Here is a 71788-nt window from a genome sequence, read left to right as displayed (position 1 = left end):
ATAGTTTATGATACTAGAAGAAGCAATAGTTGTGCAAATTGTGTGAAATGCCACAGTGGTAAATATATGCAGAGAAACTAATAGGCACCCAATGCCCAGATACTAAACATGATTCATTAATGAGCAATTAAAATGTTATGGGGATGAAGCCAAAGTGTTCTTGGACAAGATGCCACTGGCTAAAGTTACAAGCAGTGGAAAAGGAAGCACACTTAGATATAACAGCCCACTGCAAATGAATATGATTAAACAAATTTATCTACCAAAATGGATGTACAAATCACAGTTAATGAGTCTGATGGAGGCTTTAATGCATAGGGGTGCATTAAATCCACATCACATTTCTATAGGTCCCAATGAGCTTTCTGAAGAAGCTCTGCCACATAAAACCCAATTAACTCTCAGAGGTGAATACAAGCTGAACTTCTCCAGATGGCTCAATCATTTGGAGGTAATTCGGACACTTCTGCCTGGGTTAATAGTATGGTCACTGTGATGAAACAACAAACAAACTTACAAGAGCTTTAGATGTAAGAAAGACAGGAATAAAGCAAACAACCTACAGTAGTTCCTCTAGAACAGGAGGTGAGGGTATCACATTTGGACTCCCAAACACAAGAGAGCTTTCAGTTTGGGCTATCAGCCAAGGAGCCTGGCAAGTCTATAAGGAATTTATTCCTTCAGCTCTTCTCAGAAGAGGTTTGCAAGAATTAATTTTTTTCACAATTCCATTCACATCTGATCTTTAGGAGTATCTTGTCACAGATTTTGAAGGGTATGGACAGCATGGAATCAAGTAATCACTACTCACGTGTTGGGCAATGAGGAAGTTCAGCTCCCAAATCAGAATGTGGAATTTTTGTAGGGGAAAGAAGATTAGACTCAAGAGAAGTGCACTTTTTGTTCAGCCTGGAGGAATTTGGTAATACAGAAGAAAATAGTGATAGAAAGCTAGACTTGACCCGGTACAAATGGATCGAAGCGTGTGCATGGAATACTTGAACATATTCATCCACGACTTCTTATGGTTCAGCACTTCCTTCAAACAATACATAAGGGCAGCAGGTTGAAGAGCAGAAGGAAAATCTGCGGAACACAGAGGACACAATTCTGCAGGTACTGGAATGTTTTACGATTAAGCATGGTTTGCAATCTCAGCTGTGTTATGGACTATTTGAATATTTACTGACATGTGTTTGTAACCCTAAAAAAATGTTACAGAATGTTCAAACTTCTTTTAGTTCAGTGAGTCTCTTGTATAATGCCTAAGAAATCAGGATTACTTTAAAATAAAAATCCCACATACAAATGATGTTTCGATAAATCCTGCTGTCCTGGCTGAAAATTTATCGTACATTAACACCTCTGGTTTGAAAAATTGGCGAATTGTGCTTTTTCTCTCTATCACTATCACTGCTATTTTTAAGCATGTTAACTGAGATTTGAATGTTACATTCCTGGAAGGAATTTTCACTGCTCAGAATGTTACCTTTGCTTTAGCTGCCTTAGAAATATGAATCCAAGGTCAATATGAAAACAGATTTTCCTTAAAAATAATCCTTCCTTACAAACCGCTCACACATATATTGAGTAGTACAACATAAGTCTAACATTGCACAGTTTTACCAGAAAAATATTTCAAGCTTTCAATAGCTTCAAGGCCATGTAGTTTGAAAAAGAAAACTTCAAAGACCAGACCTAAATCCTAGTCCTTCTATATAATCCTAGTCCTCCTTGCACTCTTAGCACAGTTCCCCCCTATTTTCTTTGTGATCTTTCATGATTTAATTAGAAAAATCTTTTTAAAAAATGTTTGTTTTACTGTAGTAGTATAACATCTGCATTTTCAGCAGTATGCTGTTTAATCACATTGGGTTATAAAGTAAAAGTCTTACTACTCACAGTAATATCTTGTAGAACCATGTGTTTGGTCTTTTAGTGTCCCTGACTCATCATCTTATATTCTTTCATCAACATTTTAATGGCCACTCTTAAAAATGTAATTTGATGGATAATTCTCTAAACCTGTTTCATTTTTGTTGTTTCTTTAAAAAGTTATGTCCCTGCACATGTTTTCTTTCTGTGATTACTGCACCTGAAACTAATTTCAAGCATTCAAAGATAGACTTAAGCCCAGGGCCAGCATAAGTTCAGAAGCTAATAGAACTGTGCGAGGTTATGGCATGTTCTGATTCTCAGATGGGACAATTTTGTCACTGTCAAGTATTTCACATTGAGCTCCAACATGTGTATTTATAATTTTTATTTGACACTGTATATCTAGTGTATGGTATGTAGTGTTATTTGAGTGTAAACAACTGAATCCTGGTTTAACCCTGTGCTGAATCTTGGTTCAGCCCCTGTGTGCTTTATCCACAGCTCTTGTAATCAGCAGTTTCTGTCTCTGTTCTCTCTTAGTCTAAGCTAGTAAGCCTAAAAAGGGGAATATTTATTCCTTTATTCTCAATTCACAAGTAGCTGTCACAGAAACCAGGGTACTAGACTGACTAGGAAAGCCTTAAAGAGTATCACTGCTGTATTCTTCCTTTGACAGAGTCTTGTCTTTAAAGTTTTTTGCTTTCTTTTTTTTTTTTTTTCCTAGGAAATAGGGAAATTTAAGCTATTTCACTGCATAAAGTTTAAAGAAACAACCAAATAAAAATGCCCTAAAATCAAAACCCTGAACTGAATGTAAATCTTTAAGTCTGTGATTGCTAAGGAAATTCCAGAAAGTTAAATAACTTGAAAAAGCAGAGAAAAGAAGGTATAAGTGCTAAATATCTGGGGGGAGTCTACATCTAAAACTTGAGGACATACTTTGACTTCTGATTTGAAAAACAACTAAGCAGTACTGTGCATTATGGAAGCCATGTGTGCCCACTTGGATTTTTTAACCACATGCTGCAGAGTGGCCAAAAAATGAGAGTATTTTTTTCCTCTGTGTTTAAAGAAACCCAACCCAAACTGTATACAGATTTCTACCAGATATTTAATGGTGCACCAGAAAACTACTCTGTTTCTATAAGGGAATGAACGGGGGCAGGAATCATAATATTGTCCTTATTTTCAGGTGGTGCTCCTAAAATCCTCATGTCTTGCCATGCCCACCTTATGCTTTCTTAAGCAAAATCTTTAAAGAACTTTGGTCCTTGAAACAGTGTTGGACTGGATGTATGCTTTTGACCCACAAGTGATAATTATGAAGCCTTGTTCCAAAGGTGGAAGGACTCTGTATTGCAACTTATATTACAAGTTAATTCTTTAAAAAGTAATAATCAGAGCCACTGTCTGAACTCTATTTCATTACACATGAGAAAATCTGGAATAAAGTTACTGCAGTCAGGTTAAAGTCAATGAACTAGATCAGATTTATATTGGCTCGACTGAGATCATAAATTGGTCCTGTAATTGGACCTTTGGTTTTAAATAAAACATTTGTAATTGGCTGTTCTGCCTAGGGAACAGACAACTGTATCTTGACAGAGTTCTGAACCTATTAGAATTAGTTGGGAGAGAGTGACTAGATGATGAACATCAACTTCCATAAAAGAGAGAGAAGTAAAACTGCAAATAGCAAAGTGCTGAATTTGAAATAGATTATCCTTAAACTTCCATCTGCATTAGCAGAGCAGGAGGAATGTGAATTTAAAGTAAAATATGTGGTGATGAGAGTGTGGTATCCATGCTACTTTTTTTTTTCCTTTAAGCTGTAGCTGCGTTTAAAAGACTGACTGGACATTTGCAGCTGGAGTGGATTAGATGCATTTCAGCATTTTCCACTTGAGTTTAATCTAAAAGGAATTTGGTTCATGTGGTTCAGTACCACATCATGATGGGAATCAAAGCTCAGAACATCAGGATAATCAGAGATTCACTTCAAAAGCATGATGTTGATCTGAACTAAAATGGCACTAAAATGAAAATAACTCCCAGGTACAGAGAGCTATTTGTAGGCTTTGCTGAAAATTGTTTATACTCTCAGTGGAAACTCTCCTACAAAAAGGCCCTGAGTGAATCCCCACTGGTCTTTAGAAGAAGGCATGACAAGAAGGCCTGTGAATCAATTGCTTGAAACAAAGAGATTAAATTATCTTGTCAAGATCAAACTATCCTTGCTGGGTTTTATCCAGATAATATAAGAGTGGTGTATAAGACAAGTTTTAGGACTGAATTTCTCCTAAAAGAAATTATTCAGAAAGGAACAAGGACATACTGAGACAATATTAACTCTGCTGCTAACCTTTAAGAGAACACATCAATTGCAGGGTAGATACTTTTAGCCCAAACCAGCTAACCTGGCAAGATTAAGGGCTGAAATATAGCTTTTGCTCCCTTTATACAGAACACCTCCCATGGTCAGTGCAGATGAAATCCCCAGTGCGTTGATGGCCTCCTTAAACCCTTCCTTCTGCAAGTTGACTGGTAAGACAACCAGGGGTGTCTTACAAGTCAACTTGAAGAAGAATCCCACGTGACTTGATAACAGAGCATCTTCAGGGCAAGGCAGGAATTGAGGGATATTTCAAACAGATAAGGCTTGATAGTGAGGATGCTCACACAGTAATGGACCGCCTTGCTTTATGGATCTGCAGCAGTCACCTCAGCTCTGGATTTGTGCCTCAAGAGCTTTTCTGGAAAAGGCAATGTGATCTGCTTCAGGGCAGCTTTCCATGAGAGGAGTGTCGGTCTGTCTGTCTGTCTGTCCATGGCTTGAGACATGGGCACAAATCTGGGAGTTAGTTCTGCACTGCAGAGACAGCCCAAAGGGAATCAGTTCTTTTATTTAAGAATAAGCTGACTGACTGCTGCTTGGGCATGTGGCTCCTTCAAGACAAAAAAAGCAAGTAACTGGGTTACATTAAGAAAAATTATTTTAATGAACAGGAAAATGGCATTTAATCTTTTGGTGCATCCTGCATTTTATGAGTAAATTTCATGGGAAACTGTGTAAATGGAACATAATTATTTTTAAAATAGAATCCTTTGTTATTAGCTGCATAACTGTTGTGTGCACATAAAGCACCCTGCTGTACAGACAAAAGACTGGAAAAGTTTCCTGGAGAGTTACTGCTATTGAAAGAATAAAAATTGAAGCAGTGGGATGAACTTTTGGTTCACAGACTCAAATGCTGAATGTTAAACCTGGCTGAGAGAAAATCACTTTATTCTGATAACCGGATTAGTTAGAACAAAAATAGAGAAAATTAAGAACTGAAGAGCAGAAAATTAAGGTGGAATGCAATTTAAAGGCATAAGTAGATGATGTAGGCTTTCATTTTCATCCCCCCTAGTGTCCAGCTAATTAAAATTACAATCAAAATGAAAGTCTAAACTTGTAAATATCTTTAGCTAATGATTTTGTCTTTTTAATCATCTTCACATTCAAAGACTTTATTTTATTCATTTAGAGCTTTACAATAAAATGAAATTGTTTTCCTCAAGTAAAATCCTTTTAATTTTTGTTATCTATTTCTTTTTACATCATACATTATGTATTTTCCTCTTTTCTTTCTAATTTCTGCACAGTATTCTCTACTCTTATGGTCTGTGCTCCTCTTAGGCATTTACTTAAAACTGTTAAAAAGTTAAATGGAATAAAACTGTTATAAAGTCAAATGGAATAAAGTGCTATAATGTAAACTTTTTCCTTAGCACAAAATCCCTGGAGTTGCATCTTCTGGCTTGCAAACTGATCTAGACAAACAGCAACTTTCTTCATAAGGTACACCTACAATGAATTTTTAAGCCACTGATCACATAATACTTATTGTTCTGTCTAAATGTAAAATTTTATCTCCTTTGTTTCTGAGACACATAATGGATTTGTCCCAATTTATGAACTGCTATTTGTGGATAATGGCTGGATTTTTCTGTGACTGGTTAGGTCCTTTTTGGTTTGCATGCTTATTTCACTGTGGCATTTATAAAAGAACATACTTAGTTTGCTTCAAATTTTGTTTTTATTATGCAAGTTTTCTAAAGTGTGCTGAAGAAACTTTGAAACTGCTGCTTGGTGGTACAGTTCTGTCTTAATTACTTCCCTCATTTTGGATCATAGGAATTTTGTTTTATTTTGCCAGACAACATTGACTTAAAATGGGCACTAGGGTTGTAACTTAGCCATAACAATGTACTTCAATCCCATACGGATACATTTGTTTTGTAAACTGGCTCGTTTCAACTTCAGTGTTTGTGCATGATCCAGCTACTCTCTAAAATCTGAGGATTCTGCACTAGATTCTGGGTGTCAGCCTGGATTCTGAGCTGTGCTGGAGAGATGGGTTTGTATTTTGTATATTGTAGTTAGAAAATCCCACAAACAGGCAGTGCCAATACCCGAGTGAAACACCAGAAGTTCAAAATGCTCAGATTTGGTAGCTGCTGATGGACAGAAATGCAGTGTGATTGCATCTAAAGGTGCTTGACTTTTAGCTTTACAGAAAGGTGTTTCTCATCTGTAATGACTCTTCTGGATGTTTCAAGCCGTATCTCTACAGGAGATTCATGTGTGGGTTTGCAATTTTTAACCTACCTTTTTGACCTACCAGGGAAGATTTACACATCAGTCACCACTCTGGTATCTGAATTATCTTCAGGTAAAACCTGTTAGCAGCACAAAAGACCCTAAAAACTATCATAAACTGTCTGACATGTTTTAGATGTTATAAAACTTCTAGCTGGGAGAAAACATTTTCATTTGTTGATCTTTGCTTTGCTTTTCTTGGAGGTTAAGAGGAAAGCATATTAGTATTATACACTTTTTCACAAGATAACGATCAGTTTTATATCAGTGCACATATACAGATCTCTCCCGAAATAGTCCCAATTTTACACTGGTAAAAGCAAGGCCAGATTTTGGCCCAGCATGTTTTGGAACCTCTAGCAACACACAGCCTCTGGTTCTGAAAGGCAACTTTCATCTGGCTGCCTGGAAGACCTCCAAGAACTTGTGCTCTGCAAGGTTTGAAAGGGATTAACTGCATACTCTTGTGCCTTTAGAATCAATATAACATATGGATTGGCCTCATCTTCCTGAGCTGTCACTGACTGCAAAGGGAGTATTTGTACAATTGGGGAAGATGTAATTGGGCTTAAAGACTCCGTGTTTTTTTATGTGCAGAGTTAATTTATGTGAATGCATTAATGTTCATACATCAGTCATTTTGCTGGGTCATCTGCCAAAAAGAGTGCCAAGACTTTGCCTATATATACAGAGATGAACGTGAGCTTTGAGAGCCCTCTAGTCCCAAGACATTTTTAAAATAGCCAACGCTTACTTAATCATTTTGTACTGTTAATAGATCAATCGCTGCTCTTAGTTTGGATGTGATAATAAAGTTCTTTAAATACAGAAGAATGATTGCATTCAAAACAAAGCCATTTGCTACTCAGACACTTCTGTGAACAGCTGCACTGCTTTGTACTGAGGTGATATAAGGGAGGTGTCCAGAGTCTGAGTTTGTGTTAATGATGAAAAATGTTTTAGAATATCAGAAATAAAAGTAGAGTGTAATACGCCTCTATGCAAATAGGATCACAGAATGGTTTGGGTTGGAAGGGGCCTTAAATACCATCTAGTTCCAAAACCTGTCAGGAGTAGGCACACCTTCCACTATCTCAGGCTGTTCCAAGCCTTGTCCAACCTGGCCTTGAACAATTCCAGGAGTGGGGCAGCCACAGCTTCTCTGGGCAACTGATGCCTGGGCCTCACCACCCTCACAGGGAATAATTTCTTCCTAACACCTAATCCAAAGCTCCTCTATGTCACTTTGAAGCCATTCTCCCTTGTCCCATCACTCCAGGGATAAACACAGAACCAGTATCTGTGGAAACTGTGCCAGTAAGAGGTTGTGGCCTGGGAGGATGGTGGTAGAAGGGGAAGCCTAGTGGTTCTCACTGTCTGATCTAACCTCTTGCTTCCAAAAAGGGTGGTTTGGCTTGTGGATGTGCCCTCCTGATGCTTTCTTCATGTCATTTCTAGTGCTTCTGTCACAGCTTCAGCAAACCAGGCCAGCTTAAAAAGAATTTTAAAGACACATTAGCAAACTGGCCCATTATACAAGGGCATTGATTGGGAACCAGAGCTGGGATAAGGGCGAAGAGGCTGCAGGGCCAGGAAGAGGGGAAGGGAAGAGCACAACGGTCCTTGACAGCATCAGGAAGCCTTTCAGGGGGAGCAGCAGTCCAATAAAACCCTTTCCAGGTAAAAACTATGGTTTGCTGCTTTAGTCACAGAAAACTTCAGCCACTCCCAAAAACGGCTGTTGGTGAGTCTGAGGTGTGCTTTAAAACAATGGAAAACTGAAGCTCAAGAGAGGAAAACCCCTTAAACTAGCTGAGGACAAAGCTGGTGTTGTTTTTGTTTGTTTGTTTGTTTTGTTTGTTTTTTGTTTTTTGTTTTTTTGTTTGTTTGTTTGTTTTCCTAGGACCTCAGTTAAGTTTCAGTGGTTTTCTATATGTACAACTTTGTTTTAACTTTAAGAATTAATAAGGGCTGGAATTCTTAAACTGGGGTCTATAGTGCAATTTGGAGAGGCTTGGAAAGTTGTTCTCTGTTTTTTAGATCTGCTTAAAAGATTAAGCTACACTAAAAAAATACTAAATCTTGTTTATAGCACCAGATTGTGTGACTGCTAGGTAGATGAGGAATCACCTCAGGAGAGAGGTGCTGCTCTCTGAAATAGAGATGCTTTGTATCAAACAAATAATCTAAACTAGAAAAGTTTGAGAACACATGATTGATGGCTTTTTGCTCTTAGTAACATTGACCTTCAGTGGCTTGAAATACTATTGTAATTTTTCAATTTGCTATTCTAAAATCCAGATTTCATAAACATATTATTATCTTTCCATTATGATTACTTATTGCCTCCAAGGTCTACAATGCTTCCCTGTAACATCTAAATGGAAATGGGATTGGGATTAGGATGAGATTCTGTCACTCAGAGGATTTGTGGGAAAAGGTGGGGATGTACACAGAAAAGGTCATTTCTTAGGGGCAAGATGACTAAAACGACACTGAGTTATGAAAAAGGAGAGCAATAACAGTATTAGCCATTTTGCATGGGTTTAAATGGATTGTTTTTTGTTGGAGACACTAATGCTGGAGAACAATGCACTGTTATTTGCTTGGCTTCCGTAACATCCTTGAATAAAAAAAATCCGGTCTTCAAAAATCCACATTATTTCAATGTGGTTCCATGTGCATTCTGACTGATGAATGCACTTTCCTTCTGATTGTTTGTGGGATAACTTAACTAACAAAATTTAGCCCAGAAATTGGTGCTTTCAAGTGTTTGCTCTGTGCACTGCTTGTTTTGCCACAGGAGTCATGATTTTATTGATGACTTAACTGGCTGAATATGATATTTGAATGGAAAGTAATTAATAACATACTCCATTATGATTCTTCTGGCAAACAATAATTGTAATTAAATTGGTATATGTGGCCTGTGGCTGAAAGATCAGATCAGTGCTCCTTTCCCTTGAGGAGCAGAGCTGTCCAGCTTCTCACTGATCTTGTTTTTCAATTTTTGCTGCCTTAAAAATGCTGGTCTGTGTGCCAGATCAAAGTAACATGATGCTTCAAGTAATTGCATTTCTTTTACAAAGTTCGAAAGTGTGCAGTATATACAGTGTAAGATAATGATTAATGTTTTCTGGACCCCAGTAATAGAATATTTTACGTTTCTGATCTTACGGTATTTTTATTTAGATACATTACTCCATAAATGCACTTGGCTAAAGGGTCTTGACATTTTTTTTAATGTCAGAGACTCAGATAAGCATGGCCAAAAAATGAAGAAACAAAACCTCTTGCCTTCAATTTTGCACTTGATGCAATTAAGAAATAATCAGTGGACCTGGTAAAGTACAGAGCTACTTCACAATTAAATAAGGTAATTTCTAGTGCAATGCATACTGAGAGAAAGCAGCTCAAGAGGAGAAATGTTTTGGTCAAAATTAAATTAATAGATAACATGAGGGATACAAATTGCTATGAAACCCTGGATTAACTGCTCATGGTGAGCCATGCTGGGTAGTGAAAGGCACAGGAACAGCTTCAGGGGAGCAAACTACACAAGGGCTGAACACTGTGATATTTAAAACCTGATCCTGCATATGTTTAGAAAATGTTTCTTGCATTGGTAACAATCTTGCATTGTCCAAGGTTTTCTGGAGCAGAAAAGGGTGACTAAAGCAACACTCTCCATGAGAATGGAATCTTTCTTTCTCAGATACACTGATAGTTTGCTGGAAGTCTGGAAATCACCAGTGACACTGCCAAGGCATTAAAAAAAAGTTAAATAGTGGTGAAAATATATATTTAATAGCACATATTCCTGAAAATCTTACTATGATGAGTTTATATGTCAAATCTTGGGACTCTTTCACCTATCTATTGCCTCCTAGTGCATCCTATATTATATTTCCAATAGCCTCTAACAATAACGTAAAGCTGCAAAGGGTTTTGCTTCTTTTGACTCTTCTATTTCCATTCAATCTCTGTGAATGGGTCTCCCAAACTAAGAGAACAGGATTTAGCCACAGGTGTAAACATTTGTGTGTTTTTTTTCACTTCTCTTTCAACCCACCTCCTGCCCCACAGGAACAGCTGTTTGTGCCACACATCTCTTAGATGACTGTGGTAAGTCACCCGTCTCTCCAGAAAATGATATTTTCTTGCTCAATGATATCTAATTAGGCAAATAAGAAGTATTTTCTTTCTTAAGCATGCCTATCCGGGTGGAAATTGAATCTTGCATGATGCTCAGCCTCAGTGATGCGCAAAGTTTCAATGCCTTCCAAAATATATGCAACAAACCACAAAGTTTTCTCTCCTGGAGCTTTCCCACATACAGTGGCTGCCAGGTCCTGGCAGTAACCCACCCAGAAAAGAGAGAAAGGTTTTTATCCCGACACCTGTGTGAGAGGGCAGAAAGAGCTATTATGACCCTAAAAGTGTTATGATGGGAAATGCTGACTCCTAGAAAAGAATGCATATATTAGTAACCCCTTGCCCTGGGTGGCACAAAAATCTCCATGACACAGTCATCCGACTACTATGAACCTTACTTAATAGTTAGCCTTACCTAACAGCTAGTCCTTACTTAACCCAGTCCCCTCAGGATGTGCTAAATAGCAAGGAGACCCCAGCTCTGCTCTAGGGAAGCCGCGCTCCTTCAGCGCTCTGGAAAAGACGCTCCTCAAAGTAGCGGGAGACCCCCTTGCTGTAGGAGAAGAGTTGGAAGCCGCTCCTCAGGAGCTCTGGAAGCCGCGGGGGCTCCCCCTCAGGGTTTCCCGCCTTCGCGAAGCGCGAGCGCCGCCCCTGAGGGCGCGCATCCCTCAGCGCTGTGCGCTCCTCCCCTCAAGGCGTTCGCCTCTCCTCAGGTGCGCTCCCCTCAGCGGCCCGCACCGCACCCCGAGAGGGCGTTCCTCCCCTCAGATGTGTGCTCCCCTCAGCGACATGACCCTGCCCTCAGGTGTGTGCTCTCCTCGGGTGCGCTCCCCTGAGTGACACGCGTGCCCTCAGGTGCGCTCCGCTCCTCGAGTGTGCTCCTCCCGTCAGTGACACCCTTGTCCCCTCAGGTGCGCTCCTCCCCTCAGTGACACCCTTGTCCCCTCAGGCGCGCTCCCCCAGCAGCGCCACGCGCCCGTCCTTAGGCGCGCGCCCGCCTCGGCGTCGCGCGCCGCTCCTCGCGGGCCCGCCCTTCCCCTCAGGCGCATGTGCCGCCCGCCGGCGGGGGCGGGGCCTCGCGTTCGAACGGCGGCGGTGGCGGGCGGGAAGATGGCGGGAGCGCGGGCTCTGCTCTGGCAGTGCCCGCTGCTGCTGCCGCAGGACCGCCGCGGCACCGCCTACGAGGGGTTTGTCTCTGCCCAGGTATCGCGGCCCCGGCACCGCTTGGCCGGCGGACCTTACTCTGAGGCGGAGGTGGTGGGGGGTGCTTCCCGCCCTGCCGGATCTGGGGAAGGGGCACCGCTTCCCGCCGTGCCGCGCCTGGCTCTGAGGGAGAAGCGTTTCCCGCCTTGCCGGGGCTCCTGGCTGAGCCACCGGGAATGTGGATGGGAGAATGCCGTTTCCCTGCCCTGAGGGATCCCAGGGAGCGGCTTCCTGCTGCCTTCTGGGCTGGTTTAGTTGTGCTGACAAAAGTGGTTTTGGGGCGAGGCCGAATGTGCCCGCGTTCACAGCCTGTGGTATAAGCTGACATTAATGACTGATGGTGGATGTTTTCCTTTCATTTGCTTGTGAGGCTTCAGCCGAAGCGGCCGCGTCGTCGCTCGGGGTGCGGAGAGCGAGGTGCAGGGGCAGACCAGCGCCTGGGGCGGGGTGAGCAGGCTGCTCCCAGCCCGCCTTCGCCAGCACTGACGCTGAGCAGCTCTGGCTCCTTAAAATATGACACACGCAGGGCTCTGAACGGAGGTGTTTTAATTTAGGAATAGCGTGAGGCTTTACTCCTCTAAGTAGATGTGGGCTGTGTCCACTAGCGTTGTCAAAAATGTAGCTGTCATTGAGGTTGAAAGGAGTTCTGCCTTAATGAGGTTGCTTTAGACCATTTGCAGTTGGGTTGTGGATCTCTCCCAGTACCTCTTAGATGATGGCCTGTTCCAGTCTCTGATTCCCCCTTAACTATTAACGAGGAGTGTTTTTCATCCCGTTTAGGTGCTATTTCCTGTACTTCTGTCACCTCTCAGCCTGTCAGTGTGTGTCGCTCAGATCTGGCTGCACCTTCTTTAGTCCTTTCCTGATCCTTCTTTTCTCCAGGCTAAACAGTCCAAGCTCCCTCAGGCTCTCCTGGAATGAGAGAGCTATGAGCTCTTGGTCACCTCAGAGCTCCTCCCTGGATTAACTCCAATTTGTGCTGGAGACCCAGTACTCCCAATTTCAAGGTGTGCTGAGCTGGGATAGGGTGTGGAATAAAGGTTTTGAGATAAGTTATTTCCCCCCTTTGCTTTGGGGCTTCACTGGCTTTATTTCAGTTTTATCTTGACCATCCCATAGGAAAGTAGAAAGAGGACCTCGATAAGGACTGAAAATACAAGTAGTGGGGATTTAGAAGCTGCCCCATATAGACTGCACTAAGAGGAAAAAAAAAATATGTACTTGGGGTGGTTTTTGTTTACAGTTTGTAAAACTGTTGAAATGTACCATGGATCAGCGCCCAAGGTTTTTTTTTAGTGTAGTTACTTTTATGATAAGCAGCTGTTTTGACTTTTACTGGAGTTGAAGACAAACTTTCATGTACAGTAGTATGACTTGGATTAAATTATGTGTTTTGGTCTTGCCCGGATTTGGATAAGGTTTATTTTTTTCTCCTGAAATGTGTTATGTTTACTTTATGAAATGTGATGTACTGGAGACTTTTTACTGAATATTGTGAATTAAAGGTCGAAGAGTATTTCAACTTCAGAATTAAAATCAACATTATTTGTACCTGTCATATGCTGCTTTTTATGTCTAAGGAAAGAGATTCTGAATAATACTCCTAAAAGACAAAGTTTCTTTCTTAGTAGCTGAGCTGATGGGGAATCATTTCCACAAGTGTCTAATTTTTTTATTTTTTTTTTTTTCTAACTTCCCATTATCTAAAAACTTCTTTTCAAGGGTAGAGACTTCCACATCAGGATACTGCTACCAATGGATTTGCAGCTGAAAAATGCCAGGCAAGATATTTTTATGATAGAATTTCCAAGTGTGGTGTAACAAAATTAATTTTGATAAAAGCAATAATGGATGTGAAAATGAGTTGGTTTTTTTTCTAATATCAGTGTTATTAATTAATTCTCACTGGTTTCAGCTTAACCTTGCAGCAAAGTTGCACAGCATCAGTGTTAGTAAATGCTGACAATAAACAATGCCTGTATCAAAATATTTTGTTGTTAATTAACTTTGAAACATGCTGTAATTAATTGGTTGTATTTACATATATGAAGCAATACACTCGGGGAAAAATATATTTTTATATATTTTATATTTATAGATTATTTATATACCACTATTTGGGGAACAGAAAATTCAGTGCAAAGTTGTAAATTGAAGCAATTGTGTAAGCAATGATGGTTAGCAGAGATTGTTAACTTCATTTTCTGTTTGCTGTTTCTGTGTATTAATTGGTTTGACCCACCTTTTCCTGAATTTCTGTTCTTATTTCTGTGTTTATCCCAGCAGTCTGTGGGAAGTGGGGTGAAAGGGGCTGATCCACATACATGGATTTTAAAGCCTTTAACTTTGTATTCCACAGTTCTGCCTAGGCCAGCCCCCTCCAAACTGGGAGCAGATGTGGCATTCCATGCCTTTATCGCATTCTAGGTTAGGTAATTAAAACTGCATTACAGGTAACTCTGAATTTTCAGGTTATCACTCTTAAATATTAGTGTATTTTATGAAGTCACACTCGCTTGCAAGAATTATGTTGTTGTTTTCAGCACAGGACTGGCTTTTGCAGGTTGGTGCTTAATTTTTAATGGGCTTTAGCATGGTGACATTTGGAAGTTTTAAATAACTTTGAACATGACACTCAAAGCAGTTTTGAAGTATTGTTTCCTTCCTTTGTTTGTTTCTTTTTCCCAAGAAAAGCTGTTGTGCTGTTGTGTGTAGAAGGCTTTCTGCTGTTTTCTAAAAAATCGTGTACTGGGAATTTATAATTTGTACAAACCCCTGTTTGTCTAGGATTGAGTGCGGCTGGAGTCTGAAGAGGATCCTACATGGATATCGACACATTCTAAAGCAGGTACACAAGTTTAAAGCCACTCATTTAAATATTATTATTATTAAGCAGTCCTAAATCTTTGTTTATAATGATGCTGAAAAGCTGAAACTCTGAAGGGTTGAAGAACATTCCTTTCATTGTAGAGCCAAGATTGATTTTTAAATGCCTGAGAATTTATAAGTTAATATAATGAGAAGTGGATGGAATTTAGTAAATATTTATTAAACTTTTTTTTTTTTTTTTTTTTTTTTTTTTTTTTTTTTTTTTTTTTTTTTTTTTGAGATCAGGCTAGAACAATTTTTAATAAGTGATGACATTTTACCGAAATTTTTCTTCTCTCAATTAGAGATAGGTTTTGTCTTTTTTTAAAAATGTGTTTACTTTTTTACAAGTTGTTAATGAGGCAAGGAAGAGAATTCACATTAATTATTAATAGACTCAGTTCTTTCTTGGGATCTGAGCTACACCTCAGTATCCAAAGGATGCAGTAGCCTTTGAGTGCCAAAGAATACTTTGTTTCCAAGGGGGAACTGTGGCCACAGGTGTTGGTTTGAGACACTGTATCTCATGGACCTGGTTTCATGAATCCATAAATGAGTGATGCCACATGGTGTGACAGTAGGGATGGTTCCTTCTCAGTAAGGAGAGTTCTCTTCTCTAATTGAAAAATTTAAACATGTGCTATACACTTGGTCTTTTTTATGTTTAGTTTGACAATCCCAGAAAAAACAGTTGGGCTAAACCACCAGAAGTTACGAGTTGCAGAAAATTAACTAATCCTCTCTTTCCTCCAGAGGCTGCACAGCTGCCCAGATCTTGTCAGCTTTATGGTGGAGCTGAAAACTGTTTTGGTGAGTGGCAGAATAGATGTGTGGGATGTGGGATGCTCTTAGAGCTTTGCATTTCACTTTCAGTTTTTCACAGGTTACTCTTCCACAGATTTATACCTTTATTTTTTTTCTGTTTCCCAGAGGTGATTTTGTATATATGCTGTTCGTGCAATAGCTGTATAAATATCCTTTAGGATTTTAAGAGACCGTATTCTTTGGAAGTTGAAGTGCTGTAGAAAGTTTAAAATCCCAACAAGGGATCTCAGTGTAGAGCCATCCTCTTTACAGTGATTTTCTTGGAATTCCTCTTATGGTCTAGATGGCAAAGCAGGCTTTTAATTATACAGTGGGTTATACAGTCAGTGGTTTGCTGGAGGTGCTTTCACCATCTAACATTCTGACAAATAAATGCAGATAGCTGCTTTTTTTTCCTCCTAATATTTCAGAGGCTGCTGTTTATTCTTCTTTTAAAAGTTTTTCAGATCTGGAGTTGGAGAGTAGCAAACCTTTTAGTAAATATGAAACTGGGAATTCTTATCTATTAGTAAAACATTATTCTGTGAGCATTTTTGCTAATTTGTCTATTTTGTAATATTTTACAATAGTTATCCCTATCTATTTGCCTATGTACACGAGCACTCAGAAAATGAGAATGCAGTGAAAGTATAATTAATTCAAAATAGCAATCCTCAGTTACTGCAGAGAATTAAAACATTGACAACAGTGTGGGAGAACTGGGCAGAAATTATTGTTAAACTTGTCATATAAATTATGTTTTATTTAAATTTATTTTATTTTAAATTACTAATAATTTTATTCTAAATGTCGTGCATGCATGTGTTCTGTAAGCATAATTTTACCTTAAATGCACTTTTACAGAACAAGTAGCAGAACAACACAACTGAAACACATGGTTAGGGCTTATTTTTCACAGTAACATTAACTTTTTCATAAAAACTTCTTTTCAAGATATTACTACATTCTTGATGAGTGCCTGTACCAAAACTTACTCTAAGGGATCCTGTGATATTAAAACTGAGAAACTGATTTTGTTTTTTTGATTGCTATACAAAGTTTATGTATTTATAAAATACAGGGGATATCATAGATTTGTTGTCTTTTGTGGTAGTGGAGCCCAGGAGACAGCTGTGGGCTTAATAGAACCTTCTTTTGAAATGCTCTTTCAGTCAAGATGCTTGACTTCAAATTTATTAGCTGAAAAAGAGGCATTTGATATTTGCATCTGAAGACTCTGTTGTCAACATCTGTGGGTTTTTTTTAAATTGCAGATGTTTTCATTACCAGTATCTGAAGTAATTTACCAAACAGCTTCTTTGTCTGCTTTAGCTGGAGGCTATAACAAAAGAAGTGCAGTGTACAGTTAATTTTACATAAGCTTAATATTTCCAAATGAATTGCAAAAATCACATATAAATAGATGCAAAAATATTGAAATTGCTCTTAATGATGGTTTTTTTTTTATGTTCTTTTAAACAGGAAATTGCTTTAAAGAACGCACAAGACCTGCACATCCCACGGCCTCCAGAATACTACTCCTGTCTTGTCAGAGATCTAGAAATACTGGGCTGGAAGAGGTATGATTATTTTAGTTCTTAACAAACATCCTCTTTAGAACATCAGTTCCTCTTTTGTGTTCGTGAGTTGAACGTATCAAATGTACTTGTTCTGTTCATTTACCCTATTCAGAAACTGATTTAGCTTTGTTTTTAAATTAAAAACACCCAACAAATCTGTATCAATTGAAGGGATATTTTCTGTCTCAAATAACTGAGCTGAAAGGTGATACACTACTAAGAAATAATTTCTTCTTTGACCTATAAACTACTGGTATATTAAACATATTTAGTGTTAATTTTTACATTTCTCTTTTTCCCTATTTTGTACAGCTGGTTGTGATTATTCCTACAGATGATGCTTGATTGTTGTTTACCTTTCTGCTTTCATAAAAACATTTCATACTTTTTTTTAGAATTAGAATAATGATTTTTAAAGAACCTGCTCTTTACAGCACAAGGATCTTCTTAGAGGATTTTTTTATTTATTCCACAGAAAGGTAAATCTACCCAAAACATTCATGATTGGAGAGGAGAATGGGAAAAACTCTCAACCCAAAACTTTACCAAGTGTGGATTGTGCTCAATGAAATAAAGAAGTCTTAGGTGTAAGAACAGTTTTGAGTTTTCTCACCCGATTTCTACATAAATAAACAACATGTGATTAACATTAAATGGGAATTTGCTTTGAAGGCCCACTTCTATTTAAAGATTTAAAAACACCCTTGTGAAATCAGCTGGAGTTTTAGTCAGTGATTGCCATTGTTAATATGTAATCGTGCTGTGCTCTATTTAAATTTCACAGACTCAAGTCTGAAAATATCAGGTAAAATTTTTTAAACACGTGAGAAATGAATTTTCAATTATGTTTGCTCTCCCAAAATGGATAAAAAAACCAAAACACCAACCAAATTAAAAAAAAACCAAAATCTTGAAGAAGGGTTGAGGAAGTCAGTCATTAATCAAAGGACTGCTCTGCACATAGGGAATCACATCACGTTTACTCTGACTTGGAAGGACAATAGCCTGGACAGGCAATGTGAAGTCCATTAGCAAGTCACACCTTTGATTTCAGAGTGCTTTTAACACTAAAGTGACTCTCTAAGAAAGCCTCTCTACTGAGACTGATTTGGAGTTGCAGGTGATGCTTCATTTGCATGGCAGTTAAGAGCATCCTGAGATGGTCTTTCAGCAGAACTGCCTGTGTTTGGTGCTGGCAGTGAGGAGCAATCACTGGTCACAGTGATTTGAGCTTTATTTTAGCGTTTTTCTTAGAAAAAACCCTTGCTTGTTGTGTACCCCAGATTTACTCATTCCTAGCGAGTTTTGAGTCGTGCTGGAACCTGACTGCACCCAAATCCAACTGAAAAATTGAAAGATTTGGGTTGTGAGGAGAGAGAGATACTACTGCAGGAGTAAAGTTATAAGAAAGGCTCTTCTAATACTTCCCCTTAATCAAGCTGGTTGAGTCAGTGACCGTGTCCTGGGAAGGCAAATTATCAACTCTTAAACAGCTGTAGGACTCCTAAGCCCTTCATGGAGGTTCATAAAGGTTGCGGGTATCTCTTAAGTCCATATTGTCTCAAATATCAAAGCTCTTCTGCTTGATACTTTCCCATTCATTTCATACAAAGTATCTTTTCCTCTTTCCTTCTTCGTTTCCAGGGAATCCTGCCTAGTCCTGTGCTCTCAGTCATTTGTGTGTCATGCTGAACTTCCAAGATTTACCCAAGGCTTTCCATCTTTATGCTGATTCCTTTTTTTTTTTCTTGTGATAAAATGATGGAGCCTACAGAGGAATAAAATTCTGTGTAAGTGAAACATCACCTATGCACACAATTCCTTATATGTTTATACAAAAAGTGTGACTTTAAACTTAAAGAATCCATCCTTTTCTTATAAATCAGGATTGAAGTGCTCCGAACAAGATGAGTGTCAGAACAAGTAAAATCCCAGATGCCTTGGCAGCATCCCTTTTTCTGTTTTCCTTTGCTGTGGATCTTTGCAGCACGGTGCTGCAGGCACCAGTTGTGCTTTGGTGTGGACAGTGCTGCATTTTTCACTGCAGTATCCATGCTGAGCCCTAGCTGCTGCTTTAGGAATTCCCTAGCCAGTGGGGTGGTATAGAGGTAGTTTCTCATCTGTTTAAACTCTGATAGACTTTTGAGGTAAAGTTGGAACAAAGCAGGAGTAATGATTTTTTTCCCCCTCAGTTAGAGGAAGAATCCTCTGATTCTTTCTAAGTGTATCAAGTTTAACTGGCTCCAGTTGAGTTACACTTTTATCAAGTCTTTCTTCCAGCTGTTGTGGAGAAATACTCCCAGAAATCTGCAGGTCACTTTAATATTGCCTTAATCAGCATTAAAGAAATAATTTCTCTCTCCTTTCTTACTACCACTACTTTTTCCATCTGTATTTTTCAGTTCCCTCCAATTGAGGCTGTTTCATTTATGCAGATGATTTTCTTCTTTTCCCTTCCTTCCTAGGGATGTGCAACCCTTTAGTGTACGTCTACTTTTTCTTCCACAAGCCTCTACAACTCTGTTTCCAGTTTCACTTGAGAGAGCCATGTGACTTTTTCTAGTATGTAGTGGTTTAAAAAAATGAATGTTGCTTAGGCCAGCAAGCAGATGCTCTCTCTGAACTCTGTTAGGCCTTTCCATCAGTCTGGGTGATAAGTTGTGCAATTATCTTGGACTGCTTTTTATCTTTACACAGGAATGACATAGTAAAAATGCCAAAGTATCCACATACCCATTTTACTGGTAAATATATGGGGAGGTTTGAACCTTTTTGGCAATTGTTGAATCTACTAAGCAGAATCCACCTTTAGAGAACAATATATTTTACAATTGTATCCATCACGAACCAGTGACACCTTAAGCAAAGAGGCAGAAGTTTTAAAACTTATTCACATGTAGTGTGTACTTTCTGCTTGCTAGGGTGCATGAATACAGTGTAAAACTGTCATGAAATGAAGGCAAATCATCATAAATAACTCATTTTGTACCTGTTTGGGTACTATTTTCTGCAGAAAATTGATTTCACAATATGAACCCATACGCACCGAATTTCCCACAACAATACTATTGATAATAAAAGAGAACTTCATTGAAGAGAAAAGCAAATCAGGAGCATAAAAGTCTCATAGAGTAAGAAACTGCAGAAATGGATCAAAGATTTGACAGGAAGTTTAATGTGTACATAAGTAGAGGCTGACAGGAACATGCTGTGTGTGTCAAAGGTTTCGGTGATGGAAAACTGAAACACGGTGCTCACTGACCACAGCGTGAGCCCTGACACACGTTGTAAATAACCCAGAGATATATGACTGCATTAGGCACTAGGCTGGTGTATTAACAGCAGTAAATCTGCAGCAGCAGAAATGCTTGGCATATAGGCCTCCCTCTGATTAATATTTGTAACAGGCTAATCAGAGTATTGCAGGCCTTTCAAACTCTGCACTTCTTGCAGGGCTCTGAGAGTTTTCTTCTTTCTTCCAGAGTGGCCTTTGTGGACACTGGGCTGACCACAGTCAAGTTAAAAGCTGAAGACTCTTGTGGTCGACAGCATCTCATCACTCTCAAGTTAAATGCAAAGGTAAATTGATGTGGGACACAATATCTTGAGGCTTCCTTGAAATAAATTGATTTTTCTTAATTCATTAGGATTTCATAGGGTTGATGTGTTTGCTGGAGTGTCTGTTCTGCAAGGTAATAGGTCAGGTTTTTTTTTTTTTTTTTTTTTTTTTTTTTTTTTTTTTTTGAGTTTTTTTTTTTTTTGAGTTTTCAGACTAACTATATTTAAAATTAATATTGGATTATGGTTATTTGTAAGATGCAACTGTGCATCACATGAAAAAAAACACTTTGATATTGCACTCATTTTACTGGATTATAGACAAGGCCATCTGGGAGACTTTCCTTCATTATCATCCATCCAGAGACTGTGCATAGAAAAAGAATTAGAGGATGTTGGGTTGGTTATTAGCAAGTCTTGCTGTTAAAGTCAGAGATGTAAAGATTTATGAGAAGCTGAAGTCAGTCAGAAAAATTATTTCTTTTTAGTCTAAATAAACGTCTCATTTTGACAGTACTTGCAAATCAAACTCATGGCATTTGCAGAAACAGAAAAATCTTAATTCTTCCTGGTACTTATCACTGAACTCAAATTACAACATTTCTTCATAGAATGTCTCATTTCAAGGCACAAATCTCTCCTCAGAGACAGTGAATATCCAGGCCCTGTGATGACAATTGCATGGCAATAACTGTTGTCTTCAGAAAATCAGTGCAGGGGAAAAAGGGATCTAAAAGTGTCTGGGTGTTGTTTTTTGGTCCATCATCTTGTGATAATCTTGTGATCTTGAAAGCATGAGGATTAAATCCCACCTTCACAGGCATCCTGCATTCCTTTACAAACCAGGAGTTTTTAAGTCTTACTTAACATGAACAAGCTTTACCTTTGAAGGGGAAAAGGCGGGGAAAAAAACACTGTTTGGGAATGAGTGTTGCTCAAGTGGATTTTTAAAAAGAGTAAAACTGTTCTACATGCAGAGAGTAATGAGTGCATAATTAATTTGCTAGTCAGTCCATTATTTAAATACACTGATGGAAAAATCCATCAGGAAGTACAATTATGGTCTATTTAATGTGCAAGGAGACAAACCAGGTTGTGTTGTTTATAAGGGATAAATACAATGCTTTGTGTGAGACTAGAAATTAGGTGCAGCCTGTTGCCCTAAGGTTTTCTTGCTTTTAGGACAACAGAAGTGTAAAGTATTTTAACTGTTAGAAAGTATAAAAATGCAGAAAAATTAGAGTGCAATATTCATTTTTCCCAAGCAGCTGCCATGGTCAAACACTGACCACTTGTGCATTGGCTGCTTCTGTTCAGCCTTAACTTAGCCCTGTCCTGAGGGAATGGAGATTCCCATTTTCTGTCCTTGTACAAACTTGTGGGGGTTTTTTGATAGTAATAAAATAGCTGAATACTCCTCATAGCAGAAGAAAGCACCATCTAACAACTAAAGATGTATGCAATAAAAGGATTAGATTATCACACTTGTATGTCTTAGTAAGTAATCATCTTTTTTCTTTCCTTTTTTTCCTTTTTTTTTTTTTCATTTTGTTTTCAAGTGGTTTTGATGATGAAAGATCAATTGCTTGTCCTTTTTAAACCATACGTGGCATTTAAACTTGCCAGACAAAATCTGTGTGTGAAACATTGTTTTGGTGACACGGGGATTTGATTTGCCTTCATACACACAGACACTACATTTAAGAAGACTTGGCTGCAGTATTTGTTGGGAAAGACATTTCCTTGGATAACACACTTTAATAAAAGTGTGTTTATTTTTGTTATGCTGTTTCTTTGATTGAGATCAGTGCAGGAGCATTTCAGACCCCAAGGCTTCGAACAGGCCACTGCAAGGATTTGCCTGTTGTGTAGTAATTAAGACACTTTGGTAATTCTCTGAATGATCTGGCAAGGGGTATGAACATGCTTTCTCTAGGTAAAGTTAGCTGCATGCTCAGAAAACCAATATAAATATTGTATTTAATAATTGTTTAAATTGACCTAAAGAATAATACAATGATTTCTGACACACGTATTTGATTGTAACTGTAATAAGCTAAGGTGCCATGGAGTTATCAAACCTTTTATAGCTTTTTTTTTTTTTTTTTTTTTTTTTTTTTTTTTTTTTAATACAGCCTGTAAAAGCTTTTTCTTATGTTATCTCTTGATTGGGATTGAGGCTTTGTTTTAATTTTGGGTTTATATTCACTTGTCCCTTTCTAAATAGTTAAGGACTGTAGATTACTTTCAGTTTTAAAAAACAAAATGTTGCTAATCAGGACAAATAGTTAGCTTAAATGAAAATCAGTTATTGACTCATGGAAGGGTTGTTTGATTTTTAAACTTTGCTATCCAGTATGGGTAATTGAGGAGAAATCTTTAAAAAATATTTCATGCCTTGTGTTTTAAGGTTTCTTTAATGTGCCTTTGTGACCACTAAACACAGAAAATTGTGATTCTCCTGCCTTTACTAAATATTGATATATAAAACATTTACACGTAGCTTTCTTCTTTAAATGATAATTAACATTCATAACTGTTCCTGAAAATGCTTTACATACTGTTTCCTCTCAGAGCCAAGTTCTCAAGATGCTTGAAGTGATCATATTTTGTTATCAAATTTGGCAGATGAGTATCAGTCTGACTTTAAATCTCTAAGAAAAAAAAAAAATCCCAAACTGTATTTTCTTTCCCTCCCTCAGTATCCTACAGAACCACCAGGTTGCCTTGTGGATTTTCCTGTTCCATTTGCTGTTTCCTGGATGCCACAGGTAACTACTGGACTAGGCAGCTTTTTTTTAATAAAAAATACATATGCAATGGAAGGGTGGTAGCAAGGGGTTGGGTTTGGTTTTTAACTCCAGCTTTTCTCCCTGTGTGCATATTAGTTCTGTATGTGCTCATGAAAATGTAATAACACTGAACTCCATATTCCTTCTCAGAGCACCCTATATATCCTCCATGCCATGAGGTATATCTTGCATATTGTATGTACTGGTTGGGGTTTTTTTTTTAAGCTGTTCATATGACTGAAAATTCTCTAGGAATTATGATGGAAAACTGAAATGCATGAAGAATTATTGTCTTCTAGAAAAGAAACACCCTGGAAAGTTGACAGACATTGAAAAAAGGAGTTGGTTACTCTATAGAATTTTTCCCAGTTGGTTAAAGATTTTTCATAACTTAATAAAACTTCTCCAGTTACAATCAATACAGGAAATACTTAATGAAATTCTGATTTCTTAGTTTAACTGACATTATGACTGTGAAGAACTACTTTGTCTTTTGTGTGTCTTTCATGTACCTTTCTTCCTGAATACAGCATGTGTGTTTTATTAAATTAATTTAGATATGACCACTCAGATACAAGTTAATTTGAATTATATGTAGAAAATCATTGATATTTCATTTAAATTGGGAAAATAGTTTTTACATAAATGATTGCACCTGATAAGTTTAACTCTCACAAGGGTTGCTACCCAGCAATAAATAATTTACATGGGGAACATGTCTGGGAGGTTGCAGCAGGATGAGTTTCAGCTAGGCATCTGATTTTTCTGCAGAGCTCAAGGTTCTGTGTGTCACCTCAGACCCACCAATATTGAGAAGAAATAACTGAAAGAATCAACCACTGCAAATGAAAAATGTATTTATTTATGTAATTTTAGGTTTCGATTCTCTGGTATGGTTTGGAACAGTTTAAATAAATGTTTTTCTCTTAAATTTTACTGGAGTTCCTACACTCTGGCCAGGATTTCAAAGTGCTGTGTTTAATCTCAATACATACTTTCAACAGTGTTTTATTAATTTTACAGCCTTGCAACTTATGTTGCCTCAAATTAGCAACATTTCAAACATTCCTGACAGTGACTGCTTATTTGTGTTTACTGTTAGTAATTTTAAAGATGGGCTCATGTTTTAATAAAATGTTCTGGAAAAACCTGACACGGAGCAGCTCTTTACAAGTTAAAAATGGGGGTGGATATACTGATACTGGCACTACAGCCAAGGAAAAATCCTCTTAAAATTACAACACTCTGATGCTTAAAATCTTTGTACAGTTAGAATTACCTGGGGACTGTTTGAAGACATGAACAAAAGGTGTTTGTGTGTAAGTGAAGAGCCTGTTTTGAAATCATGAGACACTAATTCCAGCTGCAGAGAGCCTGCTCTAATCCTGAACCAAATACCAGCAGACAAAAATGCTTCAGCTCTACAGCAGCTTTTGCAAATTGACCTTATGTGTGTGGGTGACATGAACCCAACACTTGTGGGGACAAAGGGCTTTGGTAATTGTGTAGATTGTGTTTATTTTCCAAATGTGTGGGAATCACTGCGGCGAGCAGCCCTCACAACATGATAAAATATGGGTTAAGCTTAGATAATGCTGCAACACCACTGGTAGCAGAATTCAGCATGTACTCAAGTGCACGAAAATTTTGGTTCCTAAAAGGGAAAAAGAGTAGGCTACACCCCTTCTCTAGTGAAATAACATGGTGTTTTGGTACCAATTGGTGTTGAACTTTTAATATTATGCCTTTAAAGTATAAATTGACAAGGCTTAACTAAATTGGTGCTGTGGCACCATTAGAATATAAACTCCTATGAAAGAAAATATAAATAGATTGCAGGTAATTGATTTTTCTTTCCAACCCCCTGTGTGTGCTGCTGCCTATTTCAGGCTCATGGATTTTAAACTTGAGGGGTTGTTGGCTTTTTTTTTTTCTTCTTTTTTTTTTTTCCCCCTTCTGTATAATAATAGACATGGCTTTATGGCATCCATATTACAAATGGGTAATTTTCCTTATGGTCCCTGTCTTCCTGCTGGGTTGATAATGTTTTGATGTATTTTTCTTTTGCTCTGATGAGAGGTCTGCTGCTGCTGCTCTGACATATTCATTTGGATGAATAATTATAACTTGCACAATGTCAAGCTGAAGATGGTGGGTTTTGTGCGTCATGACAAGCCCAGTAGCCAGTGCAGGTGTCTCACAGCATGAGCAGCAACAGCCAGTGGATTCTGGCTCAGAGGAGACGTTTTAGAGTAGTAAGAAATCAGCACCAAGGGCAATGCTGCTGCTGCTCCTGTTCTAAGTGCCAAATAAATGCAGAGTGCTTCTCAATGACAAGTGCAAGAACATCTACTTATTTCTGTTACAGCCTTTTTCTAAAGAACCAGATAAATGTGCTGTCTCTGATTTTAATGCACGCTGGGAGTGAGGTTCTACAGAATCAGGGCATCTCACGTCAGGGTAAGGTTTCCAGACTGACCACTGCCCACCTGGCTGGGCTACATGAAGGTCGCAGGAGTGGGAATTAATGACTAATGAGGTCATGCAGCAGCCAGCAAGGGAACAGGGAATGCAAAGTGCAGAAGGTGGAGTGGCAGGAATGAGATTATTCTTGGCTTATTTAGATGAAAACACAATAAAAAGCATCATAGTTGTGCTTTTTCTTGGCAAGGGAACTTCACAGGCACCAGCTGTTAATGCAGAAAATGGAGATGGTTGACAAGACACTTTATAAAGATTTCAGGCTTGTGTCTTGTCTTGACTTCTGTTAAAGAGGGAAAATTTTTAAGCTACTGTTGATGAGAAACTGTTTCCAAACAAATCTAAGGAATCATAAATTCTTTAAGTGGTCCTTTTACCATTTAATGACTGTTTTGCTTTATTAAATTGTATTTTATTTATAAATTCATGAAGTGCAAGTAGGTAATGGCACCTATAGTTTAGGCTATTTCACCTTTCCAATTAGGAGGCTTTGCAGTTGTTTTAATTTTGGATAAGCAAATTTTCTGTTAGAAAGAATTTTAGCCGAAAATATCTCAGAATAAAGATGACATTTTCATATGTTTTTGAAAAATAATTTGCAATCAATTGTTCTGTATTTACTTTAATTAGAACTGTTTTTACTGCCATTAGATTACTATTTAGTTCATCCAAGATTTGGAGCAGATGCTTGAAATTTGGCAGAACAGCCATATAGGTTACAGCACTTCTTAAAAGTTCCTGAAAGGCTTCATTGGTTTTTTGGCAGGCACAGACTCAAGATTTTCTCTTTATTCTTCCCAGCCTCTGTGACTCTAGAAATAAGAACCAAGAGTAGAGTAACATTTTTTGCCATTCCCTCTTATTCCTTTGATTGGAAGGAATGGTATATGGGCAATAAGGGTGGACTTGGGAGAATGTTTGAATTGAAGGAAGAGAGGAATTGGCATGAAGGGCTTGGTGATGAGGTGGAGATGAGAGTGCAGGGGATTGAAATGGAAATAAAAACCTTGAGGAATGACATACTTTCCTGGTACAAGAGAAGGTGTGTTCCCCTCGGAGACAGGGAGGTCCAGAGGATCTGATTTTCCCTGGGCAAATGGATGTGGGATCCACAGAGTCTGATAACACAGAGATGACATTGGGGTCACAGTTCCTGGGACCCATCACAGCCAGTGCATTTATGGAGGATGGGGGAACCAGTTTGGCTTTGTGGGTGCTTTTACAGCCCAGGTGAGCAACATTGACAAGTCTGAATGATGAATGGCTTATTTTCCAAAGAATTTTGACACATTTCACACAAATTCTAATTCATTTGTACAAGGGGGACCATGAAACAGAGTGTGTTCTATTTGACATTATTAACTTGGTGTAATTTAGGCCAAAGAAAAGTGTGATCTCAGGCTGTTCTGAAAGTGCTGGGCAGTGACCAAAAATTAGTTGATTAATCAAATAAAAAGGAATCTTGGAGTTTTCATGGTTTGCATGACAAGCAGGTGATGTATTTAAATAGCTATAGATGCATTTATGTATATAGCAGGAGCCAGCTGGCAACATCAGTGAAGCATGCAAATAAGATCAAATGAACAGTACAGGGAAAAAAAAGATTTAACTACCTTTTTAAGGAGCATCATTGAAAAATTACAATTAGTATTAAAATTAATTGGATTTTAAAACTTATCTGTGGGTTATAATCCCTTGATGTTTCTTTTTTCTAGTGAAACCCTTTGAATTCCCAGAAGATAAAGATAAAAATGATTATTAGAGGATTTATCTGTATGTGATATAGAAAAATGTAAAAAATCAAAATGGAAAGCAACTGTTGCAAGTACCAGAAAATTATGCTATTAATTTAAGTGTCATCAGAGCACAAAAGATCACATTTCAGGACTGTGTGAAAATTATTAAAATACTGGAAATAATAGTACTTAAGATGAAGATACTATACTCTAAGATGTGGTTAAGTGACTGACACTATTATATCACTTCAACTATTATAAAAGTAGCAAAATGCTTTTAAAGATAATAAGCGTTACATTTTGAGATTGCCAGAATTCACACTTCTCTGCTTAGGTGCTTTCCTACTTTAATATAATTTAACAACAGCAGGAAAAAAGTAGCCTTTTATTTCCAAGCTATGCTGTTTCTGTCTAATACACACATGCACAAAATATAAAAAGTTATTATGTAGAAAAATTATATTTCTTCATCTGAGAACACTCAGATAATTTGCTATTCCTTGTCCAGGTGAGAAAGGAAGGCTATAATCACTACAGATTAAAGGAAACCATTCCTTCTGTATTTTGTTTAATTCATAGAAAAATACCTGTCTGAGAACAGAACATTTAATTTGCTTTTTCTTTGGAACCTCAGGATATCTAAAATCTGTCCCTCTCTGGGCATCTGCACCTGCAAAGGGTTCACTTGACCACCAAGTATTTTCTCCTCTTGCAGGAGTGTTTTCCTGGGGAAATGGTGATGTCTTTTTGCCCACTGATGGTTTCAAAAGATTTCTTTTGCACTGCTGCCCTGTATATTGTCCTGTCTAATGAAAGATATTTCTGATTCTGTGTAATCCACTCTCAAATATTGAAATCCCCCATGTGTAATCTTCTGCTTATTAGATGATTTCTCCTTCTTGTGCCTTATTTAGAGGGTTTGAAAGCTGATCTTAAGCACCTGTTTTTATGCTGCCTAATTTTGAGATAATGATGAGGTTGTTAGGTGATATTCCATGTGTTATGCTATCACAATACATTGGGGCACACACACAGATTTCAACATTCCTTAAATAAATAAATTCGTTTTTAAGTATTCTCTCAGGCTGGTGGTGGAACCTCAGTGAAATCTGTTTAAACTTCTTATTTTCTTAGAACTCCTTAATAGACATTTACAACCAGTTCCTGGCAGCCTTGGAGTTGCTGAAGGAATTCTGGGATGCCCTTGATGAAATCGATGGGAAGACATGGGTGCTTGAGCCAGAAAATCCCACACGGAGTGCTACAACCAGAAGAATTGCAATAGGTGGGAAAAGATTTAAAGGGATATAGTGGATTTGAGAAGTAAAACTCAGGGAACTGTTTTGTTTTGCTTGTCTCGTCAGATGGTGCTTCTTTGGTTTTAAGTGATGCCTTTCCTTTCCCAAAGCCAAAGACAGAACTCTTTTTTGCATATAAAAAAAAACTTTCCACAACAGAATGCTGATCCTGTTTGGGAAATTCATTGCAACTTTCTGGTGTCAGATAAATGAAAATTTCTGCAGGAAAACCTTGTGTATTTGTACATTAAGAGCACTGAACTGTCAACAGCTGAGCACTTGCATGGTAACCCAAGAAAAATCAGTATTTGTAAAAAGTCAGATTAGGTGAAGACCTTACCTCAGTCACAAATTCCACATTTTTAAACTTTAGATTCATCCTAGTGGAAGTAATATTAGAGGGCAGCCCAAGGGGGAAAAGGTAGGTAAAGAGGGAAAGGACAAGGAAATAAAAAGAGAGGAAATGAGGCTTCCCTGTTAACCACCTGAAAATGTCCCTTAGTTTATATGCTGATGTCTGGCATTTTAAGGTCTTAATATAAATAGGATAAAGAATTTTATAATTCAGTATGTAAGATAAGGAGTTGTAATTGCAACTGTCTGAGGCTGGAAATGCTGGGGGATGTTATCCTTGCCAGAAAAGTGCTGATTTTCAACTGAAATCGACATCACCAATAGCAAATTGTAGAAATGTGAGAATACAGAGTGGACACATGTTGTCCCTTACAGCTGTAGAGGGAGGGAGGAAGGAGCTAGAGGGGAACTGCTTTGTGGGAGTGGAGGGAAGGACAAGAAAAGTTCAACAAGGCTGGAATGAGGTGGGGCAGACCCCACGTTGTGTGCATTCAGGGGGGCTTTGTCCTGGTCCTGCTGCCCTTTGCTACAGGCCAAGGAAAAGGGAAGAAAAGCCTCAAAAAGTGCCTTGGAGCAGCTGAGCAGGGGAAGGACGGGGTTTTGAGCCCTTTGTTGTCAGGCACAGAGAACCTTCAGCTACCACTGAATTTTGATTTCATTCATTCCCACTTCTTCCAGGATGGAAAGCCTAACACAGCTTTAATTACAGAAAAGGTTGGGTTTCACCTGGGCTTGTTCAGAAGAGACTCTGCTGTGATGTTTTGGAGCTGGATCCAGAGCAGCTCTGAGGAACAGAGCCCTTCCAGGGATGGTGGGGCGTCTTGTAAAGCCAAACGTTTGTTCTTTCAAAAATACAGCATTGTTGTCTTGGTCCTGGAATTTGCTGGGGAGGGGACTGACTTCTGCTGCTTAATATTGGGTTTGGGCTCCTCCTTGACTATAAAAGATAAAGATGAATTATTAAGTTACAGGTCTCTACCTTTAAAGTTCCACCAAGATTTTGGATGGATTTTGTCATCTGGCTTGGGTTGATTACGTTTATTTCCAAATAAGTGTAAAGGTTAACCAAGTCTAAAAGTAACACAGGCCTGGCAGGTTTGTTTGATCAGTTGCTATTTTTAATTACAGTTTGTGGAAATGTAAATATTTAATATATACTGATATTTTGTACAATCATTTGGATACTTCCCAACTTTGTTATTATTTGGCCTGAGTTAACCAATTTCAAACTGCTTTTAAAAATAGTTCCTTTTTCAAATCCTTGACTGCAAAGCTTCCCCATGGCCTTGCTTTCTCCTTACAGGGAACAATGTCTCAGTGAATATAGAGGTAGATCCTCACCATCCAAACATGCTTCCAGAATGTTATTTCCTTGGAGCAGATCATGGTAAGGCAGCAAATTCCACTTGTTTCTCCTCTGGACTCAGATCTCTGATCCAATCCTTACCTGAAACCTGTGAGGTTCACTGGGGTGATGCCATTACTCCTGTCTGTTGTTTGCAGAAGTGAACCCTCTGAGAACTAAACTCAACAACAACATGCACTTGTGGTGAGTGTCTGGTAAAGCAGGCCAGAAACCCAAACGGTGTTTGCCATTCCTTGTGTGAATTTCTTCTCTTCCTCTCTCCCGCTGGCAGGGATCCAGAAGTCAGTTTGTTACAAAACTTGAGAGAGCTCCTAGAAATTGATTTTCCATCTCGTGTGGTGTTGGAAAAAAGCGTAAGTTGGTTTTGGTAAACAATCAGTCCTTACTGCTGAATCAGTCACATTTAAATGGTCACTTTCTAAGAGCCAGGGCAAATCAGGGACTTTTGGGAGGTAATTGGATGAATACATTGTCACAAGGACTTCTGAACTTCAAGCAACAGTCCTCAGAGCTTGTTAACCTTTGATTAGAGGTGCACACTTCCCTGTGGCCTTCATAGCAGTGAGGCCATTAATAACAGGCTCCACTATTAAAAAGAAAAGAGGAAGTTCCAGAGTGGCTAATGAGATTTGGGAAATCCAAACATTCTGTTATGGATGTTGATGACTTCAGTTCTAATTAGGTGGAGCTGCTTAGAGGGGACAAGAGGCCATCCAAATACTCGTGCATTCCAAACAAACCAGGAGTTAAATTTTTATATTATGTATTGCGAGCTTTGCTTTCACTCATGAAGCTTCCAGACAAAGATCTGAGGGTTTGTGTCTAATGTCAAACCATAAAGACAAATCATAGTGATTAAGAAAACAAAAAGTGCCCAAAAGTATGAAAATGCTTGTTGAATGAGATGTAATTCAGTAAGGGGATGAAGTATAACCCAGTTAAGTCTTGCACACCTGGAACCCAGTGTCACTCTACGCCATTGTGACATAAACATGTGTGTCTTAAAGGCAAAAAACAGTAATTCCAGCCAACAGAAACTGCAAAAGCCAAACCATAGGTGACGCTGTTTGTGTGCTAGCAGTGCACACCCCTTCCCTTCAGCTGCTCTGGTGTGTTGCAGGACTTTTCCAAAGAGTGTGGGATCTGCTACGCCTACCGGCTGGACGGCAGCATGCCCAACCACGTGTGTGATGACCCTCGCTGCGGGCAGCCCTTCCACCAGGCCTGTCTCTACGAGGTAAAGTGACCCATGGCACAGACTACTCATTATTGATCAGTAGCTGCTACATTCTGGACAACAAGCACTGTCAACTCCCATTCTGCATTAAGCAAGGAGACATTATGGCAATCACTTGTCACCCCCAATTCCTACATGAGCTCTCTGGGAAAGGGAACCACCCTCTGATTTTGCATGGACCCTGTCAGATGTTCAGCAGCTGAACTCTAGTAATTAACAGATGTTTCTTAAATTGGAGATGAAACCAATGTGCCTTTTAACCCTCTTCTTGTGTTGCAGTGGCTACAAGGCCTTCCTACCAGCAGACAGAGTCTTAATGTCATCTTTGGTGAATGTCCCTACTGTAATAAGGTAAGGAAATCCAAGGAGTGAGCTAGAGTGGAAAAGGCAAATGCATCAGTGTTTAACTAAAGATCTTCTGACACAGTATAAAGACAGCCTCACACTAATGCCAGAGTAATTAAAGACCACACTCCATTATATTTAATGATACTTTTTTAATGCTGTAACAAAAGGTTCAGTTAAACACAACAAAAAGAATCCCAACATTTATAGCAGAAACCAGCATAAATAGTTCAGAGAATCCATAACTATTGAGTGCAGATGAGAACTTGCCTGTAAAAGGCATGTACTGACAGGATTATTTAAAAACTTCTTTTTCAAGCCCCTGACACTGAAATCTTCAATGAAGAAACTCTAGGAGAAAACTGCACGCCCACTGAAGAGAGGGGAACAGCACCATCAAAGCAGAACCAAGGACAGGACAATGAGCAGCAGAAGCACCAGCACAGCTGCAGTGTAGGGGTAGGTTTCATCAGCAAATGCCAGCCGAAACACAGCAGAGAGGGAGGGACGAGTGGTGTCAGCACCAGCCTGGGGTGCTGCTGCAGGAACTGGTGCTACAAAGTGATTGTGTTCCTTTCGGGATTCTGAGAGTATTCTGTAGGGGTCAAATGGCGGCAGCTCTCTTGCAGTGTCTTCCTGAGAGGAGAAAAAGCTGTGATTATAAAGCTGATATGAAGTGAGATGTGAACCAAAAAAAACCAGAGATGCCATTGAGGTATTTAAATTACCCTTGAAGAAAGCATTACAATTCTTAGAGAGTCTTACCTCTGGAATTTACAATGGTATGGATATTGTATGTTAAGTGTGTAACATAAGGCATGGTTAAACACCTCCTAAAAAGACATATCTATATTTACTATTGAAGTCTACAGCTGAAATTATTCTCTATCTTTGACTTGTTTCCAAAAACATTTAATATATTCAATCTTTCCTGTGTTTCTGCTAATAAAGGTTTATCCTGGAAACTGAAGACATGATTTTAAGTTTGAATGTGCTGGTTTGATTTGTGTAGTTTTTGCATTTCACAGTAAAGCTGAGCTTCTGCCCATCACAAGAACATAAACTGCTCGAGTGGGGCTTGTTCTGGCTGGCCAGGGGTGACTGGGTGGTTCTACAGCAGCAATGCTGTCCTTGGCCAGCCTCCCCTCTGAAAGGGATCCCCAAACACCACAGTCCCACTTCTCACTTAGCCAAGACTCTCTTTTCTACTGCCCCTTAGCTCCAGGAGCAGCTTTGGTTTCCTACAGAGCTTTCCATTACCAAGCTTCTGAATTATGTGAGAGGAATTCTGTAAAATGAAGCTAAGAGCATCCTGCCTTTTTTCCTTCTCTACTTTCTCATCTAAATGGTTTAAATGTTATCTGACACCCATTTAAAGTCCCCCCTATTATGCAGGACGTTCAGTGAGTACCACAGAATTGTTCTGCATAGAGACAGTACATTTAATCCTATTGGAATAGCAGCTTTTCCATTAGAAATACTAAATCCAAATACATATATTGTAATCTAACTGCGACTGGTCCCTTTTCTGCAAAAAATTTCATTTGAGGACTAGGAAGTAACACTGGAATTTTTTCCTATTCCAAAGTTGTGTTTGACTTGTCAGACTCCATCTCCCCTGCTAGCAGCCAAAACATCTCCCAGGATGGTTCTGCTCACCACTGTCCTGCCTGGTGCTCTCAGGTACAGCTGTGCTTTTGCTGCTTCCCTCTCCCAGCCTGTACCGGAGTCTCCAGGCAGGGATGATCAGACTGCTTGAAGCAAAGAATTTTGGATTAATCATAAAGCTACCTTTAAAGTTGCATTTTTGTGTCCATTAGAAACTGCCCTCATTTAACCAAGTTATTTGTTTATATGAAAGAAAACCAGGGTGGAATCCCCTCACTAAAATACACCAGAGCTCCAGAGAACAGAGCACAGGGTGATCATTGAGATGGATGTGGTGCTGTGTTATTTGTACTAAAACTGATTCATTTTTTTCTTTTTTTTCCCTGTACATTTGAAGAGTAAGACAAACTATTCATTCAGCCCTTTTATGCACTAAATTAACAATAATATTCACAATGAGTTTGTTAACTGCTAAAATCCTTTGATGTAAAACTCAGAACTTAAGGAGTTAAGTAACAAGTGCTATGAAGTTTTCCACTACACAGAGAAGGAAACTACTGAACTAAGTTTCTACCAAGCAAACAACAGGGTCCATAAAGGGAGATAGGAGAGTTGGGGAATTACAATGTGCATCCACATGTAGGGTTTGCCCTGCAGCTCCACAAACTGCAGTGGGGCTGGCCAATAGTACATACAGGCAATTACCCACAAACCTTTAGTATTTGTGGCAAACAGTTTGCATACATGTAGTTGAGGCTTCGGGGGGTTTTTGGAACTCTTGTTTTCAGAAAAGCTGACTTTCCTTCTCAAGGCACTGTGACTGTTCTCACCTTTTTTGGGTGCTCAGGCTGCTGCCGTGCAGTGTAAAATCTAAATGGCTTCTCTTCCACCTGGAACTGCCTGTGCGTTCCTCGGGTGTGGGGCCTGCTCAGGCAGCTGGAGTGGTCCTCATGCCCCGTGTCTTCCTTCTGCTGTACTGGCTTTGGGGAAGGCCTGGGCAAAGGAGCCTATTGAGGTAAAGACAGCAACTGTGCTGAAAGGAATTCAGTAAGTTCAGAGTTAGCCCAGGTCCTGATCCAGCACTTGAAGGTGCCACGTTTGGGGCAGGTCAGGCACTGCCCTACTGGCACTTATACCCAGGGCTACCGGAGATTCAGGTTCCTGCTTGGAATACTGGAAAGCAGCAAGCATCTGTCAGTTCCTGGAGTTTGTGACAGAGCCCTTGGCTCTTTTCCAACCCTGTTTCTCCTTGCCCACCCCAAGAGACAGACATGGAGCTGATGAACAGGGCTCCTGCAGAGCCCAAATCCTCACCTGCTGCAGCTCTCCCTGGGGATGGTTCCTGCTCCGTGTTTTTGGCTTTTCTTCTCCCAGGGGCTGTGTGTCTGTCAGCCCCACAGGCGCTTTGTTTTTACAGGCAGGTTCTTCACCTTCCGGCTTTTTTCCCTTCTGCTGAGTTGGTTTTGATGGAGGCTTTGGGAGGCGAACCTGGGGTGCATAGCAAGCATTTTGTACACTGAAAAAAAGCGCAGATTTCACACAGGAAAAGAATGATCTTCATATGCATATACCTTAAACAACTGCATCACTTTCTAAACAGGACTTAGAGCAAAACTTCAAGTTTTCACTTAAAAGTTCTGAAAGTGAAAATAAGTGGGTTTACACCTAAAAATGATGAACCATATTTCATCCTTATGAAATTACAGGTTGGTATTCATGCAATTATTTTTTAGTCTGATTAAGCAAGCAGTGACCTGGCTTTCCACCCACTTTCACTCCACTTTCCTTTTGCCCCAACATCAGCAATTTAACTGTAGGGGGAAAGGCTGAAAATATTTATCCAGGCCCAAAAAAACGTGGTAAACAAATTTGGGAATTAATGCAAATAATATTTCATCACCTATCTTTGATGTGCAGTTGGAACCAAGAACCAGGATATAGCCACTGCTGTATTTCTTATGCCACCTCAAGATTCGATTCAGATACTATAACTGGGAGCAATATCCTAAAATCCATAAAATCCTCTTCACATCATCAAGGAGCTGGTGCTAACAGGAGCCTCTGTTACAGGTGTTCACTGCTCTTCAGAAGGGAATTAACCCCAAATCCCCTCATTTCCTGTGTACCAAACTGATACAGGAGGAATCACATCAGCTGGTAGTCAGATCCTGCTCACAAGCAGCAAGTGAGGAGACAGTGGCTTGTTTGCAGTGGCTCCAAGACATTCCAAGGCTGTCTCTTCAATGGGAGAAGTGTTTGGTGAAGAAAAGCAGAGAGGGAAAGGGAATGCTGAGATAAAGTCAGGCCTAGGAACTCTACAGGTAGTGCCACAAAGGGATGCATTGGGAAGAGCCTGACTGTCATCCAGCACTGTCAGGGCTGCAGCATTAAGTGCACCAGGCCACTGAAACACTGCATTTTCTGAAAATAGCAATAAATTCCAAGAGAGTTCAGTTACCTGCCCTCTCTACTTGTATTTGGGTACTCCTTAAATCCTTAGAATAACTCTAAAATTGCAGCTGTTTTGCAGCAAGTGTTTAGAGGAAACTGCCTGGTGTCAGCAGCAGAACCGGCTGAAGGAACACACAGGTGATCCTGGTGTTCTCACCGCTCCAACAAGTGAGACACTTGGCATTACAAATTCCCCTGAGAAAGTGCTGACAAGTGCCAAGATTTAGTAACACCCAGGCCTTCCCTCTGATCCTGTTCCTGGCCATCAAACCCAATCCCACTGAATCGTGCAGCACGGGAATGGTGATAACTGACACTCCTCGGCCAGGGATTTTCCAGGGGGGTGTGACTTGCAAATATCCAGTGCTGCAGCAGCTCCTGCAGCCTGCAAGGCTGGATATTTTATGCCACAGACTGTCAAGTCTTTGACCAGACCTAAGAAGGAAATAGATTTACTATTTAGTGTCTGACTCTGAGAAATCAAAGACTCCTGTGAAACAGAGATGCAGCATGATCAGCTGGAGATCAGTTAACAGCTACCTAATGCTCTGAGCCAGTTCACAAAACAGTGCAAACTCAAAAAAAACTTCTCAAATGAGTGAGGGCACAGTGGTCACCATCACAGCCACACAAGTCCCATCACCAAAATAGCTTTTGGTTTTGTTAAAATTAAAAAAAAAAAAAAAGGGGGTAAAACCAGAAAAGTCAATAAAAGTGCTAAACTAAGTATCTAATTACCAAGATCAAAACCCAGTGCCTTTTCATTAAACATGAACTTTTGTTCTGCCTTCCACAATATGTAAATAGTGCTGACAATTGGTTTGTGAGGCACTTGCTACAATAAAATCTAATTGTATCATGAGAGAAAGGTGACAATCAGGAGATCATGAAAAAATTACATATTCTCACTGGTGGTTAATTAGCCATGCAAAACCCCCTCAAACAGATATTCTCTTCTATTAGGAATGATTACTATGCAGGCCTACAGATGTCAATACCACAGTCATTCAAATACTTCTTTCCCTACTAATTGAAGGTTGTAAAGCTCTGGTGCCAAGGTTTTGCTTTCAAAGAGCTAATTTATGACTAGAAGGATATTTTATGTCTTCAGTTGCAGCAGCTACAAAACTCAGCAAATCAGAACCATCTGTGCACTGATACTTGAATCACCATTCATCTCGCAGCCTATCAGTCACATTAGTTTGCATCCTGCATTCTTGGCTCATGTACACTCGTGATGGTCCAAAGTTCACCAGGAATATTAAAAATGGATGGGACCCTGACCCTGCCTTATTGCACACACCCCAGAGCCCTGCATGGGGCTGCTGCATACAGGCACTTCCACAGGAACAGCGGGACTGACATTTCCCAGCAAAACTGATTGTCACCTCCATCTCTGCTTAGGAGGAACTGGGCTTTATTGACTTAGAGCACTGGAGGAAAAGAGCACAGGAGAGCTGGCACTGGGAAAATCCTGTGCCAGTGTGCACCAACAGTGGAGCTAAAGCCACAGGAACATCTCGTCCACACCAGGGCTGCAGGAGGATAAAGGCAAATGACAAAGAACAGCCTGAAAGCCAGAAAATGAATTAAATGCTGCCACTAATAAAGGTAACTTTGCTTTTAATCTGGGACGAAGGAAAAGCCTGGCATTCAGGCTCATCTTCAAGATGTTAGTGAACAAAGTGCTTGACTTCCCCATTATCCTGAAAGTAAATCATTCTCCACAGGCCTACTGCTTTGAAGTGAGAGCCTGTGGGTCAAAAGGACTCATGGCAGTTCTTCCTCCTTGAGGGCTGACATTCCACTTTTTAGCAAAGCCAGGGAAAACAGGAATTAACAAATATGGTGCATTTAAGGCCGAAGAACTGCTGTGTCAGTCTCATTTTGAGAGCTGTAACTATTTCCTCCTCTCCAAGAGGGAAGGCAACAGGCAGGAGCAGTCAGAAACAATCCCAGAGCTGTGTCACTCACTCTGGACACTTTAGCAGCACAGTGATTCCGTGGGCCCACTGCTGCCATGGAAAATTCCAGAGGGCCGTCATAGCGCATCCCACTTGACTCCAGGCCATCCAGCAGGATTTTCTTCAGCACTTGATACTTTGGCTTCTCAGCATAAGCTAAGCCAGAAACAGAGGCCAGAAACTTGGCTATTTCACCTGTAGAGCAGATTTGACTGTGAATTTCACTGAGTGTAACCCCAGAAGTTCAGAAAGGATCTCATTCCAACATGGATGCCGATCCTCTGCTGCCAAACAAGACAACACAATTTCAGCTGAAGGCATGCTCAAAACACAGAACTGACAATGTCTTTTCTTTTTGGGAGGAGAAAAGGAAAAGACAGACTTAGATAAATAAGACAGACATGAAGTGCTCCATCTCATTATGTTCATGCACTAATTCCCACAGTACTGATAGCTACCCAAGGATAAAAATTAAAGTATTTTATCAACAAGCATTGATAGTTCTGTGTAAAGGAGAAAAGTCTTTGATAGATCACAATATCCCTTTAAATATTAATTACTTTGAACAGTATTATTTTAATCGGCATAAATACTATACTGAGAATAGTATACTATACTGTGCTTTGGAAAAACACAACTTTTTTTTTTTCTTTTACTACTATTGTTTTCTGATTGCATCCCAAAACAGTCGAACAGCAGCAACATTTTTTCCATCAAGTGGTTCAAGAAACAGGGAAACCACTGAATGGGCAGAAATAATGCTAGTAGGAAAAACATATGGGGGGGCTCAAACTTTTCTTTCAGCTGAAGACCCAAGTGTATCCTAAAACTGGAGTGCTACACCAGATATTAGCATCTGGTCAAATCCCAGCAGGAAAGATTTATTAAACATGTATACACATCATGAATAAATTTCACCTAATACACACTGCATTCCAATAATTCCATTGCGAAAGTGCTAGGAAAATAAGGGAATAAATCAAAAATAGATACTGACCTTTGGTGTTTTCCCTGGGTTACTTTTGTATCTCAGGGAAGGAAGAAACAAGACAAGACAAACTGTGCATCCATTTGCTTTTTCAAACTCTGAGCACTGAGCAATAAACCTTTGGTAGACAGTTGCTTACTATTTCTATACTAACAGCTACTTCTGTTTCCAAGACAGTCACTCCTTCCCAACACCTTGGATTACATATGACCAAGATCCCTTATGTCATTCCATGGGATACATCACAGACTGAGAAAGATTCTTTTTTTTCAAAGACTTTGTTCAGTTTGTGTTACTTTCACTTCTTTTCTGCTCCCCCCTCCCAGAGTCAGACATTGCTTAGGAAGAGGCTGTAGAGGCACAGAGTACAGGTGCAAGTACACTTACTGCAGCTGCTTCCAGGAGGATCCCACCTCAGCACTGAATCTGGGAGCTCATCCATAAGTCTGAAACAACACCAGAGTGCAACAGTTTAACGCGCTTTTGGAGCAAGTGATTCCTCATTTGGGATTTGGGAACAAGTCTCAGTTCCAAAGGGAGTGGACCTCCGGGATAGCTAATGATTCACAGGACTGCTTTTAGAACCCAGATCTCCCCACAGCAGCTCCATTTTTAACTCTTTGAACACTGCTGGTTTCACCAAGACCAGGCTGACACCTAAAACTGCATTTTAAGTTTTTCTTTGCACATATTTTAAGCTTTCTAGAAGGATAAACAAAAGCCCTTTGAGGAAAATGGCTTGTTCTGATCTAAGATTGATGATTCCCATTTCTATTTGGGAATTTAAGCAGCAGCTCTTCTCTTCCTTCACACCATTTAGGATCAGGTCCTCTCTGCCATGGAGCATGTGGTTGTGAAAGTCACACCCAGGCACAGCAGGGGCACAAGGGAACAGGGACATCACATCACCTAAAGTCCCACACGCCTCATAAACAGTAGGGCTACAGGTGTCATTTCTGTCCATCCAGAAACAGGAACAGCAAAGAAGCTGCATCAATTCCTAAAAACAGGAACAACACCAGCCCTCATCTTGGGCAGTCCAGCACCCACAGAAAGCTGAAAATTAAGACAGATAAGAGGGATAACCTGGGCAAGATACCTAATTCCAGGAATGCAATTCCTTACAGTAAGAAGATATTTCTGATAAGTGAAATCTGTGTAATTTTCTGAGCCTTTCCTTGAAGCCTCCTTTTGCTCAGCATCCTGGAAACACAAGCCATCCAAGGGTTAACGACAAGGGAAGAATCAGTGGAGCTGCTTGATTGATTAAATTGATCTCCCATTGAATTGTGTAAGTGTTACCTTGCAGGGGGCTGTGTAATGACCAGAGCTTCTAAAGGAGAAATATTAAACATAGCAGAGTGCCCAACATCCCCAAGCTGCAGCCACCCTTCCCTGTGCATTGATATGGGGGATCAGCCAGCCCCAGCAGCCACCTCTGGTGTGACCTGCCCTACTTAAAAGTTTTCTGCCTCCTGCTATTGTGGTGTTACAGCTCTGGGTATCTCCTCTGCTGTGGAGCCTGCTACAGGTACCAGTGCAAATAACACCCTCCAGTCCCAACTGGGAGGGCAGAGGAATAAAACACTGATCCACTGTTGCTCCAGTGAGCTCTAAGTCATGCTGGGAAAAAGGAAAGATTTCCACCGAGCTCCTTAGTGTTTTGGTATTTAATTGTCTGTAATGGCAGTAGGCTTATGTAACATTAAAAACCCACAGAAAAAACCATCTGAAAACAACAGTATCATATAGAAAGTTAAATAAATTGAGTGCACATGTGGAAAAAACCTCCAAGTGATGTTTGTACTACGGTCTCTACAAAGCACCCGTGAAGTTTAATGGAACCACACAACAACCTTCTGTATGTGCACTAAGGCCTCTGCTAATTCATGAATGTTTTCTTGGAAAAAAAAAAGAGTATTGGAAAAATACACAGCAGACAAAATGCCTGTGCACTGTGTACTGGAATCCATCCCCTCCTCACAGCAGCACAGACATAAACATGCAAAGGAGGGTAGACATGCACATAAAGCTCCCATTTTAACTGCTTCCAACATCTCTCTTAATTAAGGAAAATTGTTTTAGCTTTCTCCTAAGGTGCTGTTCTAAAGCATGGAGAGCTGTGTTTCCCAGAGCTGGGAAGCACTGAGGATGCTGCAGGGCTCCGGGCTGGTGTGTCCATGTGTGGGGGGGGGTTTGTCCTTACTTTGTTTTTGCAGTCTGGACAGCTACAGGGTCCTTGATGTTCTGCTCCCAGGGCAGCTTCCCACACAACCACTGCAGCATGCAGTAGCCAAGGATTTCAAGGTCACCTCGTCTGGATGGGGCTAAAATGTGGGAAAGGGGGAGGGGGAAAGAGAAGAGGAAAAAAAATACAATTAAGAATAGGAACCTCTTCTTAGGAAATAGAAAAGACTTTGATTGAACTGGTGCTGATGAAATATGGAGAAGCCAAATGGGCAAAGTGTTTTGTTTGTTCAGCTGTACTAGACCTGAACCACCCCGGCATTTGGCCACAGGCCACAGACAGGCAGTGACTTGTTCCTGCTCAAGTGAGGGTCAGCTTCCTCACCTCCTCCAACTCCATCCTTCCTCAGTCTGGCCTGTCACAGGGACTTGATCCCCATGGCCTCTGACATGATCCAGACAGCCCATAACTGAGTACCAACACTTTCTCAAAGAGCCAAGCAGTAAAACAAAGAAATAAATGTCTGCTGCTAAATTGCTAACACATGTTCCAGGAAGTCCATGGGGTCCACATTGGTCATGCAGGGACTCTGTGAGAACAGACTAAACACTGATGGCCTTTCCTGTTCTCCCGTGGAGCCGTTTGGACTTGGATGCTGGGACAAAACTGCCATCTAGTGTGCACTGGCTCACCAGAGCCTGCTCCCTGCTCCAGCAGTGTCTGTGGAGGTCTGCACAACCCAAAATACACTCGCTGGTTACCAAAGTCCAGGGTGAACTTCCCACTGCTGCTTCCAAAAAGGAAGTTATTTCAGGAACAATTTACTCTCTGCACACCCCAGGCAGACACAAATACAGGAGATGAAATTAAATCAAATGTTAACCCCATCCCTGAGCATCATCTACCCAGAAAAACTGAAGTTAATCTATGGATTGGCTTTTCCTAGAGAAAGAGGGAGGGAAAAAGTGCAATACCAACAGAATTGCTAGTGCTTGCTGCTACCCAGAGGAAACCAAACTTGCTAAAACTGAACAAGCAGGAGCCCTGCAGGATTTCTTTGACTTGCAGCCTACAGTTTGCATGTCAAAACCACATGGAATCTGCAAAACCAGAAACTGCTCGTCGTGATTAAAGACAGACAGATGTAGAAGTTAAATTTATGCTTTTCCAAAATGAATTTGTACTTTCCAAGAAGGAAAGAAAAGTTCAGACTTGTTTGGCACTTTTTATCCAGTGTAAACACCAGTAGCTGAGCACTCTGCTGTTAATCCAGCTGTAAACAGATATCATATTTTATGGGCCTTCATTAAATAAATTCCAGAAAGTCACTCGGTGAACTTATCTTTTAATTTAAGAAGTCATCTGCTAAAAGCCACGGTGCCAACACATCATAACTGTTCCTTGTTCCTGTACACACATTACTGTAAAAGCAGTAGATTAGTTTTTACATATTCCCTATCTTAACTGCTCTTAGGCTGGGGATTATTAAAGGCCCCTGGATCCAACACCACTGAGCCGTCCCTCAGGCATTGTTTATTTTTTGCCCTGGATTCAGCAACGTCCTAACGCAGGACTTGGCTCCCATATTAAAATAAAAACACAATCTCTACCACTTGCTGCTCTGTAGTGATTTCTCTGGCCATAAATCTCCTGATTACTGTGGAACAATTCCATTCACACACATGTGTTCACAACTCCTTTTTCCATTATAGCAATTCCAGATTAGACCCACATAAGCCAGCGTTTTTGACTGCAGATTCTCTAATTTTCACAATGCCTTGCTGGCACCTGTTTGTGGGAGAGAGGCTACAGGAAGTGGCCTTTTGAGGAAAACTGTCAGAATTCCAGTGGACAGCTTTTTTCCACAGGGAAAATTCATTGATGTGCATCTATAAATAACAGCAAACCAATCAGATTTCAGAAGTTACCCCAAGATAAGTATTTTTTCTGACAAAACAGTCCCAGAGATTAAAGTTTCTTTGCAGCTTGGCCATGACTGATGACCTTCCCTCTCACCTGCATCTCCTGGGACAAAGCCATGACAAACCAAGAGCCTTGGCTGACAACTGCCCAGTCACAGCAGGCACAAAAAGCTACGTGGAGCTAAAGCAGCCCTGCCCAGCAGTAACAGGAAATGTTTCATAGGACACAGGGACTCCCCTATCCCTTCATCTCCCAAGCCACCACAAGTGCAGCTGCTAAATACAGACATTTACATGGCTTTTTTGTAGAACCACGTGAAAATGTCAGCATTTGATTCTTTGGCTGGACTTGCTTATTTCTCTCTGCTCCATATAAGCTAAATCCCTCAACCTTTTAAACCATTTAGATTCTTGTTAAAAAGTAATTGATTAATCTTTAACGAGCTAGTATTATCTATGGACAATGGAATTATTAAATTTTCATGTCAAACAGAGCACTAATAGATAAATTTCAATGATATGTTTACTTGCAAAAAATAAATCTGCTCACACATTTGAAGATTACAGGAATTCTTGATAAACATCAACAGAGAGAAATCAATCTGCCTTCACTTTAAATATGACAGCCAGGTGAAAATAAAACAATTCTGCTTGATAACTCGTCACAGTTACAAGAGTGTACATTCCAACCAGTACTTATTTAAATCAAATTCTTACTTCTTCTCTGCTAAAAAACTTGCTGGTTTTTTTTTCCTTCTTTTTTAAGAGATGTTTGATTTCTGCTTTTCTACTCACAGGATTTTTTAACTATTATTATTTAATCTCATGTGAAGTACTATTTAATGGGAACATATTGGTGGTATTTTATTTCCCAATGTCTTCACAGTTTAATTTTTTAATTTGGAGATTCAAGGTGTGATTCTGTTCTCAGTCCTACCAAGATAAATCAGGAACAACTCCACTAAAGTTGATGAACTCACAACCATATCAATAAAATCAGAGTTTTAAATATGCCACAAATATCCAATAACTCAGAATAACTGATGCAATCCACCTTAGAAGAAAAATAGATGATGTATCTCTGTACATTGAATTTGGCAGCTATCTCCACTCTAATGTATATTCAGATTATTATTTCCAAAGAGATCAGGGATATCACAACAGCCTCAATATGCTCTCAAAACTCCACTGCTCCCAAGAACTCCTCTGAAACAGAAGTAAAAATGGGAGGTTTCTCTATGGCCTCTGTTTAGCTGATTTTCTCCAGTCTTTTGTAAAGATCTAAGAAGTGACAAATGAAATATTCTCTAATTTTTAATTAGCACTGTTACATGATAATTTCACTATTAGTGATTTTTTAGATTGGAAGCTGTTTGTAAACAGGATCATCTTGGTTGCTCATATTGCATGGATGTGCAGTGGCCTCTCCCATTCCCACTGGCATTACAGAAAACGAATTTATGGTAACCCACACCACAGCCAGTAATGCAAAACCCCATAAAGGAAAGGAGGGTTAACATGACCATGGTGAAATACAATTATGATAAAAAAAATGTATCATCACAAAGTGATATAACTTAAAAACCAGACAAATACAAGACTTGCCAAAAATCAGTGCCTCTATTAAGGGTAGGAGAAATGAAAAGACAATGAAAAGCCTGAGGAGCTCCCTGCAGCAGGACAATGACCAATGGAATAGTGGCTGGCTCCACAGAAGAGGTTAGAGAAGTACACAAAGTTAATGATACATCTTAGTGCTTGGAGGCCATTCCACAGAGTTCTCCAGCCTCAGACAGGGCAAATGCCAGCCAGGAACCATCTCTGCTCTCCTCATGCCCAGGGCTGCACCACTTCCTTGGCACATTGCTCAAACACTCCCTGATAATAACCAGCACCACGGATTGCTGTAGAGAAAAATCCATGGCATCACCACAGCTGGAGTGCAACTCTTCCAGAGAGCCCAGCCTGTGACATGGCAGAGAGGGACACTTCCTGTGCCAGCCGTGCTCTCTCTCCTAAACTGGGATCCTGCAGATACACCCTCTATGGGCTCACAGGCATGCAAAACACAGCAGAGCTGCCAGGAGGGAATCAGCAGGACTGGTGGAATGGGATGTGCTGAAAGAGGGTTGGGATCCTGCTTTGGTGGGGAGAAGTTTATGGCATGGGAAGGCTGGAAGGTGCAAGGGAATGTCACCATGAGTTCGGGGTGGGAGGTGAAATGGTGGTGGCAGGAGATGCCGGTACCTGGTCGGAAGCAAAGCATTCCAAGTTTGCAGTGAGGTCTACATGTGGCAGGAGAGGGGGGACAGGAAGTTTTATTCTTCTTTCACATCTGCGTAGCAGAAGAAAAGAATCACAAAGGTAAGAAGAGCCTGACAAGTAGGGGTGGGCAAGCAGCCGAGATTCATTACCTTTCTGAATTCCTGGTATAGAGAACAACAGCCAAAGTTAAACAGCCCATTCCCAGGCACAGTCCTCAGATGTGACAAAATTGTAAATGCTTCTCATCTTATTTTTGCTGCTTCTGAACATTCCTGGCAACTTCCAGAGGTGGCTGTAGAAGTCAATCCAATCTTTTCCTTGCTAGTGACTCTTTCTTTCACTTTACAACCACCTCCTGCTCCCTCCTCTGCTGGGCACACATTTCTAATCCAACTCTCAGGAATTAAACCATCTTTTTATTTATTTCCCACTGCAAAGTTCCACCCATTTTTTTGCCAGACTGGTTATATTTTCCTTTTATTATTTAGGATTTACAGTTTGTCCTGTACACAGTTTTTGGGAAACACATATCAAACTGCAGCAGATCAATAATTCATTTGACCAACAAAAAAAAAAAAAAAATCCCACAGGCTCCCTCTGAATCCTAACTATGCATGGACAGATGCCAAATCAACCTCTCGATCCAGAGCCATTAAGAGCTCTGTTCTCTGGAAACAGGCTCCTAAATAATGTGTTTCCAGGCATAGATGTTTATATTCCTGCACATCCTTCCACACAATTTGCACCCTGCACATATTTTAGTCAGTAGAACAGAAAAATGGTCAAGCACTGAGCTGTGTTTTTAACAGCACAGAGCAGCTCTGCCAGAGCAGTGGGGAAAAGCAGCACAAAGGCTGCAGGGCCTTCCCTGCCCTCAGCCCAGCAGTGGCACTGCCCTGGACAAACCCGGTGTCCCAGGTTTGATGGACACACACCACAACAGCCTCGTGTGAGGGGCACAGAGAAGCTTGTCCCGTGTCCCCACTCCTCCGGGAAGCAGCTTTTACTACTGCAGATGTGCACATTAGTCCCACACAGACTTCAGTGGGGTCTCTACTGGTGCAAGAGGTGGCAACACAGCTCAGAGTCACCGTGAAACGCTGGGAGAAGGGAGAGGACTTAGCCTGGAATTGATGGCAAACACAAATATATGCTGGAGGGAATTCAGCATAGACACTTCATACTCTTATGTTCATCAATGATAGCAAATTAAAACTGGGCTTATGCACTCAATGCACAGGACTGGAGTATTTAAAAGAACCTCAATATGTTAAGTGCAGTAAATCTCCAGAGATATTAGGTATTGACTGCATGCCTGAGTGAGGAGAAAATCTACAAAAATCCATTGGAGGCATTGATCCAAATATTACTTTTTAACACTAACTATGTAACAATTTTTTAAATGTACACTGAGTACAGATATAATTCTCCTTAATTATCAATCAACAAACCAAAATGCAATACTGTTTATACAGGCTGGTCTTTAAAAATGAATACAGTGAGTACACTCCAATGAGATGCTAAAACCAATGATGCACATGTGCCCTGAGAAATCTGCATCAGAATTAAAAGGGTTCCAATTTCAAATACCAACACACTGATTGGCATGGGATCCTGCCACAAATCCAGGAATGTCAAAGGTGTGGGTTAGATCCTGTGGTAGAGGCCAGGCTGGGCCCTACTTGGTTCCAGGAGAACTCCCAACACAGCTCGAGGATGCAGCTGCCATGGGAACAGCACATCCCACTCTGCCTTACCAGAGGCTGTCACAAGAACACAGACCAATCCCACCACCCCAAAGTGTTTCCCTGCAGTGGCCACTGACAGGAACCTTTCTGGATCTCAGTGGACTGCAGAACTCTACACCTGGTGAGCTCCACAGAGATCCTGGGGAATAACCCAGCACACAGCTGGGTTAAATCCTCAATTCAACCACAGAAACTCCAGCGTTGACTTAAATTACTGGGAAGGGAAGGCATTTGACTGGCTCTGTGCAAAGAGGGTATCAGCTCCAAGCATTGCCAAGAGGCACTTTTGAAAGTTACAAATTCCTAATTTTGTTAAAGCTTCAGCATGTCCCTCAAATCACTCCATGTATTCAGTAGCTGCTTCATGAGCAAGTCAAAATGTTCTCATTTGTCTGGCTCAATGCAGCCACTGATGTTGCTCAGGGGGGCTGAGATATTTATGTTGCTACACACATGCAGGAAATGCCCTCTGGAAAGGACCTCATTTATATAAAATAGCATTTAAAAATTAGAATGATAATCCTGGAGCACTGAAATAACAAAGTACTCCACTCTGAAAGGCTGGGTGGCACCAGAATGAAGGCTGTCTCCACCTTCCATTTGCCAACAGTCTTTAAAGACCTTTCAGAACATCCCACCTCACTTTGCACAGGAGACTCCACCACAAGTGGGGAATCCAGGAGATTGTTGAGCAAAGAAGCCCTTTGCTCCAGCTGCTGGAAGTCTTTCACATCCTGAGACATCTCTGTGTCTCTCAGCCTCACACCAGGAGAGCAGGGAAACCCACTGCTGCATTTTGCCAGCTGAACCCATGCAATCTCCAACAGAAGTTGCTGCAGATTTTCCCTGGGTTGTTGAGAGCTCTGCTGCAAATGGGAAACTCTGGCACTTTGACCTCGATGGATCCAGGCTGTTTATTGTGGTTTAACCCCAGCCACCACAATTTAAGTACCACACAGCTATTCACCCCCTGCCCCTCTCTGGAGCGACAGGAAGGAGAATCAGGGAAAAAAAGCTAAAATCCATGGGTTGAGACAACAACAGTTTAATACTTGAAATAAAAATTTAAAAAGAATAATAATGAAAAAGAAGGTAAAGAAAGGAACAAACCCCCTGACAGATGCACAACTGCTCAGCACCACCTGAGCAGTGACTGGCCCCTCCTGGCCAACCCCCTCAGTTTATCCACTGCCCCTGTTATCCCAGGGTATGGAATATCCCTCTGGCCCTGCTCCCTCACAGCTCCTTGTGCAGCTCCTCACTGCCAGAGCACGGGGAACTCATCAGCCCTTGACTGAAGGTGAGCCCTGCTCAGCAACAACTAAACCATCCCTGTGCTATCGATGTCCTTCTCATCCTGAATCCAAACCACAGCACTGCACCAGCTACCGGGATGAAAATTAACTCTGTCCCAGACAAAAGCAGGACACCATCACAGGGTCAGAGCTGGCATTCCATGTGGAAAGTTTAAATGCTCTGCAACATACCACATCCCCCATCATGTTCTGCAGTCTCTTCCAGCAGGAGCACCAGAAAAATCTGTGGATTTTCTGTTTGCAGCTATCAAGCAAACACTTTTCCAGTGTAAGAGGAGAGTAAACTTCCTCAACCTATCTTTCCGAGTAATTTGTTTTGTGGAGTTGTCTGGTTTTAACCAATTCCATTGTGACTTTAGCTCTTTGAGGAGGTTATCTAAGACACAGGTTGCAAAACTTACTCATGCTTCCTCTGCACATCTTTTGTCACACAAGTCTGTAAATTTTCCCTGCACTTTCAAATAAAAGGAAATATCTGTCCTGTAGTCACATTCCCATCCACAAACACTACCAAACTGGCAGCTGTAACTATCCAACACCAAATCCCAAATATTCCAGCTTCCACCTACTCTTCAAGGAGCATCCACATCAAATACCAGTGCACAGTCACACCATTCACACAACCAGGTAAAGCAGGCAGAGTCAGGTCTCCAGAAAACACTCTGCATGCTTGGAAAGGCCAGAAGAGTCCAAAACAGATGCTCTCCTCACCACAAAATATTTTCTAGCAGGTGAAATGGTGCAGTTTTCTTAGCAGGAAATACTTGCCAGTCTTATTTCATTTTTCCTGATGACCAGAGTCAAACGACTGCAGGTTTTAACAGCTCCAGCAAATTATCAAGACCCTCTACATTACATGGTCAATGGTCCTTTTAATAGAAAAAGCAATAATATACAGTTGTTTGTGCCAAGTGAAACTTGTTAGAAAGTATTAGTTTAAGGTAACAGTTCAGCAGCTATTAACAAGCACAAATTCCTGCAGTTATCACTGGTGGCACTGATGCTCACCAAGCTGGCAGCAGCAAACCACCATCCCTCCTGCTCGAGTTGATCTTGGGGGTGAAGGAGGGGAAAGGGGAAATTAAAGTTAGCAAAAACACTCTTTTGTAGCAAGAGTCAAAGTTTTTCAATAATCACCATTTTTTTCCACCAGCATAACATTGACTTTTTGTCTTGCTGACATAGCAACTAAGAAAGTTGTGTTGCATTGACCATATTGATTGTGAACAATGCAGTCATCAGTGGGACTTTACACCATATATTTTCAATATTGACCTCCCAGTCCCTTTTCCATGGCTCTATGGGTCTGCTATTGGATTTGGACTGCAGTGTAATAAACAGCTAAGGTTTAATTAATGGTAAATGAATACAAGACATAGGTTATGACTTTAACTAATTAGGGAATTGTTGAATTAAGTCTGCCTTGGAATGCAAGGCAGTACAATCAATATCCAATAAAAGGACTATGTATGTAATTTACCTGCAAATGTGTTTCCAATACCATCAAAGTGAGTTTAAATAAGTAAGATATATGAAAGGCTACTGGAAAAAGATTTCAAAAAGTTAACACTTTATGGCTTCAAAAAAGGTTTTTCTCCTTGCAGAAGTAATGTCATCTTGAAATACCCTCCCATAAGACAGATGGTGACACTCAGACACAGCTCTCCCTAAAGGACAGTGCAGACTCCAAACCCTTTTCCTTGACAATGCAGCATTAGCAAATCCTGCCTCTGCAGGGTGCAGCAAGCACAAACCAGTCCTCCCAACATGCACCAATTAAGTTTGATGTTGAGCTCTCCTCCGGGCTCTCCTGGGCTGCTCCAGTGCTGTGTGTGCAGAGCCTCCCAGGGCTCCTCCTGCTGCCGATTCCCCCAGCCCTGGGGAAGCATTCCCAGGCACAGAGGAGGTCACCACACGAGGGGCTGAGCAGTCCCCAACACCGTTTCTCCTGTGTGCAGCAGCTCCCACAGCCTGATGACTCATTTGAAATATAAAAAAAAGAAACCTACCTACTCCCTTGTGGGCATCTATGCTGGTAAACTCTATTGTCCCATTATGGCCCTTCCTAGGATTTTCCTGATACTGTTTGTGGTTCCCATTGGGACAATATCTGTAGGAAAGTCCATAATCTGCAAGATAAACCTGGAAGACATGAACAGACAAATGAATAATGCTTTTGTCCTTTGAAAGTATAACCTTTATAATTAAGTCTTAAGAAACTGATAGGTTAAGGACAGCCTTAGATCTAAATTTTATTAAACCAAATGGTGCCTCAGGATAAAATATGTACAGCTGGGGGCTATAACAGCTGCCCTCTCCATTTAAATCCTTCCACTACTATACTCTTATCTTATTTCAGAGCCAAGCAGGATTTCAGTCATTTTATTTTGTTCCTGAGCTCTCTGCTCTCCAGGTGGGCATCCAGACACCATAAACTGCAATATGCCTTTTATGAAGCCTCACGTTGCTTATAGGACCCCTTCCTCCCCTGACTTCAGCAGGCACACACACTTCCCCCTGTTTGGATTTTCCAGCAGCTGAGACTCTTCAAATTCAACTCTACTGCAGAGGAAGAGGCAGCAGCTTCTCCTAGCTGGACTGGACATGGGGCTCCAGTGCCCAAGGATGTGGCCACTGGTCCAAATGTAACCCCGCCCTTTGGAATGCCACCGTCACTAACTTTCCACATAAGCTATTGAAAGTGTAGGCTAAAACAAGGCAAAGCAAACCAGCCCTCCCCAACCCAGAAAGCACCACTCCTGAATTTAGAATGCATTTTAAAAAGCCACAGAACCAAGCTCACTCACAGTTATTCTGAAGCAAATGCATGGAGTTAAATCAAGGTAAGTGAAAAAATATTGAGCCCAAATTGTGTACACTGCAATAGTGCCACATTCACCATTCCATCCACAGATTTTTGGGGCAAAAGGTGAAAATCATCTGAAGGCACAGAGATAATTTCTACTAGATCTTATTATATGATAAACAAAAACATTGTATTCGAAGCTTAGTTTAGTTTCCTCTTTAGCTACAAAACAGTTTATCCTAAAAAAGTCTAAAATAAACTTTTCTGGCACTCGCTATTTAGTTAAATCACTCCTGGTAAAGGCTAAAACAAACAAACAAAAAAAGCCTCAAGAAAACTTAACGCATAACTTCGTAGCACATTCTGTTGAATTACTGATTCCTGTTTGTGCTCCAGGCAGCCTCAAATCCTGGGATATCTGGTTTCTTGGTTTTACTGTTTCTGCTGCAGGATCTGAGCTTATCTGGAGCATGTAAGCTGGGCTGCAGTGCTCACTCTTCCTGCAGGGGGGTGGCTTTTATCGACAATGTTTCTCACCTGACAGCCCAACCAAACTGGGATACAAGATTAAAGACCAGAGGCATGGATGGCTACAAAAATCTGGGACAGGGCATCAGCTTGGTTGGGCTGACTGATCTGATTTTCTCCTCCATATTCCTGATGCTCTGGTGCTGCCTTAACTGAGCACAGTCAGGGAACTCGCTCAAACTACCCTAAACACCAAGTTCTGTGAGTCTTCTGCATCCTTTGTGGGCTGGGAAGGAGAGAGGAGCCTACAAGGGGCGATTATTCCCAGACTCAGTGGTGTGCTTAGGATTTTGCTTGACTACAGGCTTCTGACATGGACAAGAAGGTAAAATACCTTTAAAAATTAGGACTATGCCTTACATTAAAATAAGATGTCAACTGTTAGGAAAGAAAATACACCTACAGCACCTCTGGCAGCTCTCTGGTTTGGGTTGGGCACGCCAGCTGATGTGATAGAGACTCCCATGGGACCAGCCTTAGTGATCTTTCAAACTGTATCAACAACAGGCCACCCAGAAAGCAGCCACAAATATTTGCTAGTCAAATTTGAAGTATGTAAAAAAACCCCCTCACTTATTCTATCACAGTAACTACATACTTTTTTATTTTTAAAGGTAGCTCCATTAACATAGTGCATTTTTAACAAACAGATTTACTTAAAATATCTTCAGTAGCTGTATCAGCAGAGCAGTTTTCAATTTATACTGAAAACCTCCTAGAAGTGAGAAGTAACTTTTAAGTTATCCTGCACTGACTGATGATAGAAAGACCTGGAAATAAAGAAGCAACTGCTTCTTAAAGCCACTCTCATGCAGAGTGATCCTGATGTTTGATCACAGCAGTTCTCCTCAAAAGTTGGCCATGAGTTGTACCAGTTCACCTTGTTTCTAGTTGGGCCATTTATCACTTCCATGATTTTCACATCAAATTTTTTCCACAAATACGGCAGCCTCTCAAGGCAAAGCCTCTTGGCCACCAACAAAAATCAATCCCCTTCAGCTTGTACAAAACCAGCAAGGCACTGTTACAACCTTGCCACAACCATTATCAGAATGACTGTGTTATTTTAAATGACCATCAATTTCATTTCATCAATTCTCATTATAACCCTTTCATCATTAAAAAGATATATAGTTCTTTATAGCTAGTTTTCACTTTTTGATAATGTAATACTGCATGCCCTTCCAAATTTGCTCAGAACATGGTAGAGGTAGCTCATTTAGAGTTTACAGTTGTTGTGATTTTTTAAGGGTATAGGGAAAGGAAAAAGCAGATGACTATTAAGGAATACTGAGAAAACTTAAAGCAGTTTTAGTGTGTGTTTCAATAACAAATATTTTCGATCTGCATTCTTTTTTTTGGGAATTAAAAAAACCAAATAAGAACAAAAAAAGAACAAAACAGCAAAGCAATCAAGACAAGCAAGACACTGGAATAAGAAAAGGTATCATGGATGCTGAACGTGCAGCAGGGACATAAGCCCAGAACAGCTGGGTTTAGCTGGGGTACAGTGTACACTCCTTCCCACTCACTTACTTATTTTAACTCTTGTTTTTGTTCAGGTTTCTCTCCTTTACACATCCCAGTCTGCACCAGGCTCTGCAGTGCTTAGCATGGTCTGTTATTAAGAGCTTTTTGTTACAAACTATGAGCTAGTTTTCTAAAGTCTTCACCTTTAATTTCATGCACACGTAAACGTGCCCATCTTGGTCAAGTGAATTATCACAGGCACAAATAATTATTTGTGAGCACAAGCAGCCAGCCACAGTTTCAGCCATCCTCTGGCCCTTTTTGTGCACGACTCCCTCACAGTGCTTGATGTCTGAAGTGCTAAATATCTGCTAAACATACACAATTCTTACAACTTGTACACGGGATGATATTTAATTGCACTGAGCTGGGTGGTTAATAGCCTGGCCCTTCGGATTCTCTTGGTATTCCCTTTATCTGGAAGGACAGAGCAGGAGATTTATTGCTGGAAGGATGGTAGTACAGTGATTTTCCCTGTGTTTCCATTCCTAGGTTTACATCATGCCTGTAAATAATTAAGTAGATACCTACTAACAAGAGGCAGATTGGTTGCTAATGGTCAGAGTGCTGTCAGGTCCAGTTAGACAGTGGACTACAAAAAGGGTAAAAGCAGACTGAGGCCAATTTTGGGACAGGAAGTGTGAAGTTTCTGATTAGGACAGAAAGAACATCTTTCACAAACAAATGCCAAGGAAGGAGGAAAGCAGGTTACCAACAGAGAGAGGGGAAGGGGCACAGGGCATCCCTGCCCTGAAGGAGAACAGAAAGGATTTGATTTTTTTCTCAATTCATCTGCACTTTAGCAAGTCTGTACCAGTGGGCTAAAAAGCAGGAATCACAACAATTCACCTCACAATGAAAAACAGCTTGATGTCAGAATTGCTTTCATGCAACTTTCTCCCGTAAGATCAATGCATGATTTCTGTATCTTCCGAAACAATTTTGTATTCTTCTGATAATCAAGTCAGAGTTCTATAATGCAACTGTCTTGTCTAAGAATCACTTAAAATCAGGACTGAGGTGTAAATGCCATTAAAATTGACAGCTTTTAAACCCAAACAGACTTGAGTCTGCAACACTGCAACATGTCTGCCCATATAATCCATGGAGAAAAGACACAAGGTAGTTGTCTGCAAGAGGTGCTCTTCCAAACCTTATTTATTTAAAATGCACATTTTAAGCTCTTGTCTGGTGACCACATTTGTCCCTCTTAATAGTTCATCATAGAGATGAATGGATTTGAATTTCTTTCAGAGTCTCTATTAATGCTGCTCGTTCTGCTTTATCACACAAACAGTCAGGACCACGCACTAAATTATCTTTAACTCTCCACAGCCCTGAGACTGTGCTTTACCTGTAATTTATAGGTCTGATCACTTGAAGTTTCCTTTGAGGCCTGTGTGAGATTCATGGGCTGTGCACTTCCCTCAGTCCATCACTGCAGGCCTGTGCTCAGAGCCATTGACTGCAGCATTGATCCTGTGACCTGTAACTCGGGAATGGCCCCGCTGCTTCCTGCCGAGCACATCTGCAGCTCTTTGAGGTCACTCCACTGGGAGCCTCTCCCCATTTCCAGCCATCATTTGGAGGTCACATAGTGACAGCACCTTTACTTTATTTGTTTCTCTGCCCTGCCACAGAAAGTGGGGGATAACAGTATGGATTTCACACGGCCTTTCAGAAAGGGGACTCGTTTATTGGCTGTGGTGTGAATTCACCAAGTTAGCTCACAGAAGAGAGTCAGAGAGCCTAACACAGGAAAACTGCATTTTTTTCTGTCATTTAGTAACTGTTGACATGTATTCTTACATGCAAATTTGTCCCTGACTTCCTGCAGTGACAAAAAAAGATAAAATTCAGTATGAAGGTGCATCTGCTTCTTCAAACAGAGATTTATCTCTCTTTACCAAAACAGAATATGAAATTATATTTTGGGTAGAGATATATATTATTTTTAAGAGATGAGTTTTGGTTTCTTTTAATTTATTTTTTTTTAGTTCTAGAATATTTACAATTTATTTTCTGTTAAAATCCTAGACCCTACAGAGAGAAATAACCCACTGACAATAAATTCTTGAAAAACCTCACCACAGAAATTGTTAGGTCAGGCAGTTTTATTATGCCAACTCCCACTGGAGCTACAGAAGCCCCTGGGCCTGCTATTCCTGAGTTGGAGTTTGCCACAGCCTAGATGCTCTCACTCCCTATTTATGAGATTAGGTTGATCATTTTACCTTAAACAAAAACAAAACCAAAAAAAACCAAAAAAAAAAAAAAAAAAAAAAAAAAAAAAAAAAAAAAAAAAAAAAACCAAGACCAAGGCAATTGAGTTATTCACTGTGTTGGCAGAGACAAAAAGGCAGCACAAACACTTCATACATACAGGAATGAAAGTTTAATTCATGCCAGAGAAATACAAGCAAATTAGAAATTCTGCCCCATTAGCACTTCTGAACTAGAATGGGAACATTTTAAAATGTCTTAAAAGAATAATTATGGAAGAGAATAAAAGTGGAAGAGAAATTTTGTTGAAACGTAATTCTACAGCAAACCTCCCGCCAGTGATGGATACTTTGTACATTCTGAATTAGGAGCTACTCAAACTGGAGCATCTACTGATTTCTTTTATTTAATAAATAAAAAACCCTAAAACCTCTGTCCAGTAACTCACAAGTACCTCATTTTTAACCTGCCACTGAATTTACTATCATTAAAGCAAATTACAAGTACAGCACAATCTCCACACAAATAATACACAAAACAAATCAGAAAATCACCCAGCAATCTGCCCAATTCCAAGTCAGCTCCAAGCCTTAACATTTTATGATTACTCTAAGTGGACACTTCCAAAGTGATTGCAATGTGAAAAAACAACAGCATTTCTTGCTGTCATAAAAATACACAATAGGCAAAACAAAAGAAAAATAATTTGGATTATGCTAATGGTTGCAGATCGTTGTGGCTCTAAAGAGCCTCCTCCTCTGGATTCAGCAGAACACCCACCATAAACTGTCATTATGCACTGGCTGCTCCCACTGGATAAACCCTGGGTTGTCTTAAACACCCATGCTGCTTTTCAAATGATGTCTTTCAAAAAGCTGACAAGTTAAATTTGACTCAGCCATTTAACTTGAAGAACTTAACTTTTAAAAAGACCAGATATACTCAAATGGTTCACCTCCAATGGCAGTGAGCTGCTTTGCAAGATCTGTTTCTTTACCATGGCAGCAGAGAAATTGAAAGAAGTATTGCTTACAGCCAATTGTATTTAAGTGAAGTTGGAGATGTCCTTTTTTCCTAAACAATTTTTTTCCAATTAAAAAAGCATACTTAGATGTTATTACCTGAAGAAATTTAAAGACAACATCAGAAGAGCATGTGGAATATGATAGGACCAAAAGATTTGTTTTAAAACATTTCACTCAAAGACTTCCATTTCCAGGCTGCCTTTAGAGTATTAGAGATCAGCAACTTTAATTCTACTTACCTGTTCTATCCACTACAGTGAGCAGGACAGGAGAGTTAGGGCATGGGAACAATTCATGGCAATATTAGAAATCTAGAACTTCCAAGAATGAAAGTTCATTGGGCCACATCCTTTATCTCTACTAACATCCTTTAATTGGTATAACCTAGAGCAGCAATTAGGTCTCATAATTTATCCTCCTCATTAGTTTACCCATCCATAGCAGTATCCCAGTCAGCAGAACACAGAGGGAACAAAGCACAGCTTTGTCCTGCTCCTTTCTCAGCCCTCAAGCTCCACAGAGCCACTCTCCGACCTGTTGTGAGGGAATGTGAACATTCATGCATAAACTCCTTCTAATATGTGAACTGTGAAAGCAAAATATTTGCAGAACTTAAAACTTTTCAATGGTTAAAAACACAGCAGAGTAAAAGTGCAGATAAGTAAACACACTCACCTCGTGTGGATTGCTGTAGCCCAGAAGAAGATTTGCTGCTTTAATGTCCCCATGGACATACTCATTTTCATGTATGTATTCCAAAGTATCCAACTAGGAAAGAGTTTAGAACAGAGAAGAGAACATCATCATCATCATCATTTTCTCCACTCTGCCCGTAACCCTGCCGCCAAATATTTCTCATTTAGACAGAAGAAACAAAGGCTGCAGAGACTGTGCTGACAAATTTGGCTTGGACTAATGATGGCAAAGCATAAACAAGCCATACTTTGCATGAGATATCCCTGTGTATACCTGAGTACCAGCTTCTAAACCACAGAGCAAGAATGAAACCACTACTTTATAAACACCAGAGAAGATGCTGAGGACACCAAGCTCTTAGAAAGATCATATTCCATCAGTTCTAAAGGTTTGGCATAAATGTGATCCTGCCAGTTATTACAAGACCAGCATTTCATGTTCACAAGCCCCCTGCATCAACACATCCAGCTCCTTACTGAGGCACAATAACTCCAATTATTATTAAAAATCACATTTCCACTTGGCAACTCATACAAAGGGCAATCCAATCCTGAGTTTTGGAATACACACAGAGCAATAGAAGTTTATCAATTATGTGACTACAAAAGCTCTTCAGTTTTTTAAAAAAATGTTATTATTTAGGTTAAAGGGATATTTTGGATGCATCCAGTCTAAGAGTTCCTCTTCTCTAACTTAAGACCACCGCCTCTATTCCATTTTCTATCCACCTCTGCTCAGCAATAGCAGTATTTCACAACACAAATCAAGTTACAAAGAAGCACATAGGTAACTTCCTCTTGGAATGTACCAGTCTATATCCATTTGAAAACAAAACTTGTATTTCCAGACTGACCAAATCCTGGACTGTATGATCAGCAAACACACAAAAAATCTGGCATTCAGGCATGCAATTGTGAACTTTGACAAATATGGATGTCTAATACAATACCCTTCAGACACTGAAAAAAAAAAAACAATACATGTTGAAACATGAGAATAGGCTTGCATATCTCAGTCTAGACACACAGGTTGAAGTGGATGGTCTGTGTTTCAACCTATTAGAAAAAAATTGGTTTGACCAAATTTCAGTCTGTAGAGGAGTCTTGATTTTCTAATGAATACTTTTTTTTTTCTAAAAAACCCCAGAGAAATAAGAAAATACATAGCATTTACACATTTAATTCTAAACTCAGCAGCCACCTAAAGAAACTGTATTAGCAAGATAACTCTATAGTTGAACTCAGCAAATTTGAGATGCAGAAATTTCCCCCTCTCTCTCTGTGCTTACCATTCGTGCCCCAAGTTGCAGAACAATCTCCTTCTTAAACCTGCTTCCACACTCTTCAAAGATTCTCTGAAGGTCTTGCCCCAGTCTTTCCATGACCATGAACCTGTAGCTATAAGGAAACATGGAAAAGGGAGGAATCCTTTAATACATGACTGAAAGTTTGTGTCAGACTGAAAGGAGGAGATCTCCAATTTTGAAAATGGGTCATCAGTTTAATTACCATTTATCTCATTACCTTTTTCCCTTGTACTCAGCCAGGCCTGATCCCCAAAACACTGGAATTCCTAAACATCTTATTTTTTTGAGATTCATCCATTTTCTTACTGTAATAATAAGAAGAACATAACATGGGGTTAAAGGCAGCTGAGAACTCCAGGCTTGGAGTGTTTTCTCTGTCCTGGGGCTGGCCTGTTTCTGGAGTCCATTCCCAGGGGTGCACATAATAAATGTGGCCCTGCTCCAGCTGGTTGCCTTCTGTCCTCCCTTCTGACTAGAAAGGAGAAGGACATCACCCAAGTGACAAAACTACAGTAATCCAGAATTATCACAGCCCCAACTGGCACTGGTCCAGGGTATATGGAATGAGCTGGCTTTCAAGCTCTAAAGCAACAGTTCTTAACAGAAGTAGTTAAACCCAAACTTGTCCTAACATCTACTTGAGTCAGAGCTGAGACATTATTACTTACTATGCTCCTGCTTTGCAGCCCTCTGGTAAAACTTCAGCTCAGAAAACAAGGGGCCATTTTCAAGATATTCCTGTTGAGAAACAAATAAGCTTGGTATCATAAAAGGCACTAGAAAGGCAACAGCTTCTTAAAAAAACCATGTAAGAAATACCAAGGGAATGAAACCCCTTTTTTCTCCCATCTCCCAGATTCCATGGCACCTGAAATTTAATTTTAAGTAGCTAACAAGATACGTTGTTTGGCAACGCATTTTCATAAACAACACAGATTCTTTCAGATATTATTTATTTCACTATTTTCAGAAATATTGGAGATCAGGTGTCTTTGAGATCATAGTCTGACTTTCCTTACTAAACTGTTGAGGGGCTGTAATCAAGGAAAAAAAAAATCAAGTGAAGGAAATACTGTGTGTTGTGGAAATGCCAAATATATCCCCAAGCAGGGAAAGAATATAAAAAACCCAAAGCACCAAAAGCCACAAGCATGCAATAGACACTCAATGCTGAAAATAAGGATAGATAATTAAAAGAAAGAATTGCATGCAAGTTAATAATTTAGAAATGAGGTCTACACGTTACCACTTTAATGACATGTAGTGCATCATCTTCTACAGGAACCTGAGTTTGGGGGGATGCTGCAAAGGAACAAAGAGATGGAGATCAAGCTGTATGCAACAAAATGGAATTGCAAATAAAGACTGTGCTAACACTGAGTCAGGCAACCAAAAATACACAATGAAAGACAGCCCAAATTCCTGCTTTTAAAGGTCAGAGCTCTGCCAAGTTCAAAGAAATATAAACCAAAACCAACACATGCAGAGAAGTTTTAATCAACAAGTAAAGAAGCAATTTTAAGCCACATTTTCAGAAGTCTCCCCGGATGTTAATTAAGGAGTAAGCAGGATGTCCTCAGTGCACGTTTGCACCACAATGAGCTATTCCATTAGGACAGACTGTTTAAGTCATTCCAGCCAATTGGAAAACCACTGTATTTGGTTGCTGTCAATCTACTGTCGTGACAAAGACACCACTTAAAAGTTCTGACCTACATTATGCCTCTAGGCAGGATTGTCTGCCTTCCCCTCTATCACAAATTAGTTTGGCCCTAGAACCTTGATTCCTATTCTGGCATTATTTAGACACTGGTCTAAGTTAGGGATAGCACAGGCACCACCTGCCTAAAGGGGAGCAGAGGGATTGTGCTTCTCAGTGCAAGGAGAGATTTCAAAACAATAATTGACCACATGTGCCAATTACAGCCCAGGAGACAGAACCTCTGTGCACAGACAATGCAATCCTATTTTCTTCTGTCCCTGAGAGAACTTTCAGCTCTCTCTGATACTACTGAAGCTACATGGAGCTACACTGGGATTAAAATTTAATGAGACTAAATCATCTTTTAGAATCATCACTGGAAAAGGTAAAAAGAATACAGTTCCTAGGAAATAAGTGTCCCCTTCAAACTTCTGATAATGAAGTTTTATCTCCTTTTATCTCCATAATACAAATCAAGTAAACTTGGATCTAATCAAACAATCCAAGCTTACTTTTTTTGATGGTCAGGGCATTAAAAATACTTTTACAATGAACAGACTCCTTCAGCTTCCATCTTCCTTCAATCCTATTCAGCATCTGGGTTGGATCTGGCATTGTACACACCCCAAACACCCACAGGCTCCCCACTGACACCTACCCATGTGAATGAATGCTGCTGTGCTAATAACCCATTAAAATAAAATTAAAATGTTAAAGCAGTAGCTCTGAAAGGTGTGAACTGCCCATAGACTCACACAAGTAACAGTCACATTCAGAACACACGTTAAATCTACTAAAAGGGAAATTTTGGTACACTTTGTTCTTACCACATTGTACTGAAGTTGGAATTATGGCACAGGCATTTATGTCTTTTATTTTTCTCTGTCACATATAGAATATGTGTTAATAGAAGACATCAGTAAAAGGAGCACATCTCCTATGTTTTCACTGCATTCAACAACATCACATTACCCAAACAGAATTTGTCGTGCTCGCTTCACTGGCACAGATCAGAAAAGAACCTCTGGATAAGAAAATGCAGTTCAATACCAAGTTACTTAACAGAGGTTTGACAGGTGTAGGTAAGTATCAAATTTAAATGTATCTGCAAGAGGTTGATCTAACTTCCCTGTAGACTTCTTGACAATTTACAAAGAGAGGCCTCATTCATGGTAATCTGGAACAGAGTAACAGCTGTCAGGGTAATGAAGAAGAGCAACTAACAGGAGGTAGCCCAGCAAAAGGGCTTCACTCCCATGGTTCTTACACTGTCCTGGCTTGGATGCATTTGGAGTCACACTGAAAGCACATCCTGAAGGAAAATAAACCCAAACATAACCGGCAATGGTTACAAAGTGAAAAGGGAGAAAAGTCAAAGCTCAACAAGGTACTGAAACAGGTGCCCCACAAAATGAGTAACATTCAAGTGTCCTAAAGGAGAAAAGGTATTCTTTTTACTGCACGTACATGAATAACAATAGATTTCTTACACGGATATTACTGGGACAATCAGTCTCATCCACACAGATAAGCAGAAGGTGTGATGTGTACCTTTTGTTACAACACTTTAATTACCCATTCAGATCTCAACCAGCAGCTCAGAAAAAAAGACAGACTATTTTATTGTCCATAAATAAACATAAATGATTTTTTTTAAATTGTCTCATTACTATGTATAGTTACTTAACAGACTGGAAAGGCTCCCAAGGTTTAACAAACAGTCTGATTACATACCTCATAGACCACCACCACATACTCTCCTGCGAGTTTAGCTCATAGTTAATTACTGTATACTCGTAATTAGCCATGTGCTAGCCTCGTTCTGTGTGGTAGCACATGGCTATTTATAATATTACAATCAGTTAAATGCTAGACTGCAGGACAGTGAGCAGAGACTCTGCAGGAGAGCAGTGCTGATAGGCAGGAGGCCTCTGATGGCAGATAAGTATTCAGAGAGGATACTAGCAGCACTATATGTTGCAAAACCCCCCTTAAAATAGCATAACAAATGTACAACTTCCCAGCTTATGCTGCTTTTATCAACTAGAGATGCATAACCCCTGACATTTGGGGAGGGGGGTGTTGATGCAGGCACACAACCCAAACCATTGTCTGCATAACTGGGAGCACTGGTGCAGGATGCAGCTGTGAAGGAAGCTGTGGCTGTTTTCACCTCGTGCCATAAGGATGCCCTCACAAAACATCTGCAGAGGGCAGAGGGCACAGCTCTGCTTTCCCTTCCTCCCCTTCGTCCCACAGTCACAGCTACCACACCAGTAAGGAGCACACAGCTTTAAGATACCCTCTGAAATAAAGCACTGCAGTAAGATTCCCATCCTAGCCATAACTTCCAACTGCTCTGCCCGCACAAAAATCTCACCTGGAATTAACCCACATCCAGGATTCCCTGGTTTCACCCAGCACAGCAGTTATGGCCTGATCATGCACTTTACCCATGAATTTCATCCCTTTTGTTGCTGAGTGGCACACCCTTAATTAATGGCACTCTCTAAATGTTAACAAGCTTTGGTGACAAAAGGGTGTTTGTGGCTGAACTGCCATTTCCTACAACCACACAGCACAATTGCAGCCTGACAGAGGAACGTGCCAATTCCCTTTGCCAGTTCAATTCCCTTTGCCAGTTCAAACGTGCTTGTTGTAGTTTCAGCAGTTAATTTGTGGCAGCCACATTTGGAATATGGTGAAATATTTTCAACAGCTCTCACAGAACCACTTTTGTTGACAAAGTTTACGCAGCGGAAAAGAAAACAGCATTGATTTGGCAGTTTGGAAAAGCAGCCCTGCTCCTGTCCACAGCTGGTGCCTCTGCCACTGCTGGATATTTTGAGGACATGTTTGTTTGGGAAACATGAATGGAAGTATTTTCAGTTCTTTAGTTGCCACTATTTTATTTTTGCTTTGTTCTGTTCATTAGTTAATCTTGAAGAGTGATATATCACCTTAGTTTTTGCAGAAATCAAAACTAATCTCAAATATATCACATTTTGGAAATTACAGGCTACCTATTAAAAAAGCTGGAAAAGTTCTGACTGTGTTTAAGTCAAGCCAAGAGCTGTTAAATTCCATGGGTAAAAGCAGGGAAAGGAGTGTTGCTCAGAGCCTCTAACGATAAAAAAAAGGATCCAAGTTGCAGCAATAGAATTGCTAAAAATAAAACATACACAAGTAAATAAAAAGCAGCATTTGCCATTAAACACAACTTCAACTACTTCCTACTGAGGGAAGGTGCTACGGCAAATATATGTTTAAAGGCAAATATAACCTCCTGCTCCCTGACACTGCAGTATCCAATACTTCCCAAAAAATGAAACATTCAGTGTTTGAAGGGTATTTTTACCCCACTTTTAATGCAGCCTAAGGAAGATCTACTTCTCTGTTACTTTAGAGATGCAGCATCATTTCCTTGACAGACTCTTTGCTGAGCAGTGTCTTTGACCAAGTTTTATTCTAGATTCTTATTTCAGGTAGATCTAAGAATGTAGAGGGGTTTTATACATATTACAGATACATAACCCTCCATAAAACCCATCTTATGGATGGACTAAACTAAACTGATTTTGGGACAAAACAGTGTTCAGCTGCTCAACTGTTTTGCAGCAACTCCAAATGCCTCCAAGTTAAGAGCATTCAGTACTGGTAGAAAATTTCACTACAGTTCTTACTCATCTTTCTGTGAAACTTTTATCTTGACTCACCAGTTTTTGTATTCCACAGAAATGGAAGCCAATTGCTTGACTTTCAAAGTTAATTACTCTGAGCTGGAATAGGGATGACACATCCTTTAACCCCAAGCAGAAAAGCTTTGCATGGCCTGCTCTTACAGCACCCTCAGATGGGAGCCCAGGCCTCTAATATTTAAAACTTGATGCACAAACTGCTCTCTGGCAAGACTGTGCTGCAGCCCATCTGCCGGTCTGACATGGTGCCCACTCAGAAGACACAATGCCAGTTTCAGCAGGGTACAGGTGCCAAAGACAACTGAAGGAGCACCCTCGGTGAGGCAACAGGTACCTCCAAAGCTCTTCCTACAGCCCCCACTGAAGGTAAATAATAAATAAATTCAGTGAATCAAAACTGCTCTCCTGACCTGCCAGCATTACTCAGCATGTGGAAGAATAATCCCCAATACGTGATGCAGCAGAACACCACAGTGTAACAATGATGATCTCTGCAGGCTTCAGACTGCTGGGCAAAAATGAATTACACTCTTCTAGGTAAGACATTCAGCTTACAGAGAACCAAAAAAATAAAAGAAAGAGGAGGAAGATTCCAGAGGAACACACTCATCATCAAGAACTAGTAAAAGTAAGGATTGTTTTCTCCTTGACAAATGGTGCAGGTCCTGTATCACATAGTCAGCCTTAAGTAACCTTTGAGCAGCAAAATCATGCTAAATTTATGATTAGTTTGCCTACAAATAGGGTGCTTGCAGTATCTCTATTTGTACAGTTTAATATTAGTGACTAGACAAGAAGACCTCTCCTGAAGTGGTGTTTGTCTGCTAACAAATCTATTTTCACACTAAGATTCACATCTGCAGGTACAACACATTTTAACATCTTGAAGTTGAGAAAAATCCACCTCTAAGCTGATTTACCTGCTGGTGCTTTTAATTACATGGCTTTGCTATTAAGATTCTTCTTTCCATTGAGCTAATAAAAATCATGCTGAATTTATCTTTTGGTACCGTTTTACTGCATTTTTAACTCATTTGCTGCATTATTTTAATTTAGGCAACTGCTGAAGGGCTTTGTTTCTCCAGAAGCAATTGCTAAAGCAAACCAAGGAATGAACAATAGGACCAAATGTGTTTCCATTCATGCTTCTCTTCCTTGACAAAGGTACAGCCCCGCTCACAAATATACAAATTATCCACGGAAATTAATCTGAAACAAACTCTCTTTCACACCTCAGCCTGATTCCCAGAATACCAGCAGTTACAAGCTTAAAAAAAACAGGCCACATCAGACCTCTCCCTTACCTCCACCAGTAGCAGGACTCACTGTACCGTATTAAAAGGCAATATTCACCCATTTAATCACTGTTCACTGCTCAGGAAGAAATTCTTTCCCTCTTCCTTGAAATTTTGAGAGGAAAAAAAACCTCAAAAGGGAAGGATAGTGCACTGGCTATACTGATCTCCAAGCAAGACTACAATTCAATGATGACTTTATCAATACTTATTTTCCTGAGCTTTGTAAAATCAAAACACATTTACAATATAGTAAGTTCTATCATAAAAGACACCATCTAAAAACTATTTCTACACGAATTTTTAAAAAATAGTTTTATTTTTCAGACCCATTCCTTTCCATGAGAAAGAAGGCTGCAAGTAGACAGTGCTGAATGCAGCAGGTTTCACTGTGACAGAAGAATCTTAACAAAACATTGTGTGACCTTTCTGCATTTAAATGTTCAGCCCAAATTGTGCATTAATAGAGTGCTTGCAGCAGGACTAGAGAATGATTTATATAAAGATTGGTGTTAATTACTGGCTGTGATCAGAGAGATAAATGAGAGAATGTAAGGCTCCTCAGGCTCTCAGCTCCTTTTCTCCTGTTCTCCACGGGGCTACAAACCAGTTGTGAGAGCACCAATGTCACAGCCTTCCACAGGTGCTCCTCATCCTGCTCCCCTTATCAAAGGGATAACAGCTCTACCTGAGGTGCCTGACAGCAAACCAGCAACACTTGGAACAGACTGGAGTCAGAATAATCAGAAAGCAAAGGGAAAGTATTTGTGAGGCAAGGCAGAACTTGAAGATAGCGGTACCTTCCATGCACACAATTAGAAGTTCCAAAGCCCTACATTTGCATCCCAGGACTCAGGGTCAGTAAATGGCTCTCAGCAGCTTTGATTTAGTGAACAGAACCTTCTTCCACAAAATGCACCCCCAGTAAATAGATTTTGCAGAGATGCTGTAAAATCTCTCAAGAACCTTGTTATAGATTAATGGAGTATGGAATACCCTTAATGGGAAATTAAGCTGTAACAACCACATCAAAATCTTTACACTGCTACTGTAAAAACACTTATTAAAAGATACAGCTGGCAAAGTTAACCTTTCCTTTCATGGAAGGGCTGTGCTCTTCATACCTGGCAGGCAATCGAACCTGCTGTCTCCCACCTCTCTACAGCTCCTTCAGGGTGAGCTTCTCTCTGAAAGTCAGTGGTCCTCTCACACCTTGCTCCAGGTGTTCCATAAACAGGTCTGAACAGCACAGAATAAATTTGTCATCTACTTCACTCCCCTGGTTCTCAAAGACAGCTGAATTTTGTAGCATCGAGGCCCCAGAAAGCTGCTGAGTGGTAACTTTAATAAAAACACACCAGAAATCAAGGGGTGGACAAAGAAAGAGAAAGTTTCAGTGTCAATACTTAGGGATAAACGTCCATTTTCTCTTTAACTGATGAACTACAAGGGGAAGTGAGCCTTCAGTTCAGTGCTGCAGGTAGCATTCACTGCTCCTCCAAAAGAAGGGATTAAATGAACACAAACACCATTACAAAAGTAGCAGCTGCATTTCCTCAGCCATGCTGTCACCTACAAAAAAACCACAGAACAGTAATAACTAGATTCCCTGATTGTATTCTCATTCTAATCCACTGACTGCTCTCCACCTCAGTTCACTGGGAGCCAAACTGCAACAAACACCTCAAGAAACCACTTTGGTGGGCTTTGTGATCAGGCACAAAACTCAACTGTGCATGGAACTGCCTGAACCCCACAGGCAAAGCCACCCCTCGAGGTCTAGTGTGATTTGGCTGCAGCAGGAAATGAGAGCCACATTCTGAGTGATTCAGGAACACAACATGGAGAGCTACACCCACTACAAACTTGCTTTCTGCACTGCATCCCCAGTTCCCTCACACCCTTCTGTCTGTGGGAGATTCCTGCAGGTTCCCATCGTTCCTTTATCTTGGAATGGCAGTATCCAGAGACACCTTCACTTCTCAGCTGGTTCTAAGGTGTATTTTCTCATGGTAACATCTCTCATGCGCCCAACCTCTCAAATGTCACCAGCTAATGCTTCAAAGGTGGTCACAACAAGGTAATAAGATACACCAAAAGGAAAAAAAAAAAAAGGTAAATACTCTAACAAGTGCCCTACCCTTTGATGCTTCTGGATCTCCTCTGTTAGCTAAATCCCTTGTCATTCCCACTGGTTCTGTCTGCAGAGCAGTGAGGAATGAGGTGAACTACAGAAATTCCAGAGGACCAAACCAGAAACTTTACTACAGGGACCTCTTGGAAGTACTGCTACAAATACTCACATACAACTGTGGGTATGTGTAGCTGATTTCTGCACAGCAGGAAGCTGTTTTGTGTATAGGAGTGACTTGCTTATTAAGTTTTAAGCCTTACTATTCCAAATAGAGTTAATATTACTGTAACTTTAAAAGGTCATGTTAGGCTTCAGGGACAATGCAGTAACGTCTTCTAGGTGATTCTTCACTGCTCCATACAAGCTCTCCTTAGTTCCAAGCAGACATACAGTTTTTATATGTTGTCATGAAAAAAAGAAAAACCAAACCACCCAATCAATATCAAGATATTGCCTTGAACACAGGATTTGCCTTTCACAGAGACCAGCAACAATAACATACACGACTCCCTCTGCAAGTGACCCAGAATGCTTTACAAACTGCCTTTCAGAACTAGTCACTCCTCACAGAGGACAAAATGACTGAAATGCAGCAGCTTCTTCTGAATTAAACACAGAAACTTATCTAGGCCAGAGCAAACACAGAACACCATTCCCACCTCTGCTGAAAAGATGTCAATCCAGAGGCAGCACCCAGCTAAGTATCCTTACTTGTTTCATTTCCTGGATGAAAACTAATTTACTCTTGGCCAGAAAACAACACTTCCAAAAACCAGAAATGGAAAGAGGGCTACAAGAGCATGAGGCTGGCATAAGGCCAAAACTCTGGCTAAGAAAAAGCACTTCTCCTTTGAAGAACATCACCTGACGGTGCTCTTTGGTGGTCTTGGACACAGTGGCACCTTGGTTATCCCATTCAAGATCCATAGAAAAGAGCATTAGGATCCAGCAAAATGAGCTGGACAGGCCGTGGAGAACTTGCAGCACCTTAACCCTTAAAAAAGGAAAAAAAAACAACCCACGACACTCGTCAGGAACAGGAACAACTCAGAAAACCACACTTGAACAAGGATCACCGACAGCAAGTAAACCACACTTTTTAAAGTCACCGCCTTTTCCAGTTCAGGAAGTTACAAAGCGATTTGCAAGTCACCCTCTTAATTACCAGCAGTATTTTTACCTAAATAGATCAGGCCAAATCCTCCCTGTCCGATCTGACTGCCCAGCCTCCAGGTTTTTCCTTCGGTGTCTTTCAGGACCATGTCTTTAGGGAGCGGCACCGGCAGCTTGCCTTTGCCGGGACCTTTGGGCGGCATCGTACCTTGAGGGAGGGGAAAACGATTTGTCGTAAAGCTGCTGCCAGAAGGTACAAAATCCCTCGGTGTGCTCCGCCCGCCGGCACGGAGCAGGGACAGGGGGAGATGCCCCTCGGCCCGTTCCCCTTCGCCCACCTCCACAGAGCCCCCTCGGCCTCCCCCCGCCGCCGCCGCCCGCGAACTGCCCCGCCGGCCACTTCCGCAGCAACAGGGGCAAGAGGAGGAGCGAATGGAAAGCCGCCGTCTTCCCGCGGAGAGAAACCTGGGGCGGGGAAACTCGGGGCGGGGAAACTCGGACGGGGATCGGGAGTCCCGCAGCCGCCGCCTCCTCCTCACGGCCCCGGGCGGGGCGGGCGCCATTTCCCTCCTCCCCTCAGCCCCGCCTTGAGCCGCTGCCGCCGCCTACCCTCACGGGTACAGAGCGGTGCGCTGGCTCCGGGAAAGTCTCTCTATCTGTACCGGGCGTTCCTCGCTCTCGGGGCAGGGAGAAGGGAGGAGAGAGATGGAGATGGTGAGGGACGGAGGAACAGGGGGAGATGGCGCCCGCGGAGCCGCCTCAGCCCCGGGTGTTTCCCTCTCTCTGCCGCTCCTGAGGCTGCGCTTCACCAGGGAGGAACTTTTAAATTTCGCGCATAGAGGAGTAGGAGATCAGGAGGTCTGCTGCCTGATGTAAAAAGGAAAATTTCCGCTTGCGGGGTTTGGGGTGCAGCAGGCGCTTTCAGGAGGTGCAGCGAGGTCACAGAGCTGTCACCGTGCCGCGCCTCACTCGGGGAGATGCGGTTTTCCCTCGGGGTCTTCCTGGTAGAGGTCAAGGGTAACAATTTCCACCCAGAAATACAAATGGAACACGTACAGAATGCTCCCCCAGAATGGCCACCTCAGGCTGGTTCCAGGCAGGGGCAGAGGAGAGGTGCAGCTGGCTCAGGAGTCGATCAGCCCCATCACCTTGTGAATCGGCAGTAAAGGACGCTGTGAAGTGAGTTTTAATTCCCCAAAGCTATGCCAAGGCATAGCTTTGATCACAAGCCACCGTTTTGTGCGAGCTTTGCTTTATCAATAGGGTCGGTTCACCCAGATACAAAGCATACCTCAGTGGGGACCGGCACACCACAACAACAAGTCCTTTTCCAGAAAACCAGAAAAGGGGGTATCAAACTTAAAAGTTTAAGCCTTTTTTTTTTTTTTTTTTTTTTTAAGGACTTGTGTTTTGTTGTTTGTTTTTTTTTAAATAACAATCAAAATCCAAAACATCAACAAACACATAATTTGCAAGGAAAGTTAAAAGTAGTAACGCGGATTACAACTGCAAAACCTGTATTGCTGTCAGTAAATTAAGCCTTTATGTAACAACCCTTTTGGCTTCATCAGTCTTGCTGGCTATGTGCTTTTATCATTACTGAAAAGAATCACCAGCAAAAGAATCATCAGCTGAAGAATCACCAGCAGAAAGCTCAGCCATAAAGAGAACCATAAGATTTCCATAAAGCATTTTGTTGAGATTTTTCCCCTTTGCAACAACTGTCAAAGCAGACTGTATAGGAAGGTGATGTTGGGGTTGTTTGGTTTATTTTAAAAAGCAACCACAGATGCCCAGTTCAGCATCAAAGGAACCATCACCATTATCAGTGTTATATGTCACCTGGGTAAAGGATCTTTCCAGAAGAAAATTATCCCAAAATAGTTGCCTGGGAATCAGAGGACAATCCTCTGTTTAAGGAGAAAACTTTGTTGCTCAGCTGTTGCAAAGAGGTATGACACCATTAAACGAAATGAAAGCATTATCAAAGGGATTCCTGCTTCCAAGCTCTTTCTCTGCCCACAAAGTTTAAGAATAAGAAAGTGAAACAAATCAGATCAGACGGAGGAAAAACTCCCAAAACAAACAGGTTAAGTATGAATAACTCATGGAGTTCTGAGGAACAGTGAGTCATCCTTAATAACTTAGACCTCAATCATAACTTGTGCAATTTAATGTTAACATGGGGTATAAGAGGATTTAAGGTATTTATCCTACAAGTCTTGAGAAATACCTGTGGGTTTGTTTGCTTGTTTTGTTTGCTGGGTTTTATTTTTTGTTCGTTTGTTTGTTTGTGTGGGTTTTTTAAAATGAGAGAACAGATACAAAGTTAAAGATTTTCAAGCTTTTGTCAGTCATAAAAAATTAAAATCCTCAAAGACAACCACTCAGGAATGTAATACCAGTCATATGACTCCTTAAAAATAATACGAAAAATAAAAGTTCCTGCACACACCAGGTCACTCCTGAAGAATGAGTTTATACTTTAAATTCAGATATTTATTAATAAATAACCATAACTAGGAGGATCACAAAAAGGCGTGTATTACCAGCAAAATTTTTAATGGTTTGGTTTCAGACACTTTAAAACACAAAATTAACACATGCACACTTTTAAAAATTAATAAAAACCAAAGGCTTTACCTGAGAAAAGCTCTAAGCAAATTAGAACTTGATTCTAGAGCCTTTGGCCCTGTTTGTAGCACGTTCTCTAGGACTAAGAAATCTTCTTTTCCTCTTGGGCTTGTTATAAACGCAACGGCAAAAATTGGATTAACAAAGAAACAATTTATTAATAAAACGATCCCAATCACCGATAAAAAGAGAAAACCACAAAAGGATTCACAGCACAGCACCGGGTGGAAGAGAAGACCGCACTCTAAAGCACGGTTTTCCCAAATCCACACGGAGCAGGTTGCAGCTCAGGGTTTTATAGGGGTTTTCATGTCCCGAGGCGGAATAGGTGCCCAGGATAGTCCAAAT

At 40.5% G+C, this 71788-nt stretch overlaps 2 protein-coding genes across 6 annotated transcripts; one reads left to right on the top strand and one right to left on the bottom strand.

Annotated features, from left to right (window-relative positions):
- Positions 1–11785: 11785 nt before the first annotated feature.
- FANCL (FA complementation group L) lies at positions 11786–32720 on the top strand. Its single transcript, XM_083856327.1, has 14 exons — positions 11786–11881; positions 13604–13662; positions 14669–14729; positions 15503–15559; positions 17036–17133; positions 20616–20712; positions 23394–23462; positions 28835–28985; positions 30656–30739; positions 30856–30901; positions 30990–31071; positions 31839–31955; positions 32235–32306; positions 32620–32720. Exons 1-14 carry the CDS (start codon positions 11789–11791, stop codon positions 32653–32655), a joined length of 1122 nt encoding a protein of 373 aa, XP_083712453.1. The 5' UTR covers positions 11786–11788; the 3' UTR covers positions 32656–32720.
- Positions 32456–69190, bottom strand: VRK2 (VRK serine/threonine kinase 2). Of its 5 annotated transcripts, XM_083856322.1 has the most exons (14): positions 69145–69190; positions 68874–69014; positions 60111–60166; positions 59533–59602; positions 59082–59169; positions 58847–58955; positions 57538–57630; positions 50760–50892; positions 41518–41638; positions 39699–39757; positions 38334–38518; positions 35223–35396; positions 34739–34915; positions 32456–32936 (listed from the first exon to the last, which is right to left on the bottom strand). In XM_083856322.1, exons 2-14 carry the CDS (start codon positions 69007–69009, stop codon positions 32697–32699), a joined length of 1641 nt encoding a protein of 546 aa, XP_083712448.1. In that variant the 5' UTR covers positions 69010–69014; positions 69145–69190; the 3' UTR covers positions 32456–32696. The 5 variants fall into 5 exon arrangements, with proteins under 5 accessions (XP_083712448.1, XP_083712452.1, XP_083712449.1 ...); XM_083856326.1 differs by lacking the exons at positions 68874–69014; positions 69145–69190 and adding an exon at positions 69015–69127; XM_083856323.1 differs by lacking the exon at positions 69145–69190 and having other exon boundaries at positions 32747–32932; positions 68874–69113.
- Positions 69191–71788: the final 2598 nt, after the last annotated feature.

This window comes from Zosterops lateralis (assembly GCF_965231275.1).
Source record: "Zosterops lateralis genome assembly, chromosome: 3".
In the NCBI taxonomy this organism is placed as follows: Eukaryota; Metazoa; Chordata; class Aves; order Passeriformes; family Zosteropidae; genus Zosterops; species Zosterops lateralis.
Note: the sequence above shows the minus strand (reverse complement) of the source record. Positions and strands in the feature narration are given on the sequence as shown.

What these genes read in the sequence shown, in the direction of transcription:
- FANCL (XM_083856327.1), top strand. Translation starts at nt 11,789, where the DNA reads ATGGCGGGAGCGCGGGCTCTGCTCTGGCAGTGCCCGCTGCTGCTGCCG. An exon ending in TGGAGCTGAAAACTGTTTTG is followed by an intron (nt 15,560 to 17,035) that starts GTGAGTGGCAGA and finishes TCTTTTAAACAG; the next exon opens with GAAATTGCTTTAAAGAACGC. An exon ending in ACCAGGCCTGTCTCTACGAG is followed by an intron (nt 31,956 to 32,234) that starts GTAAAGTGACCC and finishes CTTGTGTTGCAG; the next exon opens with TGGCTACAAGGCCTTCCTAC.
- VRK2 (XM_083856322.1), bottom strand. Translation starts at nt 69,009, where the DNA reads ATGCCGCCCAAAGGTCCCGGCAAAGGCAAGCTGCCGGTGCCGCTCCCT. An exon ending in GCTACAGCAATCCACACGAG is followed by an intron (nt 50,893 to 57,537) that starts GTGAGTGTGTTT and finishes CATGTCTTCCAG; the next exon opens with GTTTATCTTGCAGATTATGG. An exon ending in GTCCAGACTGCAAAAACAAA is followed by an intron (nt 39,758 to 41,517) that starts GTAAGGACAAAC and finishes GTGTTGTTTCAG; the next exon opens with ACTTATGGATGAGCTCCCAG.